The 72089-nt window shown below is 42.3% G+C and overlaps 2 protein-coding genes and 1 pseudogene across 2 annotated transcripts; 1 reads left to right on the forward strand and 2 right to left on the reverse strand.

Annotated features, from left to right (window-relative positions):
* The first annotated feature begins 23062 nt into the window (after positions 1–23062).
* LOC133907852 (transcription factor ILI3-like) lies at positions 23063–23942 on the forward strand. Its single transcript, XM_062349946.1, has 3 exons — positions 23063–23076; positions 23209–23375; positions 23522–23942. The coding sequence occupies exons 2-3, from the start codon at positions 23268–23270 to the stop codon at positions 23678–23680; spliced, it is 267 nt and encodes an 88-aa protein (XP_062205930.1). The 5' UTR covers positions 23063–23076; positions 23209–23267; the 3' UTR covers positions 23681–23942.
* Positions 23943–30488: 6546 nt separating this feature from the next.
* On the reverse strand, positions 30489–35144 carry LOC133907174 (uncharacterized oxidoreductase At4g09670-like; annotated as a pseudogene).
* Positions 35145–36261: 1117 nt separating this feature from the next.
* LOC133907719 (uncharacterized oxidoreductase At4g09670-like) lies at positions 36262–41483 on the reverse strand. Its single transcript, XM_062349794.1, has 2 exons — positions 40853–41483; positions 36262–37094 (listed from the first exon to the last, which is right to left on the reverse strand). Exons 1-2 carry the CDS (start codon positions 41342–41344, stop codon positions 36474–36476), a joined length of 1113 nt encoding a protein of 370 aa, XP_062205778.1. The 5' UTR covers positions 41345–41483; the 3' UTR covers positions 36262–36473.
* Positions 41484–72089: the final 30606 nt, after the last annotated feature.

The following is a 72089-nucleotide window of genomic DNA, read 5'->3' on the forward strand; positions in this document are numbered from 1 at the left end:
GTTAGGGAGCAAGATTGAAATATATCTTGGGGCCAACTGTTCATATATGACTGAGAGCACATTGATCAATTACACTTGCAGTTTTGTTTTTCCATGTACTATTATTTCACATATGCTCCATTGTTCCATATGTTGTTATTGACTAATGTAAGTTTCACCTTGTTGTCTCTTCCATATTCTGTTTTATTCTTGTTAATCTGTTATATTGAATCTAATTAGTGATGTATTGGAACCTAACAGTTAGGGAGCAAGATTGAAATATATATTGGGGCCAACTGCTCATATATGACTGAAAGCACATTGATCAATTACACTTGCAATTCTATTTTTTCCATATGCTATTATTTCACATATGTTCCATTGTTCCATATGTTGTTATTTTCATATGTGAGTTTCACCTTGCTGTCTTTCCATATTCTTTTTTATTCATGTTTATCTGTTGTTATATATTCTTGTTTATATGTATGTATATTGCACAACAAGTTGAAGATGGTTATTACTAATTTTGTAAGAAAATCCTAAAAGTGAACTCAGTTTGCGTAACTTATGTCTTCCGTTCGGGAGTATTTGATTATAAATATGACTTGGTCATTCATCATATTTATAAAAAGATGCTCTCGAATTGTCCATGAACTTTACACAGTTCGAGGATATGTGGTCCGAGTAGTAGATTTCTGTGATATGTGGCCCGAGTAGTAGATTTCTGTGCTCTTGTATGGTTCTTGAGAGAATTTTGGTAGCATCTCATACCTATTCTCTGGATACATACCCTCTCGACTCGTTGTTGAGACGTGTATTTGGAGAACAACTGGGAGGTACTGCCAAAATTTTCTCTAGAACTGTACAATAGCATAGAAACCTACTCGGGCCACATATGCTCAAAAGGGATTAGGACCTATCTTTGCCTATTAGAAATTATCTAGGATCCTTCACTTTAGATAAGAAATACATTATATTTTCATAAATTCATATAAAAGTAAATATAGTTACTAATACTTATACAATTGTATCTGCGTATTCATATCTATTAGATGTCTGCCAACATGTCTTCATCGGGATCCTCTGACGAAGGACAAGCTCTTAGTCAGATGTCTGCGTAACCAGGCCCAGTGGAGCAACAATACGAAGGCTAAGGGCACAAGAAAAGTGGCCGATAGACAAGATTACCATCATAGAAATCAATGATTATGGCATGTCTATGGAGAAGAAGGTCCTGGAAAGGTTGTGGAAGCTTGCATGCCTTAATGCTCGAGAGAGGGTGCCATTTACCCTTCCAAAGTTCAATGACCTCATTGTGGCTCAAAAGAATGTCTTGTTCAATGATGGTGTAATGATGGTGTCAATACATTTCTGGAGTTCTTGGAGAACATAAAGGCGAAGGGTTACAGGGCTACAATGAAAAGGATCGCCAAACTTTGGAGAAACCACAAGAGCAAGCTTGTGAAAGAGTATATGGCAAAAGGGTCGAAGCTCTTCAGAAAATACCCATATATGAAAAGGGAGGATTGTGAAGCTTTTGTGCAGTTGAAGAGCTCAGAGGCGTTCCAAATGTAGAGTTCAGCAAAGAAGCAGCTTTGGGCAAACAACAAGCAGAATCACAACCTGGGCATAACTAGGTATGTAGGGAAAAGGGATAAATGGCAGACGAAGGATGGAAATTTAGCCAACGAAGGCCGCAAGAATCCTTGGTTGCAATTCTCGGGACGATCGCGATTGTATTTGCGAGCGAAGGGGTAAGCTGTCAGATAGTGAAGAAATCACCACCAAATCCAGCGAAATCGAGACAGTCACTGAAAAGGTGAAAGAAATAGCAGCTTAATTCACCGAAGGTTCATTCACTAGGGTCAAAGAACATGATGAGCTATCCATTGCATTGGGAAACCCTAAGCACCCAGGTCGCATGCGGGGCGTGTCCAGTTTCCAGGACTGGAAATTAGGCTTCCTCGAACACGTCATGATGTATAAGAAAATGGAGAGGTTGGGTCAAATCAATGTGCAAGCATTGACCTAGTCAATCACGGAGAGCGTTTATCAAGACATCATGGAAAGGTTTGCGTCATAGGGAGTCATAATTCCTAATGCTCCAGCGGGTGATAGCCCCATTGTTGGATGTAGGAATAGTCAAGCCTCTAGGGAGGTCGAACAACCTGTCTTCTTTCTATCCATGGAGCCAGATAGGTCCACACCATGCTTGCTGGTCATAAGACCTGGTGGCTACCAAATTAAGGTTGCAAAGGGTTAGGTGCATCCAGAGGTCTAGGTGTTACATATGGTCCTGGTATGTCCTGGTTATGCCGTGGTCTTCATGGATTTTGTACATGCCAATGCCATGGACACAGGTTTTCTCATCCCCCCCCCCCATGATGAGGCTTGAAAACTGGGTGAAGTTCGTCTTCAAAAGATCCAATGAAAAAGGGGGGACTTGGTGCACACGGAACTATCTAGGGAGCGATCCTCCTAGATGTTCAAGTGCCCCGAGTTCCCTACACTAAGCTTAGTCTCAAGATGAGCTAGCTGTGTTGCCTTTGCCCACTCTGTCATCTCCAGGTATGAAACCTGAGGGCAGCCCAAAGAAGAAGAAGTCCAACCCTGGGTCCAAGCAGTAGATGTTGAAGAATTCTAACTCCTCTGGTAAGGACTCAATCATCAAGAAGCATGACATAGGGTAGCTTGGACTAAGGCTAACCCGAAATTCCAGCTTGGAATGACCTTGTTGATGGCAGTTCCACTTTGGACGGTGGGACAATCTTGTGTCGAGTTGCATAATTATTACCTGTAAGGTTGTAGAGCGAAGAAGAGTTCCGTTATCCTCTAGTACTAGAATCATCACTTTTTGAATGGGGACGACTACTTCTTTGTGGGCTTCAATGACTTATATGACCTCTTCAACCTCGATGCCCTGGATGTGGGATTATTACGATGCTTCACATTGTAAGCCATTTCAAACTAGACGTTCATTAATTATTACCACTAATTCTTCAATCTAACTAACTTCTTATCCGTAGACACTTGGTGCAAGAAACGAGGATGAATGAGCCTTTCGTATTTGTTGACCCCCAAATGATGATGGACTCGGTGATGCAACAAGATAGGGAATCCGTTGTGGGATATGTGACTAGGGCAATGAGTCACTTTTCGAGGAAGGACTACCTGATAGCCGCCTACAATACGGGTGGTTATTGGATCTTACTGGTCATTTTCCTTAGGTGGAACTTGATCTGATACCTCAATTCATCAAGACCAATAGTAGGACCTGACAACGAACGAGAAGAACGTGACTATACTTCGGTGAAAGGAATCATCGATGAGTAAGTTCTTCAGACTTAGGTTACATATTAAAATTTTCAAACTTTTTCTAAATGTTGTCTAATCGATCCCTCTTTGCATGTAGGGCTTTCGACATATGTAATCGCTATGATCCAAAGTACGATCTGAATGTGCCCCGCACACTAACACATAAGACCGCCTTCGTGGTAGATGCTAGCAAACATATTTACAAATACTCTACTACTATCAATTTTTTTTCTTTCGAACTAACTGCTTTTTTTCTTTCTAGTGCCACCAACAACCACCAAATAATGCTTGTGGCTTCTACATTGTGCGTCACATGCTGCTAATCATGGCAACAAAGGATATGAAATCCCCAGATGTAAGATAATTGCATAGTCTTTTTATAACTACTTTCATTCATTACTAATATCCAATGACAAAATGATTTTTCTCATGCTAATTGCATACTTTTTCCATTATTATTTTCATTCAGTAGGAATTTAGCTTACCGGACGGCAACATCGAGGAGTCTGCACTCTTTAACATTCGAGGATGGATTGTCTCGTTCATAATGACCGAAGTCATCTCTTCGAAAGGCGAGTTCCATTGTAGGGAGGCAGCATACTAACTTATGTAATTTTTGATTCTATTTTTGACTGATGTAGTTTGTAGTTCCATTCTCGATGTAGACTTGCGTCGTTGTATGTTTTGATTATGTATATGTGGATATCTCGTGGCTTTGGTCCCTACAATATGGATATCTTGAAATGCATGGTGATTATGGCATGAATGTTATGAGTGATCTCGATGTGGATATATGTGTGTATTACCTTGTTTGTAGCAGAAGACGGCTGCCAAATCTTGACGGTGCTTCAAGATGTAGCCAGGAAATAGGTAAAACCCTTCAGATGATAAGTACATTAGTGATGGGTGAAAACGTCACTCGTCATCGGTGACGGGTTGTAACCTCACACGTCACTGATGATTTGATCATTAGTAACGGGTGCATTTACCACCCGTCACTAATGACTGAGTCACAGTGATAGGTTCATTTACCACTCGTCACTAATAGTCGAGTCCCAGTGATGAGGTGATGTTACCACCCGTTACTAATGACCGAGTCATCAGTGACACGTGAGATTATCACCCGTAGGAGACGCATCTTAGTGATAGATCTTAACTATGACCTATCACTGTTGACCGCCATTAGTGACGGGTCGGCACCCGTTACTAATGGGTCATCATTAGTGATGGGTATGGGATCTGATGTAGTGCTGTAATCTATCTTAAGATGAATACAAGAATATGCGACGTATGGTTATTATCCTCCATGAGATCCGAACCTGTCAAAATCTCTGTTTGGCGCTTGATTCGGCACGAGGTATTGTCCCCTATCCATCACGCATTCGTAAGATCAACAGGTTCATCCATCATCGACGGTGCTCAATGGACACACTATACCAAGCAAGCAAGCGTTTGGTCCCCGTGGTAAGTTTACCTCTTTACACATTTAGTTAATTTGCAGAAGCCCCTGCCTGTATGCATTGCATATGGACATCTAGAAGGAGATATGACAAAGATTAACCGGCATGTTCGAAGAACTTGCCAAATGGACTATATAGGCATGTCTGCTTAATAAGGACCATATAATCTAGCTAGCTACACTTCATATCATGCTGCCTTGTGACGCACCTTATCAGTTTGTGTCTCTCGATCGTGTCATTGTAATCGCGATGGATGCATTCCTCCAATTAAGACTGCATATCCATGCGAGGAACTGCCAAGTAACGCATGCAAATACTCCAACAAGTTCATTTTATGCTGCACATTTGTATCATGACCGTGCAGACATGTGGGGCCGGCCATGAGAGTGATAGATCGTGCAGAGGGCCCTAGCTGTACAGCTATTAAACCACCTCCCAATTAACTTCTTGCCCTCTGGTCACCTGATGAGTCTTAGCTTGTGTCCCCAAGTTGAACGATGGACAAGGGGCAGTGTCAGTCCCTTTCCTGACAGGGTGGGGCCCACTTGTCAAGTGGATGTCTCCTTCCTAGGGCTCCCATCACTTTGGGTGACAGTTGCCGTTAATTTTGTTTGTCATATACCATATATGCGAATCGTTGATGTCTCATCAAAACTTCATCAGGTGACGTTTGAAAAAAGTTGGTTGTCTGAGTATAAGCACTATATCTCAACTGCCCCTTTCATTTGCTGTATTTGACGATGAAACAGTCTCCAATTACGTGTTTGATAGTTGAAGTTCCTCATGGACAGGGGCTCTTCTAGGTCAAAATTTCCAACATTTGGATCTAGATTCAACCCTATCTCTTCCCCGTCATAATCATTTTTTTCTTCCCAACAGACGCCTGACCCGGATGCCCAACTCCTCCCGATGCAGCCACCCTACCTAACAAGCTGCCCGGCGCTAGCGAGGCTTGCCGGCGCGCCTTCTCCCTCCCCTGGTGCACCTCCACCCTCCTCTCTTGATGGCGCCCATTCTTCTTTGACTCTGGGGAGACAGAGTTTGCCAACATCACCCCGCTCACCATGCCTCCGCACCCTTGACTGCCACTGCCGCTAACCACTACGATGTGCAACATCCCCTCCACCTTCACCGCCCCTAGCGGTCCTCCACCACTGCACTGGGCGGCACCTCCACCGCCTTGCATTCCTCCCGCCGCCTGCCACCACCCCTATAAACCTATTTGCACAGGTAAATCCCTACCCCAAACCCTAAATTCCTCACACACCTAATCTCAATATCTAGTTCAAATTGAAGTGACAGAGAGATTTACATGAGATCAAGCAAATCTGTTTTGTACATGGATGGGTTTCATAGATCCACCATCAGGCGAGCAGTCCAGCCCCCTACTTGAAATGTGGATCCTTTTCTTTTGGTATTTAAATATATCATTCAAAACATAGGCATTATTCATCAATCGGTCAACAGCCCTGCCGCAAACGCCCACCACCGCTCCCTGTCATAGTCTCACCACCTATTACTGATGCACCACTTGTCGCCATCCTATCACTCATCATCGTCTTCTCCAACATGGAAAAATATACATTAAATTGTTCTAGGAAAAAAGTTCCAGGATATACATAAATTGTTTTGACTAAAAGTAGAAAAATGTTCTACCAGATCGAGTACTAGTGGAGGGCTCGCCAGCATGTGAGGAGTGACCTCAGGGCGCTAGGCTTGTGGGGAGTGGATGAAGGAGAACATCGACAGGGTCAGGGGAGGAGCTGAGGCGGAGCCAATGAGCAGGGTGCAACCTCATGTGATGGGCAGAGGAAGGATGGAGGAGCTCAGGAATACAATCCTGGAGGAGCATATATGCTTAGTAGCTCACTACTGCAGAAAGTGATATCACTGTTGGCTCCAAAAACCCCTTTTACTGTCGATTTTAGAGCCAACAGTGGGCAACGGGCAGTGATAGTCCTCGACTATCACCGCTGGCCTGGGGAACCGACAGTGAAGGAAGTTATCACTGTCAGCTCAAGGCTTTAGTTGGCAGCGATGCCCTAGGCATCACTGCCAGCTAGTGGTTTCGGCTGGCAGTAATGCCCGTGGAATCATTGCCAGCTAAAGTCTTGAGTCAGCAGTATTTTGCCTCTCCTCTCTCTCTCCTCTCTACCCTCTCCTCACTCTCTCTCTCTCTTCTCCCTTGCTCTCTCCTTTCTTAATACATACATACAATGAGACAAATAAAGACACCTTCGACACCTTAATTAGTACATAGTAATTCATGTCCTTTATTAATACATAGTAATTTATGTCCTTCGTTAATACATAGTAATTTATGTCCTTCATTAATATATAGTAATTCATGTCCTTCATTAATATGCAAATAAAGCTATTTAATTTGGCTTAACGATTCACCCTTTATTATAATCATGGTGTACATAGGGAGGTTCATCGATGTCTTTCATGAAACCTAGGTCGATGTCCTCTCCGAAAGGAGGTAGCATGTCGAATTGACAAATATGGTATCATTTGAACATATATACGATGTCAAACCCTTTGGTAGATTTCTTTCTTATCACATACTCTCTACTAGAAGGTGTGGTGTCATATGAAGGTCTCTCACACGTCGACGGCACAATCGGTTCATGAAATTGATCATTTGGGTTGATAACATGTTTGATGAAGAACCCGTCAATATATTCTTGAATGGCATGTATTTTCTCAGGGAGTATCACACTTGTGCGTTTTTTGAAGCACTACGTTTGAAGAATCAAAAGAATTACTCCTTGAACACGTATAGAAATTGAAAAGAATGCATCGATATGTAAGTTCATACCTGAACATCATTAAACATGACAACGTCTCTGTCTCCGCTGAATGTGTGCATAAAAGTAAGAACACAGAACCCGCAGAGATTGTTGTCGGCTGGCTGCCTCATACACTTCAAGAGGAAAGGATTCGTCAGTGAATGAATTGAACCTTTTTATTTAGTAGGAAATGCAAGACAACGAATATTTCTTGCATACCAGAAAGTCAGATTTTACATCATACTGCTACATGTATGGAAAGTAGATAACAATCTTCTTGTAGTATCTTGTGTATGGCCTATACGTGAATATGAATACCAATTAAACTTAGATGCAATCGATGTGAAGATTAAATGATCGAGTTGACCTATCTATCATGTCAATGAGGTCTTTGTAAGTCTCATTATCTCTCTTTTGTGAGTCCAAGACAATAATATTTCTCAAGTCTGCATGGATGACATGGATGATCCAATAAAAATGACAAAAATATGTCACACCATAGCAAATTAGTACTAGGATCGAGTTCCCATAAAGGCATAATGCCCTAGCACACAAACACGCACTCAAAGCTGTAAGGTAAGAGTACGAAGGTCTTGTGTTGGTGGTGAAGCAGACACTTCAATAAGTAGTCATCGGTGAAGTCTAGATTCATCTTTATAAGTTCCTCGTTGACAAGCCCAAGATCGATGAATCCTACTTTATTATCTAACTCTTGTTTGTATGTGTGGATCTCCATTCTATGAAAGAGAGAAGTTAGCCATGCAATTTCAAGGTACAATATCATATAACATGAATTATATACATAAGTCACTCCTAGAATCCATGCTCTGATTATGGCCATGTCGATGGCATCTTCCTGGTACATTTTATACAAGCAATCGAATTTCACGCAGAAGGAGCCGCCCCTGTTGAGGCAATATTCATCTTTGTATCTTACAAGGATGCCTATAAACACTATCTAGACTGCTCCAAGTACCACATATGTAATCGATGCATTTGAGTTCTAAGATTATTTTCTATATTTGGTTTAACCAAAGGTTTGCCCAACTCAAATGGCCATCTAACATATAACTTTTGGATTTCCACTCCCGTAACAAGCCATGCTAGTTGCTCTGATGTAAATCTAGAAGCAACCAAGAAGCCCACAATGCTTGGAGCATTCTCAACAATTAAACCTGATTTGCTCTTGGCATACTTTTTGCTAATTCGTTCATACTCAGTTGGTGGCTTATTTGAAGCTGCCACCATCTGTTTAACTTTGGCTATATTAGAAAAAATTCATGCTATCTTCAGGCACAACAGGCATCGATGGAGGTGTTGGAGGATGGAAAAAAGCCATTAAACTAGCATCCATATTCTTTTTGGTTTCCTCAGCATTATGTGAATAGACATTTTTGGGTTTCATCAACTTCTTATATGACACCGACTTATTAGATGATGTCATCTTCTTGGATCGTGTTTTTTAAGATGATGGCTGGCTTCTTGATGGTGATGCCTTGTTAAGTAGAGGACTTCTTCATGGTAATGACGAAGGATGTGGACTTCTTCTAGGAGATGGTTGAGGAAAGGAAGATCTAAGAGGCGATGAGAGACTGAGGTGTATGGAGAGTAGAGGTTCTCGGGAGTTGTCCCAGGTGGAAACACTATATAGGTCTTCTCCCACACGATGAATATGTTCTGGTTCTCTACTGTAGTGTTTGCCCCCTCCTCTACAGGGTAGTCCACCTCAACAGATAGTAATAGTCAACTGCCTCGTCTACTTCGACCACGGTGTAGCCCTCCAGTATCGAACATCCGTGCAAAAGTTCATGGGCCCCGCAGGGATAAGCCGCGTCGAAAGCCACCTTGATGGTAATATTCTTAGCACCAATGTGTAGTTCACACGGTATCTGTTTGTGATATGGTCCATGGGATAAGCGATGAAGTCATCTCCCGGAATTCCCATGGATGCACAGCTACTCCAATGACCATCGTGGCTGGCTGTTCTTGTTCGCTCCCAATGGCGCCCCATTCACACCTAATGGCTTCATGTACTATTTGTCTTATTTTTATGTCTGTCTATTCTCTCTCATGTTGTAGTGCAAGTTCAAGCATGTTCATCATCATATCTTGTTCTGCCTCTTGTTCTGCATCTTGCTCTGCTTGGGATCTCTTTCGACTCTTGTAACTATCGACGGCGCCTAAGAATCCATAATTCCAACCCATCACACCAATGTCTCGTGTGCACCCACTGTACTCCTTGTTTCCCAGTGCTAAGGTGAGCTCGTCCCTATATCTATCTTGCTTGAAAGAGCCTTGGCAGATAGTGTGTGGGCGTCTGCAAGACTTTTTGCAAGAGTTTGCGTCACTTCTTGGTCTTTGAAGGTTGTAAAGCCTAAGCTTTCATCAGCCGAGTAAGAAGCACCCCTCCAACGAAGGAAACATGTTAATTGTTCACTCTAGTCCTTCGTCTCAAGTGTGACACCTCTCTCTGATAGTTCGTCTAGCTCTTATTTCCACTACGGTTCTTTTCTCACATACCCATGACTACCGACTTTGTAAGGGTAAAGGTTCTTTTTCGAGTTTGCTTTGTTCACCTCACTCAACTTCTGTGCTTCTTCCGATAACTTGCACTCCGCAAAGGTTTGCCAATGATCTACCAGTTGCTGCTACTTGCTAAAATTTGGCATTGTACTTTTTCACACATAGGTTATGTTCAGTGTGCCCTTCCAATTCTTAAATGAAATATCCATGATCATTAGTGTCTTACGCTTAACTACTTACATATATGTCTTTTCAGAGAACTCGAACTTCCCTAATATGATGGGCCACAATATGTCATTCTTGATTGAATCAAGAACCACGTGTGGATCACCTCGTTCACTAGTCCAGAATTTGTAGCTCATGGGCACGTGATCTTTAACAACTATCCCACAAACTAACATGTACGACCCTAAAACTTTCTCTGGTGTAGTTAGCTCCCCTGCTGGTGAGACCTCCGTAATCACAAATTATCCCATAGGCATCTTCGAGGGACCTTGGACACGATATCGCTCTTGGGATTGCTCATTGTCGTGACCCTCCGGAGTATTAGGTATCCACACATAAGCGAAAAAATTATTGAGAACCTATATGATCATATGTACAACATATGCATTCATCTACTTATAAAGTACCTCATCACCTCTATGGGCGTCTATTTTGTCTAGGTTGAGGTAGTTACTTGGGCTACCTTCTTCAATGTTTGACGGTGACACATCTCCTTTTGGCATCTGAGACGGATCGGAGGAGCCACCTTCCTGAGGGTTCTGCATACGATGGCGACAGGTGATTGGTGGCACCATCCCTTCCTAAGTATTCTGCATACGATGATGACAAGTGATTGAGTGTTCTACAGATAGAGAACTGGGGAAGGAGGGAGATAGAAAGAAAGCCGACTAGGGAAGGAGAGAGGCTGGCAAAATAATGAGATAGCTGAGAGGGAGTTGATAGAGAGAATGCATACACATACAATATTGTAAATGAGTATATTATGACCATATTTAACCAAAAAAATACAACCATTATGCCATAAAAGTCTAAAAGTACTAATTGGGCATGATTACTAACTCTTTTCTTGGTTGAACTACCTAACTAAAAAAATAACCTAAAGCATCAGCTAACCTCCTACTTTCTGTGGTGAGAATACCTCTATCATTTCTCAACTTTCCATAGTCCCAAATAAAATAAGTCACACCATCTTACATAGCAAAATAATAATGATTACAAACAGAACTAGGATTATGACATCTTCACAGGAGAAATCACACTTCTTTTCCTTATTTTCAATGTTAGCCAATTTTAGCTCAGCATGGATGACTTGACTATTTTATACCACAATAACTTCATGTTTGGACTTGTATCCTTTGTAACACACTCCATTGAATCCATTAACTTGTGTGTGGCATGCCTTCTAACTGGAGAACACTCCAGTTTGCTGACCACGATGGACAAATGTCACGTCCCAAAAATACTAATCCAGTCTTTAAGCATGCCTAAGCATCATGACGTCTTAAAATCATGTCTTAAGGATTTAAAAATGTTCCAAAAATGGTTTAGCGAAGATTAGGAAGACCAAAACTTTAGGAAGAAACTAGGAAAGACCCCTGGTGGTCCAACCATGCCACCACCGGTCTGACCGCAAGAGGCAAGCAGAGCCATTTTAGCCTCTGTCCACGGGCAGTTTGACTGCCCAGGCTCGCAGTCTGACTGCCAGTGCTTAGAACCCCCACTGAAAGCCATCGTCAAAATCTTATCCACTCAACCACCCCCATTCGTTCTTCCCCACTGAGAAAGAGTGAGATAAGAGAGAGAAAGAGAGAGAGAGAGAGAGAGAGAGAGAGAGAGAGAGAGAGAGAGAGAGAGAGAGAGGAGGATGAGGAGGAGGAGTAGAGAGGAGATCCCCCCCCCCAACTTGAGCTCACCGGAGGCCGGTGATCGAAGGAGGAGGTCATTCACGAGTTCCCTATGTTGTCCCCGAGCTCTTCCCCAAGATTCTTCGTCGTTGGAGCAAGCCCCAAGCCGAAGGAGAGAGGAGAGATCCACCTCGACCACAATGACGTTCGAAGATCGATAGAGATGACTTTCCCAAGCTTCTCAAGGACTTCCTTGAGTTCATCCCCTTCATCCTCTTTGCCGGAGAGGATTCCAAGTGTGTACATCCACCATAAGATCCAAACCACCCTGGAGCCCGATCTTCAAATCAGATCCTCCCTGGAGTGGATTGAACTCCTAATTCGATAGGTTGTAAGTTTTTCCTTTTAGTGCTAGATAGATACTATGAAGTGTTTGGACAAAGAATTACATCTACCCTATATGCAATATGTTATTATCAAAGGTATCTTTGTATTTCAATGGCATCCCATATCCCAGTAATTTTTTTACTATCAAATTTGTCTTAAAGGATCCTTCTTCTAGTCTGATTTTGCAATTTTCTATTATTGCCAAGGTAAGATATATATGCATTAGTCCCCAAGAACCAATACCTGATGTTGTTATTTTGCAGGACATCATGCAGCATAAGTTAGTATTCATCGAAACACCAGATGTTGTCGAGACAACTTTGGCTCTTGATAACTACAGAAAGGCATGCGATTGTGGAAGAGGTGCTGTTTTCTTCTCTGTTGCTAGGTTGGTCCACCTTATCTTGTGTTTTGACATATATCCAAGGTGAATTGTTGTTGTTGTTGACCAAGTATTTTTTTTGTTACAAGTATATGCGATCAAGCAAACCGTAATATCTGATTAGACATCCACCAAACTTTGTTAATATGTAAATAGATGGGACTCTTGTAGGGCTGCACTGCAAGATAGATTCTTTGAAGTGTACAATATTCATGCAAAAGAATGTTTTTCTTTATCTAGAAAGCTCAAATAGAATAAGCTGCAGTAGTATAAAATTCAATTCATAATTTGCAGTTTCATGATTAGCTCATTGTCCAGATGATCAATAATCTATAATAAGCATTGTTCGGTTGGCGCTATGAGCTACTGTATTGTGCATTGTCTTGCATATGATGAAAAATTGTATGCTCTAGAATTTTTTTTAAGAAAGCAGTAGGGTCTCAACTTGTAATAATTACATTAATTTAAATGTGGCAAATATGCTAAAGATAGACTCCAAGACTCCAAGAACAAGGTTGCCCTTTACGACAATCAACTTAAAAACAGAAGTATACAACATAGCAATAGAGCTGGGGGTGGGTGACAATGTGATGGGGCTCCGAGGAAGGCAACGTACCTCAACAGAGATGGGGGTGGGCGATGGGTTAGGGATGACGGCTTGGGGTCACCAATGAGGTTGACACCGCGGTGATGGCTTGGGGATGCGCATGGTCGTTGGGGTCACCGACGAGGATGGTGTTGCGAGATGCGCTGACGATGGCGGATCTGGAGGTGTGGGGATTTGGGGGGCGCGGGGCAATAGGACAGAGGAAGCTTGGGGTGATGAGGAGGCGTGGCACTCCGGGGAGGGGGCGTCGGGATGGGGACGACAGAGCTCTGAGGAAGGCAGCGTTTGGGGACGGGGATAGGGACGGGGTTGGGGATGGCAGGGCTCTGAGGAAGGTGGTGTTTGCGACGTCAGGGATGGGGATGATGACGTCGGGGAGATATAAATTTTTCTAAGTGTTGACTGCAATCAGTTGCATAGAGATTTTATAGGGAGTAGGCTTCTTCGCCAGCTCAATATTTACGCCGGTAATGAAAGCGTACCTTCACTGCCGGCATTGGAATTATACCGCCAGTGAAACTACCTTCACTGTCGGGCCAAATCTTGAGCCGGCAGTGAAACCCCTCACTGTCATGGCGGAGGGGGGGGGGTGGGAGAGCAAAACACTTTTGTACGCATTGTGCGCCCTCCGAGCTTCAAAACTGTGACCTCTGTCACTAGTCCGAACCAACAAACTGTTGCGTTATGCAAGTATATTTAATTGAGTTGGTATTGAATATGTTTATTAACATTCTTGCAACCTGCAATTAATCAGCAAGCCCCAATATTTTAATTTGTTTTAATTTGAAAACATATTTATTTTAATTCAACTTGCTATATACCTAAAGTTTGCTATATACCTAAGTTTCATAAAAAAAAATACATAGTAAGCCATGTCCTTCATTAATACATACTAATTCATGTCCTCCATTAATACATACTAATTCATGTCCTCCATTAATACATAATAATTCATGTCCTCCATTAATATGCAAATAAAGCTACTTAATCTGGCTTAACGATTCACCCTTCATTATGATTATGGCATATATAGGGAGGTTCGTCGGTGTCTTACATGAGACCAATGTCGATGTCCTCTCCAAAAGGAGGTAGCACATCGAATTAATTGTAGTCTTCCTCATCGATGACATTCTCCACTCTGATAATCCTTCTTTTTCCTCAAAGAATCACGTGACGCTCCTCCTTGTTAATCGGGTCCAGGTCCTTTACATTGAAGACTTGCATAATTTTTTTTATAAGTATGAATGGTTCTTCTCTGTGTCTGATGAGTTTTTGGTCCACTACAATCATCAGTACTTACCGATCTTCATGGCCCATGAGAGTCTGACCCATTGGCACCAGAAAAGAGGAACCTTCAACACTCCATAGTCGAGCTCCTAGATCTCTATGAATCCATAGTTGGTCTTCCTATTATCATTGCAATTGTAGGAATCTATACGAACACCACTATTTTGGTTAACGTTCTTATCTTGTGCTCTCGTATAAAATATAAAGTCATTTATGTCATATCCTTGAAATGTGAGGATTGTAATTGATATCCATGAGCCAACACATGCAACTGAGAACACAATCTACTTACCCATCACATGTCTACGTAACCAGCACTAAAATGATCATTGCAATCAGACTTCCCTGGGTTTTTGGGGCGTAGCATCTTCTGGTGTTCTTCGACATACGGGCCCACTATAACTGATTGTTGCAAAAGTGCGAAATGTGCATGCGTGAAATGGGATTGTTAGTGCAGAATGAGTTTGCACCTATCGTCACTTTCCCTTGTAGCCTTCCCTCATAGTGAGATACAGGCAGACAAATCGATTTGAGATTCATGTAGTTGACACATAAATCAATGACCTACTCAGTTACGTAGCCTTCAACCATGGAGCCTTCTGGTCGATTTCAGTTACGAACATATTCCTTCAGAACTCCCATGAATCTCTTGAAAGGGTACTTCTGATGTAGAAACATGGGGCTAAGAATCCGTATCTCTTTCACAATGTGAACACTAAGATACACCATGATATCAAAAAATGATGGAGGGAAACACGTCTCCTGCTAGGATAGAGTCTCAACCATGTCTTTCTGCGGCTTATCTAGCTTGGTCGGGTGGATGGTCTTCTGTGATATCGTATTGAAGAATAAATACAACTTTATGATTGAGTTTTGGACCTTCGGTGGTAGAATACCTCTACTTGCAATTTGAAGCATATGTTTCATCAACACATGACAATCATGAGACGTCATGCCAGTTAGTTTTAAATCTTTCTTGTTGAATAGTCTCTTTATATTGGTGGAGTAACTGGATGGAACTTTGATTCCATGCAAGCACTTGAACATTGTCATTTTCTCCACCTTGCTCAAACTGTAGCTGCCGAGACCAAGATATTTATCGTCTTCTTCCATATCTTCAGGATGTACATCTTGTCTAAGTTTCAAACATTTCAGATCCTTCTATACTTGGACTTTATCCTTTGTTTTGCTAGGTATGTCTAGTAATGTACCAATCAAGCTATCACATATGTTCTTCCCAATGTGCATGACATCAATTGTGCGTCGAACCACCAAATCTGACCAATAAGCTAATTCATAAAAACTATATTTCTTTTTAAAAGGAGCTCTAAGATTAGATTTTGGAACTGATGTACTTCAGTGTCCCTTTCCAAGGATAACCCTAGGTCCCTTTACCATTTCATATACATGTCTCCCAGTGCGATTCTTAGGAGGTGGTCGAGTCTCAACTTTCCTATCAAAAGCTCTCTTATTGTTGTGGTACAGGTGATCCTTGAGAAGAAACTAATGATGACCTAGGTACATGATTTTTCGGCAGTTCTTCAGCCACAAGCTCTCTGTTTCATCCAAGCAATGAACGCATGAAAGTAGCCTTTGGCAGTCTGACCTGATAGGTTAATAAGAGCTAGACAGTTCCATAGTGTTACAAGATATTCTATTAATGGTTTCAGATAGATATCGATATCGTTGTCATATTGCCTCGACCCTTGTATCAACACTAGCATCATAAGGTACTTCTGCTTCATACACAACCAAGGAGGATGCTTGTAGATACATAGAGTCACAGACCAAGTGCTATGACTACTGCTCATATTGCCGAATGGATTCATCCTACCCATACTCAACTCAAATCTTATATTCCTTACATATTCTGTAAAAGGCTTCTTGTATTTCCCATCGATATTTCTTTACTGCGTAGAATCAGTGAGGTGTCTCAGCATTCCATCATCCTTGTGCTCCTCGGTGTGCCATCATATCAGTTCGGTATGCCTTCTGTTCGCGAATAAACGCTTCAAACGAGGGACTATAGGAAAATACCACACCACCTTGATGGGATTCCTTTACTTCTTTCCTTCACCATCAATATCATCATCGTTGTGCTTATACCATGCGACACCACAGATGAGGCATGCTTTCAAGTTTGCATGCTATTTGCGATACAACATACAATCATTTCGACATACATATATTTTCTATACTTTCAACCCCAATGGGCACACAACCTATTTGGTCTAGTACGTGTTTTCTAGCAGCACATTCCCCTTTAAAAGTAATTTTTGCAAGAACAGTAACAACTCTATGAAGCTCGTATCAGACCACCCATTGTTTACCTTCAATTATAGTAGTGAAAGTATAGTATGCAACTTTGTGTGCTCCTTCTCGCAGCTTGGGAACAACGGTGTTTTACAGTCATCTACCATACGCTGAAACTTTTGAAACTTTCTTTCATTGGTGAAGTTTCCCTCCCCGTCACACAACATATACTCCAAATCATCGTCGACGGAAGCAGCCAACATCTGCTTTAGATCATCATGGACTACCGTATGTCCAACAGGCGACATATCGGTGTATTCATCAGCCGGCATATCGGTGCACAAGTCTTTGTCTTCTCTGGCAATGTATTGCCCTTCCTGCATGATCTCAGCTTCACTATGCTCGGTCTAATAGGTATAGCCAGGCATAAAGCCCTTGGGTATCAAGTGAGAATGTATCTGTTAGGTGGTGGAAAACTGATTCTTGTTCTCCCAATCGACACATGAACATCACATGTATTAAGACTATGTATTCGACTTGTGCGCCGTGACTGCTACTAGGAAATACTACATGTCGTTCTTGTACTCTGCGCTGACACGGCTCGTATCGTACATCCATCTTCTATCCATCTATAATTATATCATATTGTAAATCCATATTCATAATATCTAGAAGATTATGTAATCACCAATAAATAAATTACCTCATGATCTCCTGCCGACGATGGCCCGGGTTGAAGGAGTCGCCTTTTATATGTTTTCGCATCCTCTTCTGATGAGTGTTTGTTGGTGTCATCCCTAAAAATTTTCATTATTATTCAACCTTTATGTAGGACTAATTAAATAAAAATAGAAAATAAATACGTTCATACATAACATTTTTATATTGAAACTTGCTAATTAAATAAATATTAAAAATATAATTGGATCTGCTACGTACCTAAATATCAGGGCTGAATTTTCTAATTCATTAAAATAAAAAATAAATACGATCATAACTAAAGTTTCTATATTGGAGCATGCTATAAAAAATATTTGGAGCTTGCTATATACTTAAATATCATGGCTAATTTTTATAGTTTATTAAAAATCTAAAATAAATATGCTCATACATATAGCTATTGTAAATCAATAATAAAGACACTTTCCACCATAAACTACTAATTGAATCTTTCATATCATAAAAAAAATGAGGTATAATCTCATCTACATTGTCTTGAAACATCATGGTCATAGGCTCATCTCTGTTATTTTAAAATCTAGAGCAACTTAGCAAATAAATTCAACTACAAATGGATTGGAGATGAAGTTAAATACCTTGGAACACCTTGGGTACGATGATTCCTCAAAATTTTGAAGACCCCAAGAACTAGGTAAACAAAAATAGCCGTCATGGAGTAAGAACAGAGCTCTTCTCTGTTGTGCTCGGGTTTAGGGATGGGGAGAGCCACTGTTATATAGCTGAGACATCACTGTCGACTCATATCACTAGCTGACAATGATGTCGTGCTATCACTGTCGATCGGTGGCTTCAACCAGCAGTGATGATAGAGCTGGGCATCACTACCGGCTCAAGTCAACGGCTGAAAGTGATGCCCTTTATCAATGCCAGTTCATAAACCACGATGATTGAATCTTTCCATGCAACTTATGAACCCAGAGTAATTCTCCATCACTATCGACCTATTAGGAACCGGTAGTAATGGTGTAGCGAAAATGGTCCTATTAGGCCATGATCGTGATTTTGGTGATTAATGACACCGATAACCTTTCTCTCACAAGCAAGCAAGCTCAATGCCAACATATGAAGGCAGGGATAATGAGACAAGAGCAAGAGTCAAGCTCAAGCGAAGATGATGGTGATCAAGAAGAAGAGAGCTATGAAGAGGATGATCAAAACACATCAAGTGGTGGAGAAATTGATCCTAAGATGGCCAATCTTTTATCAAAGTTAGAGAAAAATATGAAGAGGATCAATGCTAAGGTTCATCATCCTATCTTCATTGAAGACTTGGTCAACACAATTGATCACATCAAGAAGTAGAAGAAGACCAAGATCAAGAAGAGGGAGACAAATGGGAGAGCCAAAGCACTTTCTAGCATAGAAAGATAGGTGAGTGATGATGAAGATTGTAGCTCAAGTGATGAGAGCATCACCATCCATTTCTCTAAGAAAAGCTCTTCCTCAAGGATGTCATCGCATAAGTCACCACTCAAGTATCTCATGGCCAAAGATATGGATAGCAATGTAGGTGATGATGAATCCTATGAGAATTTTTCTTCCTATGATAAACTCCTTCATTTGATCAGTGAGTAATAAATAGCCCTTAAGAAACAATCAAAAGAGCTTAAGAAATTTAATGCACTTAATGACATTCATGCTACCTTTATTTCTAATTATGAATAATTATTGTGCAAATTTAATTTGCTATACAAGGAGCATGAAGTACACTGAATCACAAACTAAGGTCCCTTTGAAGTAATCGACATCTGTACTTAATTTCAAGCCTAAGGTAGATGCTTCTACTTCTTGCAATGATTTAATTGATATATCATGCTCACCCTTTTGCAATAAGATTTGTGTTGAGAATATTATTATAGAATCATCTGACAACCTCATTGCACAAGAATGATGAGCTTAAGCAAAAAGTGGAGAAGCTCAAGAAGGACTTAGCGAGTTTAAAGGGCAAAAAACATGTTCAACCTCCTTAAAATAACCGTTCTTTCATAGTGAAGAAGCTTGTGGAGGGTCCATCGTGACATGCTTTAAATGACATCAAGAAGGCCACAAGTCCTTCCAATACAAATAAGTGAAGAAGGAGACCAAGGAGAAAAACAAGAAGATAACGAACATCTCCAACAAGACCTCCAACCTCTACACCAAGCCCAACTACAAGATCAAGACCAAGAGCAACCACTATAAGCTGGAACCAACCCATAGCTCAAAAAAAAGGACAATAGCAAGGTTGTTGCACACATGGTTGGGAGAAAGGATTGAAGGTGGAACTAACCCATTTAGGTGCCCAAAGAAGTCATCACCAACATAAATGGGTCCTAATCAGTTTGGGTTCCAAAGAAGATTTGAAGCCTGAAGTTGCTATGGGGATTTAGAGACTTGGCTCACAAGATAAAGTGAAGGTTCAAGCAAAGAAGTCAAGTATAAAAGATGGGCGCATTGATGAAGATCATGATCATCACATACCCAAATTTCCATCCAAAGGTAAAAGAGGTAAATGGTAGCTAGATTTACATTCATGTATTTTGTTGTTTGCTTCTAAATTATTTGCCTCGTCTAGGATTGCATATGCATATTTCAATTTATTGCAATGCCTAGTGTAGGTTTTCATATGGTAAGTTGCTTGTGTTTATCTCTAACCCATTAGCAACCTACATGGTTTATTAATTGTAGGTTCATTTTTTAGCATTAGTTTTTACAATTGGTATCTTTCATATGTCATGATCCAATCTATAGGATAAATCCTCATTGTTATCAATAACAATTGCATATATCTCACAAGTATTCAACACTTGTATGCATACTTTTAGGGGGAGTATATCCTATAGGTTGTGATTTTGAGACTAACATATGTTGCAAGTTGTATGTCTTGTAGTCTCATGGAGCAATGAATATATCCCCGAAGGTATGCAATGCTTAAATACTTTAATTGGTATCATTGTCAAATCTTTTATTCATTTAAGTTACCTCTATACATAATATAACTTAAACTTCCTATCTTAACATATTGTTTAGTTGTGCATATGTTTATTTCTCATTGTATGTATGCACATATATAGGGGAGTTTAGACTATATTATATGAGTTTTTATAAATTATGATCCATATGCTTTCATAGTCTACAATTTATATCATTCATTTGTAGTGATATCTATACAATTGGTATTCTTTTATTGGATCATGATTTGTGAAGCTTTCTCCCATGTGCTCTAATATTTTTCCTTGAGTTGTGTTTATAGCCCTTTTGGGGAGATTGTTGATAAAAGAGGAGAAGTTTGACGACCAAAACAAGATGAAAAAGCAAGATGAACAATGCAAGTAGATTATAGCAACAAGCAAGATATCTTGGAATTCCGAAGTTGACAAAGAGGGAGAAAAAAAGATGCTAGACGCCTAGATTGACAAAAGAGAAGCTCTTGCATAGGTCGTTCAAGGGATATAGTGGCAATGGAGAAAGGGAGAGCCATACAAAAGGGGGACTAAGTGCTAAGAACATGCATCCAAGCAATGTGGTAAGACTTTGTGCTCACTTATAATCTTTACATTTTCTATCATTTATTATTTGCTAATTGCTTTGGTTGTGTTGTCAACAATCACAAAAAAGAGAGAGATTGTAGCGAAAAAGGCCATATTAGACCATAATTATGATTTTGGTGATTAATGATAATATAGTCAATGGGACTAATATGTTTGTTAAGAATATATGTTAGTAGGTCTCATGGATGCAATACATGAAGAAGCCATCGCAGCCGGGACAAAGTTGGACTGAATTGTAGAAGTCCCGGGAAGATTTTCCTCACCGGATGGTCTGATGCTCTGGGCGTTGAACTCACTGGAGCATATTTGACAAAGGGAAGAGATGCCTGAGGACCTCATTGGAAGGTCCAGTGATCAGAGAAGATACACACCGGAGCATTTTGTCTAGAGAAGGTTGCAGCCATTGAAGTTGAAGATCAACGCACCGAATGGACCGGTGATAAATGTGTTGCACACACTGGACAATGAACGGTGCAAAGAGGCAGAATGAAGTTTAACGCATCGCATGGTCCGGTGATGAAGGCTGTGCACACCACAGCATTATTTTCAGAGAGGGTTGCATTGGCTCGATTGGCTGAAGTTAACTCACCGTATAGTCCGATGATGAAGTGATGTGCACAGGATGCTTACACCAGAGCAATTTACACAAAGAGGATGCAGTAGGCTCGAATGCTAAGTATATACTCACTGGATAGTCCAGTGATAGAGATGAAGTATATACCGGAATGTTTGGTGTTCGCAAAGGCTTGAATGAGGTTCTAACGGCTAGTTTGTGAGAGTGTACTCACTGAATGATCCGGTGTTAGTACTATTGTTCTCACCAGATCATTCGGTATTAACAACTTTTCTGAGCCATTGGATTAACGGTTAGTGTACAGGTTTGAGGCTATAAATACATGTCCACTCAGTTATTTGAAGGTGTGGCTTGCTGCTGGAGTCCAGAGAAGCTCATGTATACCTGAAAAGATATCAAAGCCACCAAAGTGCTTAATGTGATTATCCGAGATGATTAAGCACAAATTAGTGAGTGGTTGTGCTTATAGGCCTATAGAGAGTTGCTAGGTGATTGCTACCTAGAGAGTGGATTAAGGAGTGATCCAACCTTGTACCAAGTGGTACGTCGGCACCTTGGAGTCTTGGCGACTCGTAGGTAAGCTTGTTGACCCTCCGACTTAGTGTATAATGGCAGCAAAGCGATTGTGTGGGGACGTGGAGATCCTTGCCTTAGTAGCTCAAGCTCCGAAGTGATCACGGCAACAAGGAACTAGAAGAGAGGCTAGTAGTGAGACCTTACTCTGATGGCTCATTCAAGTAGAGGTATTGTCTTTATGACTTGGTGGCTCATGAGCCGTGATCGGGTGCTGACCGGGAGCATATCCTTGGTGGAGCTCTAACGTGGACTAGGGATAGCATTCATATCATCGATACCACAGGATAAAAATCTCTTGTGCCGAGTTTTCTCTCTACCTTATTTACATTTCCGCATTTACATTCTTATAATTTACCTTCTTAGATAGGTTGTAAGCGCTTTAATCGGTAGAGTAGATATACTAGCTAAACCTAGAGCGCATCTAGATAGAATTTGATATACGTTTATTTTATGTTATTTTTGAAGCCGAAATAGTTCTAAGTATCCTAATACATTCTACTCTTAGGATGTCACCGATCCCTTCAGATGAGCCGATATATAAGATCTATTTTGTAGTAGTGGCTGCAAAATAGTAGGTGCATATGCCCTTGGTTCAATCTTTTTTAGGAAAACTTATTTCATACACAATTGATTTTTAGATGCATGTCCCATTATTGACAATTCACTTGTTTAATTACTGGACAAGTATGGGCAACCTGGGCCCACGGGTAGGAGCTGGGCCGAACAGGGGGGACAAGTAGGCCCATCTCCACCTCCCTATTAATACACGTCTTCCTCAGCGCCTTCCATTCCACACCCGCCTTCAATCACTCACTCTTCGGTACGTTTCTTCTTCTCTCCTTTCTAGAGTCCCTTTCACCTTGTCCCCTCCAACCTGCTCTCATCTTGTGGAGTTTGATCTCAAGCATAACTAATTAGGATTTAAGAAGAGAGGTCCACAATTATTTTTCAGGTGTACCAGCTAGGACGTCGCCGGCCAAGGGCATCAACGACGACTGGCAAGCACCGGAGATGTCGGGGTCCCGAGCCGGCCGGATCACCGACGACGAGATCAACGAGCTCATCTCTAAGCTCCAGTCCCTCCTCCCGGAGTCATCCCGCCGCCGAGTCGCCGGTCAGGTAATGGCAGCTAGAAAGGTTTATTAAAGCAAATTACCTAGCTAGGTTGTTGATGAGAACCACAGTACAGTTACGGATCAATGACCATGCATCAAACCGTAAGTGTTTAATAATCTCTGTGAATGGCTTCTGCTGCATGCATGTAGGCATCGGCGTCGAAGCTGCTGCAGGAGATGTGCAAGCACATCAGGAGCCTGCACCGGGACGTCGACGATCTCAGCAACCGGCTGTCGGAGCTCATGGCGACCATGGACAGCAACAGCCCCCAGGCCGACATCATCCGAAGCCTCTTCCGCTCGCCCTAGCTAGAACTGGCCCTCAATCGGAAGAAATGGAGATCGAGAAGCCTCTTGCATGCATTCAGGCACAGTGTCTGAATGGAAGGCAATAATAATGTCGTCCCTTGTTGCTTTCGGGTTTTTTTTTTTTTTTTTGAAACGATTGTTGCTTTCGTTTATTACCTCTCTGATCTATTCCGTGCATGTCGTCGCTCGTACGTGTTGGTTTGTAGTTCATTAAGGTTGAAGAAGCCCCTGTGTAATATTGCTAGTCCAATAATCCGTGTTCCAGAACCTAGTCCAATAATCTGTGCAAGATACTGTGATGCAACATTATTGAGGAAATTAAGGAGTCAAGCTATGGAAGATGCAAAAAAAAAAATAACAAACTTATATATTTTAAGTTATTGGAGGCTCAAGAAGCTGATGGTTGTAAATTAACTGTTTTTCATACCACCAACAGAAAAGTGGATTTTCTTGCCGGATTATGGATTTCTTGACAGGCACGATCTAATCGTCGGCGAAAATGCAATAACAGTGGAAGGTTTCAAACCCGTCAGACATATCGCATGTCCCCTGACTTCTATCGGTTCGAGTAATAATCGTTAGCAAAAGAAGTGCTGACTGGAAACACGGACAAATCCTGACAGGTGTGAGGAAGCCGACGGATGATGTCATATATAAAAATCCCTAAGCCCAACCTTGCAAATTTCCACCAATATAACGTCATATACGAAAACAAGCCGACATCATCCTTGAGAACTTATATTTCATGTTACTGTAACAAGAATTTCAATAGGCTAAAAAGGGATCAGTACTGATCGGTATGCATATTCGATCTGTGTTCGCCGCGGCATTAGGAGAGGGAGTCTGGTGGTGCTAAGCATTTGAGTTCTCCTTTTCGGTCTGAGTAATCCTCTGTTTGTCGAAGAAGGATAAGAACTATATATATATGGATAGTTGTAAGTCATGACGAACGGCTGCATTGTCTCTAACTTACACGAAGAGCCTAGGGAGATCCAGCGTCAACTCCAGTGGCAATGTCGCTGGCATGTGACCGAGTCTGCTTGCGTTTGAGCCCCATTTAACGTAGGTGTTTATATGCTACATGAGATTTATTCTCATGTGCATTCATCTCAGGTTGTAAGTATACACGTGCATTTTTCACACATTGAGAATTTAGAGCACGTATTTCTAACATGGGTAAGAGACACGTGTGGTGTGTGTCATCGTGCATTTTTCACACACTGAGGATTTAGAGCACGTATTTCTAACATGGGTAAGAGATACGTGTGGTGTGTGTCATTGTGTACGCCATGTATGTACTTAAAAAAACTTACAGAAAGAGTATGAAACTAACGCCCCTCCATGTTTACGAAATAAAGTTTGCATTCTAGAGTATGTGCACATACTGCAATGTGGTAGCAACGATTTGAAGACCAGTACTGAACGGTAAGAGCCTGTTTGAAAAGACGGGAAGAGTTTCATACAAAATTGGTAAGAGCATGTTTGGAAAGGGCGAATTGGAATCTAAATCCTTCGAATTTATTTCATATTGAACTTCTCACAAAAAAATCGTGGGGCAGTAATAATACCCATCCTCCAAACATGCCCCGAGAGTTACGCTATTTCCTATCAAATTCTTAGGAATCTTGTATGAAATTCCAGTGCTCTAGGAGTGCCTTCGGGCCCCAAGTAAAGATGCAAGTTAACACAACGTTTGCATGGCTGGATATCTATTGCCCTGTTTGGTACCGCTAAGGTTCTTTTAGCTTTTGATTGAAAAGCTGTTTTTTAGCTTTTGATTTCTGACTTTGGATTTTTGCTATTGATTTTTATAATAAATTTTTAGCCTTTTAGCACACCAGAAAGACAGGAAATTTTTTCTCAATTTGCTTCTCAGCTTTTAATTTATTTCATTAAAAATTAGCTTTTTAGCTTTTTAAAACCAGCTTTTCAAAACTCTTTTTTTTCAGTTTTACTAAACAGAACTCTAGTCCTGTCAGATTTGGCTTCCTGGACGGGATCACGAGTGGCCCAGCGGCGACACTGCCGGCGCACGGCACGGTCCGGGAGCAAGGATGCCCGGAATCATTGCCGGATAGCAAAGGTGAGCCCACTTGTACTATTGTAGCGGTTCCCTGCATAAGCTGCATTGCGATTTAAGCAGCCAATACTTCCTATGCTGAATAGACAGGGGCAGATCGACCTGGACATGCATACCTATTTTTACAAAAATATTGAACTCAGTATATGATTTTTATATTAGACATGTACGTATGCACACGACAAATTGGGCTAAAATCACTTAACCTCTGCCGTAAACAACCTTCCGTCAGTCTATTCGCTTCTCCCCTACGCTTGGCCCATTTGCTTTTCGCTAGCAATCATGCACACGTGAGGGTTCAACTTATCGTTCGCGTCGGTTACCGAGGTCGAGCCGGTAATCAAAAATTCGTAATATCTGCTCGAAATTTAAATAAAATTTGGATAAAATTTGTTTGATAAAATTTAAAATTTGAGAAAAAATTCGTGAAATTGACCTCTTGGTAACCAGTGGACTGGTTACCGAGCGTTTTTCTCGATTTATCGATCGGTTTTCTCGAACATTTCCGTATTGTTGGTAACCGCTCGGTTTTCTCGATTTATCGAGCGGTTTTCTCGATTTTCAGTGACATTAAAAAAACCTAAAAATTATCTCAATTTTGTAAAATCAATAACTAATTCATCTGAGCTTCAAATCAAGTGAAACAAATTTTATTAGTTTACTTGTAACATGATCTACATGATAAAAGTATTTATACTCATAAAAAAGTTTGAAATTTTCTGTGAGAAAATGTATTTGTTAAACCAAGTTAAATGCATAGTTTACTCTTTGCTAATCCAAAAATCATGAAACTAATTTTGTTAGTCTTCTTACATGATCCTATGTCTTTCAAAAATACATAAACTCATGAATTAGTTATTGTAATATGCAGGATTGTTTAAATGTGTTGCGACTAGATTAGTGAAATTAGTGAAACCACTTTTATTATTTTATTTATACTATAATTTACGTAGAAAAAATAATTGTAGACATGAAAAAGTTAATTACAATGCTGTTTTTTAACATATTCACTTTATGCTTGTGAACTTTGTAAAAATCAGGAAGAAATTAATAAAACTCTAAATAAAGTGAAATCAATTTTAAAGATCCTCTTAAAATACGTTCTACGCAAGAAAAATATTTGTTTACATGTTAAGCTTTTTCTTAACATGAGTTAATAACTGAGCCGCACGCTTCAACTTTTTTTATTTTTTTCAAACTTCCTCCCTATAGAATATGATGCAAACGATATTATTTTTGATTTTTTTTTCATTTTTTTTAGGATTGTTTCTAAATTTTTTTGAATATGTTTTATTTTTTGAATTTTTTGAATTCAAATTTGATTACTATTCGGTTTCTGAAACCGAGCCGGACTGAGATGCTCGGTTATCGCGTATTTTGGTTGGTTACCGACAAATTTTTGAACCCTGCACGTGACACATATGTGAAATTAATAATATTATAATCAAAGTAAAAAAAATTACGAGATAAAAATGATTGACAAACAAAAGATCACGGATGCATATCTAAACCTTCTCGTTTTAAGATAGCAAAAATATACCCATCTTATCATACAAGGTAAAAATAAAAACAATACAAGCAAAGGCCTTTCTCGATAAACAGTCAATCCCTTAAAGCCAGTGGCGGATCCAAGATTTCATCGCTGGATGTTCACGGAGACTAAAAAATTTCGAATATAATATATAGATATTTTTTGCTAAAAGTATAATATATATATATATATTAAAATAAGTTCAAATATGAAAATATGAAATAAAATCTTACATAAATAGAAGGTAATTCTTGTTCTTGAGTTTGCACTTCAGCCGTAATCTTTTTTGTCTTTGCCTCATGTTTTCAAAAAGGCGACGCAATGTCTCCGTTCTTCTTCATGTCTTAACAATTCTACATTAATTTCACAAATTTGCAATCAACAAGTCTAAACTATATGCATTATGCAATTGTCAGAATAGAAGAAAACAAAATGTTGAAATACGAACATCTCAACTAGTTGAATCAGCTTCAATAATTGTACATTTGTTTCGGATTATGACCTTGGATGTAACATTACAATTGGAAACTAAAAAAAGACATTGGAACATAATATAACCATTGTTGACCTAAACCGAGGACAACTGCAGCAAATTCTGTACATTTCTACATTTGTTTTACACAAATTTTGCTGAAAAGAAGAGCCACAAAAACAGAGGGCAACTGCAGCATTGCAAAATTCAGAAGTGGTAACTAACAGTATTGGCCGACTCCTTTGAGCTTCTGAATAAACAAAAGGAAAAAGTAAATGCATGTGGAAACTGGATAGTGGGATTTTGAAGAGATCGAACGCCGGCTCGTGAGGTCCCGACGAACACCAGCTGCCGCCATGGCCACGCCATCATCAAGAACCATAGCTCGGAGAGATCGATCACATGATTTTTTTTTTCGATGAGGAATGGGAAAATTAAAGTAAAATTAGAGCGATGAGATGAGTTCCCTTGAGTTCACTTGGCCACGGCAGGCCCAGCCTCCGACATCCCACGCGAGCGCACGTAAGTACGGACGGCTGCAGCGGCGTTGAAACCCAGCGGCTGGAGTTAAAGAAACTATGGCGAGGAAGTCAAAGGAAGTGCACTGACATGACATCGATTGGAGGACGTGGACGCTGATGGCAGCCGGACGCGACCTCTTCACTCGGTGCCGCGGCGCGGGAGGAGCACAGCGAGCGCGGCGGAGGCGAGAGCCCACATGGAGAAGGCAGAGAACGCGACGGGGCACGACGCTTCGGTCACGGCGACGTTGACGCACGAGGCTGCCGCAAGGAGGACGAGGAGCAGCAGCCGCTGGTCCATGGGGAACAGACGTGTCTAATTGTGGCTGAAAAGAGGTGAGATTTTGAAAAGCAAATTGTGAAAGCAGTTTGTTTATTTTAGTTTAGCTTTTAAAAACTAATTTTAAAAATTCCTAACTAAAATAAAAAAGAAAAAAAGTTCTAATTGTAAAATTATATGTTCCTTTTTATATCTATAAATTTTTGTTATAGATGAAAGGCGTGCACCTCCACAGATTCATTTAATAGAGATTCATTAAATTTAGAGTTGTTCGTACTTAGGAATTCTAACTCAGTGTTGTTTTGGAGGGAATGAGATCTCCTGACTTCACATAGAGTGAAGTCAGTGACTTTAAATTGTTGTGCACCGTTGAATCGTAAAGCGACGGATAAAATCTTAATGTTACAGTACACTATAAACAGTAAAATCTGACGGAGTTACTACAGAACCATTACTACATACACATATTATGAATCTCACGTAACCATAGGAATCTCTCACGTAAAGCTATAATACTCATATGAATCTCTCTCACGTAAAATTCTTCCCCTCAGATAAGTTTTAAAGCTTCCTATCCTTCTATCTCTCGTACCCATAGGATAGTGTAGAAACGTAGTTAAGATACAGCCGTCTCATCTATGCCTACTAAACTAATGGTGGAGATATTTTCTTTTTACAATGATTAGCGTGAGATTTTCTAACCCTTGAGGTTAAATGTGAAGGCTCCTTTTTTGGCCAATTTCTAAGATAATAAACAGATTCTGATAATGATAGAGGTAGTTAATAGAGAAACATGTATCTGGATATTTTAGTGTACTTTTCGTAACAGTAGTGGTGAGTAACTTATAAGTATGGATAGGGATTTTTTTTAATAACGTGGTAATTTTTGGATGTTAAGAGCGAAGAAGATGTCTTCTTTCCTTGGCCAATTTTATTATTAAGATTATAGATAAATCAAACATTTTAGAATAATTAACCGTAATTAAACTATTTTCGTCATGATTGGCGTGGGTTGCGCAAATGAACACAATGTGGCCAATTCGTGTCCCTTGCAAATTGATTAAGCCAACTTTTCCAGGGAAAAAAACAGATCACTATAGAATCCCAAAATTTCATATGATCCTTTCATGAAACCTTGCCCGTCCTGGAACAAGCCAAATTAAAGCTGACAGAAGAACACTGCACTAATTGGTGATGCACAAGATAATTGGCCATTGTTCCCTCCTACAGTGCTGTAAGCCATCAAGCATATTCGAGAACGGATTATGACATAACTGGATAATCAGTGCTCACCCAACTTGGATTTACCTCTCCTCAGAAAGTTCTTTGGCCATCCTATCAAAGCTCAAACATTAAAACTCTGGCACGACGAAGTGGTCTTAGTTTATAACTGTTGAGCCATCACAGTCTTTGAAACAGCCATCAGCAACAAACTCTTACAAACACAACATCGGTAGTCGTCGCCACCGTTGGTGAGCCGCTTTCGTTAGAGTACTCCGTTCTGGCAGCAGTAGTTGCAGCACACCTGCCATTGTCATCCACAACATGCCAACAGCATCTTCATCACAGCTTCACACACGCCATCATCTTCATCACAACATCGTCTTCACACACGCAAGATTGTATGCTCGGTGTATTGTTGATACTTCAGATAAACAGGCCAGCAACATTGCAAGTTTGCAGCAAGGAGCTGAAACAGCTATCTGATCTCTGAATCATCTCCCCATGTATTACAACATTTATTTGTAATAACAACCGGCTTGACACATTGTAGCGTTGTCCTAAATTTGACCACATCCCTTCAAATTATTACAGGTAATTTTACTGTTTCGTGTAGGATACAGAGGTATAGTTTGAGCAAATATATCAAGTACAAGCTATGGAGTGCAAACATATCATCTAAACGAACAGTTATTTATTGCATTTAGCTGACGATGTTGACTGGCTCAGACCCCTTGTCACTAGAAGCTTTCACATCATCCAACACTACCTGTGTCTTCCGGGTGATAGCCGGCCACTTCCCCTCTGGCTTGCCGACAGCGTCCCCGATGTTCTGCACAAGCCTCGATAATTCCTGGACTGGGCTCGTTGTTAATTTCTTCTTGAGAAAACGACACCCCCCATCGCTCTCCCAAGAGGCCTCCATTGTGATTCATTCCTCCCCTTCGTGACCTCGTGTGGCCACCACCACCAATGCAGGATGGCGACGGTGGCAGTGCTGGCGCCAAGTGGTGTCCGTCGTGAGCTCCCCCTCCCCTCCCTCTCCTTCCCCTCCCTCCCTCTCCTTCCGGTGTGAATCGAGGTGTCGGCGAGCGATTCTTGGCCAGATCTACCTTTTGCTGTGTGGATCGAGGCGTCAACGGGTAGATCCGGCTGGATCTGACGGCTACCGCATGATGCCGTGATGCTTATGGCTGCAGCAATTAGCAAGTGGTCGTCCACCGTGTCGAGCTCCTGGTTGCTCCAGCGGTGGTCAACGTTCCGGTTGTGCAGCAGCGCCATGCCGAGGTCGCCCTCGCTATGCTTCTCCAGGCAAACAGGCGGAAGGCACACACCTCCACGGCGTCTTCGGTGCGCATGTCTTGCCACGTCACAAACCCCTCGTGAGGCGATATGTCCAGGTTGTGGGGTCACGTCGCAGAGGCATGTGGTACGGGCGACCAAGGCGGTCGTTCGTCGGCTCGAGTAACCTAGCATTGAATATGTTATGGTGTTGTTGTCGATGTTGGTCTGCTCATCGTTTTTGCCGATCCAGTGCACGCCGTCGTTTTGCGCTGCTGGTGCTAACCACCACCTGATGTTGAGGTGTGGTAGGATTGTTGTTGCTGAGCTATCGCTGGTGGTGCCGTTGGTCGATGATGACTTGCTGAGGCCGCCATCCATGCTCGATGGTGGTGGCCGGCTGCCACCACTTGGCACTACGTATATCGATGAAGTTGCTGGGTTTCTTCCAACCTTATGGCACTCGTACCATCGCAGCGTTCCAGTGCCATTTGGGCTCCCCCCCCCCCTTGCCAATCTGTCTTCTCCCACCAGATCAGGCTTGTGGAGAGCTCAGTGGCTGCCGGTGGTGGGCGGTGCATGCGCTAGGTGTTGGCCGCCGCTCCTTTGGTAGCATGGCCTCGGCGGTGGATTTGGTGTGTGTCATTTGCGATTCGAATGTGTGGTGGGTGCAGTGTGTGAAGGCACGGGCGAAAGCCTAGTCCGAGTTGTTGCCGGTGCTAATGACAACAGCGTCTACAGACATCGTTCTCCTCCTTGAAGGCATTATCGTGGCACCTCCCACTCTCCCACCTACGGGACTCTCTAGGTGAAAACCCAGTTCAGGCTTCCGGATAGGCGATGACGACGTTTGGATACCGCGTCCTTCTTGGAAGCGTCACCTTTGGAGGTCCACCACCACATTAAGGTGGCTGCTAGTTTAGGTGTTGCCATGGTCAGTTTAGCGATAGTTTTGACCACACCAGAAAGCTCAGAAGTGTAGTTGAGTTCCAATGTGGGAAGTCGGACTTGTTGTGCCACTAGAACAGCAAACCTAGCAACGATGACCTGTGATGGACTCTGTCTTTTTTGAGCTATGTTAAGTGATTTTTCCTCTAATTAACCGTACAATTATAAAGTTCTCGAGTCCAGTTTCCTTCTTAAACTGAATTAATTCTTTTCTTCTATGATAAAATCAACAGTGCTTGTGCCGTCTGTTTGAGGAAAAAAAAGAATTCCTGGGCCATGAGGGCCTCCTGTGGCAGGTCCGTCGTGACAACATGTTTGCTCGGCAGTGGATCCCATCCGGTGACGAATTCGTTAAAGCTTGACTTTAAGCCCACACTGAACTCCGCAGACTTCTCTTCATATGGGATGACGAAATCAGTGACATGGAGAGTGCCATTTGTGCCAACTAAGGTGATGTCCATGGTGAGATTGGTAAGGAAAGAGCAGTTGAAGGTGGCAGTTTTGCCATCTGCCCAGTACAATGTGGCACCACAGGCAAGAAGCACTCCAGCTTGGTTCATGACAGGATCACGATGTCCGATCACGGTCTTGGGCAGCTCATAGTCAACAGCCCATAAGATTGCACGGATGCAGTACCACCTAACATCGCCGAGTGCACCCAGGGCATCTAGGTCTGGCTTTACTCTGATGTCATTCTGGAGGAAATCTTCGTTGGCTCGAAAGCTGAACACACCGTTTATCTGCAGTAAAAGAAGAAATAACAATGATCTTTGTTAACCTGTAAAGTTCTGCAGAATAGTGATAGATGGAGGTAGGATGGTGACAACTTGAATAAGAATGGTGATAGATGGAGGTACCAATTGGAGAGATCGGATGTATGGTTATTGTTTTATTATTTATTTTTACTTCTGAAACAGTTTCTCCTACAGTTTACAGTGGATTATTTTGTGGAGGAGCCACTCTGTGGCTTGACTGCCTGAGCGGCCGTCACACTGATACAAATTGAAATTAAGTCCTTTCTCTTCTTCTACTAAGTTGCGACATTTGACTCGTTTCAGAAGCCAGACATATGTCAAACCAGTAAGGTTTTCAGTAGTAAGAGTGCTCGCATGGCGCTTCCCAAAGTTCATAGTGTTTTATTTTTTGACGAAGTAGCAACAAGCCCTTGCTAGATACCAGGACAAACTGCAATAAAATACTAGATACACTTCACTAGGGAATCTCTTATCATACATGACAAAATTAAGGCAACACGGCAGTTTGTTGATAAGCAAGCACTATCAGTCTAGACGGCATTGACAATAGGGAAAAAGAATCAATTTTTTTCCTTTAGAAATCCATTTCCTTGTATTTCTTACTGGTAACTGAAGTTAGGCGTTTCCAATTTCCATTGAAATCTAGCACGAAGGTTTCGAGAACTCACAAGTTTCATGTCGCCGATGGCATCCTTGTCGTCGACGAGCTCCCGTATCTTGGCGGTGCGCGGGTGGTGCATCCACACGGTGGAGTCCATGAACTGGACCCCGGCAGCGTCGCAGGCGGCAAGGATGGCGTCGAGGTCCGAGGCGCACAGCGAGGTTGGCTTCTCGCGGAGCACGTGCTTGCCCCCCCGCGGCGGCGGCGGTGGCCCAGCGCACGTGGAGGCTGGTGGGGAGCGGGAGGTAGACGGCCTCGACGCCCGTGTAGTCTAGGAACGCTTCGTAGGAGCCGTGGTGGCGGCAGGCCTTGCCCTCGGAACGGCTGCCGACGGCGGCGACGGCGGCGCCGGGCGCGAGCAGCATTGCGCGCGCGACCTTGCGCGCGATGTCAGAGCAGCCCAGGATTGCCGAACCGCACCGGGCGCGGCGGCGGCCGGCGGGTGGGCTCTCTCGGTGTGGGGTGTGTGGGGTGGTGAGGGCTTTCAGTAGTACAGCCCTCAGGTCGTGAGACGCGATTGCGCTCTACTCTACCGTTGCATTTTGTTGTGTTTGAGCCAATTAATTTTTTTTTTTTGGCCACCGCTCGGTTTCGCTTAGTTCATAATTATTGACTCAGACGATCTTATATTGATATGAATGATATTATAATCAAAGTTTTAAATTTTTTTGCAAGACGTCCGTGAGTGTGTGGTGTGCGAGTGCGTCACTTTTAAAAAATATATTTACATTATTTTTTTAAAAAAATGTATGAAAATTACTAATGAAATGTTATTTGTGGCCACTAAAGTATTTCAAGGCACATATTTGAAATTATTAGATAAAGTATTTCAAGTTGACTGAAATGAGGGCAATCTACGTGCAAATTCTATGAAGCTATTTTTCATGAAAAAGCATCATAACACTATTGAATCTAGGAAAAGTAAAGGAGAAAACCTCACTCTTGTTTTTAAGATGGTACTTAGCAATGCATTACCTTATTATGTCTCTTCCAGAGACCCTTGTGTCGTCCCTGTGGCGACTCGGGGGTGACTCTAACTTCACTGCTTAGAAGCCCCCTCTAGGTGGCCTTGTGTGGCCACCATTGACTCGAGGGGTGACTCTAACTTCACCGCCTAGAACTCTAGCTCTCTGTGCTCACCTCCTAGCCTCCTATCATCGTCTATGCTCTCTCCCTTATCGGATCTGTCTTCTCTCTCCCAAATTTGGTCCGCGAGGAGCTCGGTGACATGGTGGTGGCTCGGGTGGCACACGTGGTAGAAGAGGTGGCTGCTTTGGTTGATCTGCCGTTGGGTTTTGCCTGTGGCTGTCGATTGGGGAGCAAGGTCACATACGAAAGTCTTGCTCAGCTTCTTGTCAACACCGACAACAATAACGCTTGAGGCACCACTCCCCTTCTTGGAGGCATTGTCGTGATGCCTCTCTTCCACCTCCAGGTTGGAAACTCTTCAGGTGAAAACTGAGCTTTGGGTGTACAGACAGGCGATAGCGACGCCTGCGGATGTTGTTCCCTCCTTAGAGGCGTCACAATGGAGGTCCCTTCCTGGGTTCAATTGGTTGCAGGCTTGGGCACTGACGTGGATCTTTTGGTGATAGCTTCGACCACATTGAATCTTCAGCTCATTGGGCATTATCTTTTGTTGGGTTGTTTGCCTCATTGGTGTTGCTCTTCGCATAGGGCTAGCCTTGCAGTTGGGAAGTTGGAGCTGCTGCATTGGAGGGAGGGGGGGGGGTCGAAGCTTGGCAATGATGACACGGTGCACGACATTTCCCCGTGATAGAGTCGGTGGATTGAGGCAGTAGTTGAGGATCACTGTAGGAAGTCGGAGTTGTAGACGTACTTGGCAATGATAACCTATGGTGGTTTCTATTAATTGTAGTGTCCAAGTGGTCGTTGGTGCGTTCTGTGTTGGGTTTTTGTTCCAGTAAAGTTGTAATAGTTTTTGAGTTCGGTCTCCCTTATAAGCTGAATCAACTCTCTTCTTCAAACATAAAATCGATAGAGCATGCTGTCGTTTTGAAAAAAAAAAAAGATAGCACTTTCCTAGAACCAGACAGTGGACACTTACCAGCTGATCTCGACTTGAGGTTGTCGGAGGAACCCTACCCATCCTGGATCAAGCCAAGGCTGGCAAAAAGCCACTGTCGACACTAACCATCCCTTTTCATCCTTAGACTCTTCTTCAGAATTCAGACATCACGAATTCCCGACTGTCGCCGTTGTCGGTAAGCCACTTGGTACTTGCAATTATCATCCACAAAACCACCATCAGTGACATCTCAATGGAGCATAGTTACGTTGGTCAGCTTGCAGATGTTGCCCAACTTACCCGGAAATTTTACTTGTTCATGACCAGAACATCACATGACAGCCCTCATGCTTGTACTCTTCATTCACTGCTCGTACTTTAGCTGAATTGGGCAGCTACATTGCAAGTTTGCAAATTGCAACAGCAAGCAGGACTAATGATAGAAAAGGACCTCTAACCTAAACCTCCCTTTTCACCGATTATATTTGGCAACACAACCATCAATGGATTTGTTAGGGTAAATATCCATAGGAAAGATACAGACGACGTTGACTACTAAGGATATGGATTATACTATAGATTAAAAAGATAGAATATTTAAAAAGACTTAAAAGAAAGGGTCCGAAAACTAGATTGATTTCTCTTAATTACAATGGATGATATGCCCTTTTTTATATAGGAGTCGTTCTTAACAATCTAAATTAATAAATCTTATCTTTAAAACTAACTAATAGATTACCACGTGGGCGCTGTAATACAGTATCACGAATACTTGCGTGAACAGTAATTCCAGACCATAACAGATCACTCAAAGCTTCCATGTTCCCCGTATACTACACCATTTGTTCGTAATAACATCTTGCTTGATGCATCATAAAGTTCTCCTTAATTGGACCAGAATCCTTCAAATTATTACAAGTAGTTGTTTCGTGTAGGATACAGAAGTATGGTTTGAGCAAATATGTCAAGTATAAGCTTTGGCTTAGAAACATATCAGGCAGTTATTTGTTGCATTTAGTTGGCAACCTCAACTGGCTCAGACCCCTTGTCAATCGAAGCTTTCACTGCATCCAACACCACCTGGGTCTTCCGGGTGATAGCCGGCCACTTCCCTTCAGGTTTGCCGCCAGCGTCTCGGATGTTCTGCACAAGCCTCGAGAATTCTTGGACCATGAGGACCTCCTGTGGCAGGTCCGTCGTGACGACATGCTTGCTTGGCAGAGGATCCCATCCGATGTGGAGCTCGGCAAAGTTTGACTTTGAAGCCACACTGAACTCCGCAGACTTCTCTTCATATGGGATGGCGAAATCAGTGACATGGAGAGTGCCATTTGTGCCAACTAAGGTGATGTCCATGGTGAGATTGGCAAGGAAAGAGCAGTTGAAGGTGGCAGTCTTGCCATCTGCCCAGTACAATGTCGCACCACACGCAATAAGCACGCCAGATCGGTTCTTGACAGGATCACGCAATGAGATCACAGTTTTAGGCAGCTCATAGTCAACAGCCCACAGGATTGCACGGATGCAGTACCACCCAACATCGCCAAGTACACCCAGGGCATCAAGGTCTGGCTTTACCCTGATGTCATTCTGGAGGAAATCTTCATTTGCTCGAAAGCTGAACATGCTATTTATCTGCAGCAAAAGAACAAAATCCAATGATCTTTTTAACCTATAGAATTCTGCATAATAGTTAATAAGTGGAAGCAAACAGTTACAATATTCTACCATGAAAAACATCACTCTATAGTAGTGAATACATAAAGGCTGCGAAGCACATGTTAACCTATAACATTTCATACGTATATCTAAGTCGCTTCTAATGGTTTGAAATTTTTTCCATGAGCATAAAATAATCACATTGTCACATTGATCCAAGATGCTTTTTGGAAATATATATTACAAAACCACAGGCATTCATATTACAGTGCTTTCGAAAACCGAGCATAGCTCGGGTGGCTTGGTGGAGGGTTGCTCGCCCAGCCCGCCTAGGTTCGATCCCTGGGGTCGCAACCTAGGCGTTTCATTTCCGCGAAAGGGGTCTCCCCTTCCGTATTCCTTTCAAAAAAACTACTCATCTGCCAAACATTCAACCTCAACTCATCTTCATAGTTCCAGCTGTGTCAAATTTGTCATAGACATCTCAACTCAAAACTGCAGAATATTATCAAAACTAAACCCCCACATTGACATAAATTTATGTTTATTTATATCTATTTGTTGCTTTATCTTACAGGGGTAAACATCTGTTGGAAGGAGGTTTAACGGTCACAATTTGAATAAGAACGGCACTAGATGAAGGCAAACTAGCCCTCTCTTCCCAAGTGGCTCTTATATGTTTCACCTTTTTAATAGGAGTTGAAGAAATCCTAAAAGCACTTGAATGCACTTGTGCTTCAAAATTTGTGCACCTCTCAATGGTCAAGCATAGAAGCACCTCCCCCCTCCAAGTTCCGCCACTGTATAAAGCTCTCCAAAGGCCCTAACAATTGATAAGATCAATCTAAAGGATAACTAACCAAGTCCCCATGCAGTGCCAAGTATCTCAATTAATATTATCCAGGTTCTAAAGACAAAAAACAGATGATTTTCCCAAACATATCTAGTTTATTTGCAGTATATCTATGTCCTCAAGAAACCATACGAAATCCATCATGCAAAATATTTATATTTAAATCTGAAAATTGAAACATTTGCATCACATCAACAATCTACAGAAAATCGCACCACAAGTCACCTGCACATACATATGCATAGGGACGATGATCCCATCCTCTACATAAGATCCCAAGGTGAAACCACATCATCACCAGGACCAACTCAATATTATATACTAGTAAAGAAACGCTCAGCCAAAACATACCAAACAACCAAACAGATATAGTCCTAATAACAAAGCCTTCCTAGTCCTTGTGTGAGCCAACTGCTGCGTTGCTACTGTTGAGAAATGAGTGTCACTATGCTCAGGTACTTCTCAGTGTAAGTGAGGACCCCTAAAGGTAATGCATGTGACTATAAGAGTAGTGAAATACGCGAGTATAAACGGTTAAGCCTTCAGAATGAATGTCACTATTCTCAGGTACTTCTCAGTCGTAATAATGCCAAAGGGCAAAACCAGATTCACAATGCCACACTTGCAGCAGGTCTTATAATGTCAAATCCTGATTGTATCAATACACTCAGACTTTCAGAAAGGATTCAACCGATAACAATTTTGGACTGAGAGTAGAGGAATATAAAGGTAATAGTGGTAAAACAATATTGGCACTTCATAGTTGGGAAGATGCCCGTAATATATTATTAAACCATCCAAAGAAGCTAAGAAATTTAAACCACATTATAATTGTTTGAGTAGCAAGATTGATTTAGCACAAAGATTGGGAAAGTTACGACTCAGGTACAAAAGAGCACATGGATGGGGATCAAAACGAGTGCGGGAAAAGATATGTATATCGTGATTGATATCAAGAAAAAAAGCCACAGATTCTCCAGATGGATGTGATTGAACAAGCCAGAATTTGTTCAAGATATGCATCCTCAAGATACAGATTGGCAGACAATTTTGCCTGACTGCATTTACTTTTGAAATGATACATGACAATGATAGGGAATGGAAACAGGCAGAGAACTAGATAGAAATTTTACTGACCGCTTAACCTTCATTAAAGGTTTAGATTAGAAAAAATCAAGCTGAAATTCAGTATTTACTGCACTACTCTTCAAGTATCCAAGGAGTTTGGAGCTGCTTAAAAACTTCAGATGTGATATTTTGGTGTGACTGACAATTAGCGCCACATTACTGATTAAGAGTGTTGGTCTAGCATAACATTAAAGGGCAAAAAATATTAGCTATGTTAATGGGGGCATATGAAAATCTCCTTAGAGATACATTGGCTAGTGGGATGGTTGTCACCTAGCCAACCAAGGTTCGATTATCACCTTCTAGGGTGGGTGCCTCTCCCCCTACCCGAGTTTTTTTAATAGGGGCATATCCGGTGAAAATGGGCTAAGTGTTCAGCTATTCTCTGGCACCATATTTATATGGTTGTTCACGCAACATGCTGGCCTTCCACTAAGGCACTAACACCAATAACGAAGTCCTTCACTGTGTAGTCAAATGATTTGTTCACGTACCAATCAGAATGACTTGACCATAAGTATAGTTGAGTATTTTGGACATAGCACTCATAAGACACATTATGAGGTCAGATAACCAGAAAAGACAAAGGAAGAATGGTGAACCACAAAGCTTTAGTTGGCTATTCACATATATAAAGGTCCATTCTTGGTTAGAGCTCGACAAGGATAATGACCTTCAAGAAGTTTTGGAGGAAAGAGCAGAACAAACCAACACTACATTTCAAGCAATATGATAGTTCCATTGCCAGCCAAAAGAAAATCAATATTTTTTTTTCAGAATTTAAAGAAATACTGATATTGCTATCCGATAAGTTTGGCGAGTAAGAAATGGAAATACAGGAACCGTGACTTAGTTAATGATGATAAGTGTACAAGGGCCTTCACCCTTGAAGGTGTTTTGGAGAACAGAGCAGATAAAACAAACTCTAAATTTCAAAGGACTGAAAGGAGATAATAGTTTCAAATTGGTAGCAACAAAAGGTCACCATTCCTTCGCCGTGCCAACATGGCAAGGAGATATGGAAAGGTACCTGGTATATATTGTTTAGTAGCTCTGTCATCATTTTTATGTCCTGTCCTTGAGCACCATACCAATTAAATATGGTTTTATGGTTGGTTTCTTCAGACCCTTTTAAACATTTATCTGGTTTATGATTATTGTAGTGTTGATCATTGTACAGTTCAAACAGTTGCTCCTGCAGTGAACAGTGAATAACCATTTGATATCAGGTTGCATGGTCCATTTTTCTGTACGAACAACATTTTTCAGGGAGCGGTAATAACATTGTTTAGTAACAGAGAAAGAGGAGTATTTTCTCAATAACCTTCTGTCCACCACTCCATAGCCTGACACAAACTTGAAATTAAATTCCTTTCTCTTCTACTACTAAGTTGCACAGATGACTCGGCAGATTTAAAAGGCAAAAACACATCTCAGGCCACAAGATTGCAACCATGGCCCCGCTTCTCAAAGTTCCTAGTTTTCTATTCCAGGTAGCAACAAGCCCTCGCCAGATACGAGGACAAACTGCAATAAGATACACTTTACTAGGGAATCTTATCACACTTGACAAATTAAGGCTACAGGACTGTTGATAACAAGCATTGTCAGTCTAGATGGCATTCACAGTAGGGAACAATCAATCCCCCCCCCCTAGAAATCCATTTCTTTGTATTTCATATGGATAATTGAGGTTGGACATTTCCAATTTCCACCGGAATCTAGTAGTTGATAAAGGTTTCAAAGAACTCACCACTTTGATGTCGCCGATGGCGTCCTTGTCGTCGACGACCTCCCTCATCTTGGCGGTGCGCGGGTGGTGCATCCACATGGTGGAGTCCATGAACTGGACCCCCGCGGCGTCGCAGGCGGCGAGGATGGCGTCAAGGTCTGCGGCGCAGAGCGCGGTGGGCTTCTCGAGGAGCACGTGCTTGCCCCGCGCGGCGGCGGCGGTGGCCCAGCGCACGTGGAGGCTGGTGGGGAGCGGGACGTAGACGGCGTCGACGTCCGGGTCGTCGAGGAGCGCCTCGTAGGATCCGTGGAGGCGGAGGCCAGCGGCGGGGAGGCCGTTGTCGGCGGCGAATAGGCGGGCCTTGTCCTCGGAGCGGCTGGCGACGGCGGCGACGGCGGCGCCGGGCGCCAGCAGCATGGCGCGCGACACCTTGCGCGCGATGGTGGCGCAGCCCAGGATACCGAAGCGCACCGGGAACGGCGGCTGGTCCGGCGCGGCGGCGGAGGTCGACATGGGCGGTGGCGAGCGGGCGACGGCGTGGGCTCTCCCGGTGTGTGGTAAGGAGAGGCGACTGCGTCCTACTCTAGCGTTGGCTTTTGTTGTGTTTGGACTCGTCCGCTGTGAGCATCGCTACTCGCCAGATCCTTCTAAAAAGGGCCAAGCTTCCATTTCTCACGCTAGATCCTTCTAAAGCTCGTTCAAACCAAGGATTATCTCCGCCACAGGGCCTTTTAAATTCCCATGTAATGGCTTGTTTGGTAATTAAATTTTATTTTTTAGAAGAGTACTAACATGAGGTTAATCCTCATGGAAAGTTTACTTTGTGCAAAGTTTTCTTCAAATTCCTGTCTTTTTTCTTTTAATTTCTCTGTGTTCTGCAGTCCACTATTTTTACACTTGCATTCGTACAGAAATCGGTTCTTTCCCATATTCATGTGTTTTATCATCATTCGTACATTCTAAATAGGCCTTGAATAGTGCTACTTTCTGGATACTGCCATATGCTCTTCACTAGAGGTGGACTTGGGTCAGGCCGTGCTCGTCGTGTCGCGGGCCGCGTAGGGGCTGTGCTCGCTAGACACGATCAGTATACCATGCCCTTCGGCCTTCTTCGACAAGACCGAAGCATAGTTTTTTTAATTTTATATTTTCTAATATTAACATTTAAATAAATAGATCTCTGATAAAAAAAAATTACAATAATAGACGGCTACCGCTCTCTCATAGAGCAGTTAGATCCTTACCGGATTTTCAAAAGGCGGTAAGTAGTCTGACCCATGCAGGGCTAACAGCCCTCTAATGGGTGGTGTACACAAGGTGTGTCAACGTTATTTCGTAGAAATCACTGTTTATAATAATATTTTATTTCTCTTATCTTCTTTATACAAAACTATGGTCTTCTGTTGCTTCAAAAATTCTAAATTTTTTTTACATATTTTATAATTCATGTGCAACCCATTTTAATTAGATTCATCTAAAAATCATGTGCAGAATTTAAACTAAAATTCTCCAAAAAAGACTATTTTTATTATTTTTAACAATTTTTAGGACCTCAAATAAATTTTAAAAAATCTAGGAAAATTCAAAAATATTCATATTATGTGATGGACTCATTTCTAAAATTATTTTCAACCCTTGGATATATGGTGAAAAGTGAGTTACTTTGTAATGGTCTATTTATATCTATTTTTTATCATTTCATGTGAATAGAATTACAACGGAAATCACTTTTTCACCATATAGCCTAATGCTAGAAATAATTTTGAAAATTAATAAATCACATAAGATGAATATTAGTGAATTTTTTCAGATTTTTGAAAATTTATTTGAGGCCCTAACAATTGTTAAAAGTTATAAAAGTAGTCTTTTTTAGAGAATTTTAGTTTAAATTATACACATAATTTTTAGATGAATTCAATTAAAATGGGTTGAACATGAATTATGAAACACGTACAAAAAGTTTTAGGAATTTTGAAGCAACATAAGACCATCTTTTTGTATAAAGAAGATGTGAGGGATAAAATATTAATATGAACATTGATTTCTACAAAATACTGTTCACACACGAGGTGGAGGGCTGTACGGAGTGTCAGACTACTTACCGCTCTCTGAAAAGGCACTAAGTGCCTAACCACTCTATGAGAGGGTAGTAGACGTTTATTTCTATAATTTTTTCTATCAGAAATCTATTTATTTAAATATTAATGTTAGAAAATATATATAAAAAAAAACTCACCGAAGCATGCCATGCGGCACGCCAGGCTGTCGTCTGGCCATGTCGGTCCAGGCACAGTTAGCTGATGTCATCTTGTATCACTGTCTTTGTAAGACTCTGGTTCTTAGGAGCAAATCATATCTAGATCCTTCAATCACCTTTCCTACTAGGTTTTTCTACGAGATTTACCCCTCCAAGTATTAGTAGTCTTGTACTAAACGCCAAGTTCCCTTTTTAAGCATTTGTTGGTCTCTACACGTTCAAATAGAGGGCCACATAGTCACTTGACTGCTTGTTGATGCCCAACTCAGTCCAGTGAAGGAGAAGTCAAGTCTTGCCCATTCAGAACGCATGGTTGCATAGGGGTTGATTAAGCATAACGGCGAATTGACTCGGTCCTTAAGCGATTAGGATAGATATCTTCTGGCAATGAATACCACAGATGTAACTCAAGCCCCTACGAGCATCCTCGTCCAAAGTACTACTTTATCTGCCCCCGCCAAAACAATTTTCACCTATTTTTATACATCACCCTCCACATCCCACATGACATCAAGAATTTCACAACCATCAAGGATTCATGGTTTATGATTTATCATTGATAACAGTAAATTTTATCTCCGAAGAGAGGTGTTTTAAAAATGACGTCTCCGAAGAGATGTATTCAATCCTAAGCATGCTAGATATCAACGAGTCTTTTGCTGTTAATATAGATAACAACAGGTAATCTTAGGGTGATATGTAGTTTGGATGATAACATTTATAGTATGACAAGTATTAATAGGATTAACTACTACATACAGTTTTTAGAAAAACACGATACATAGCACATGCGATAATAAGTCAAATTTTAGTTGATCATGTAGATTATCTGAAAACATAGGTTCAATATTGTAAGACCCCAATCCCAGGATCTCCGGTGCCTCTTGTATCAGTCACTGGATTAAGTAGTTGATATACACAGTGTAACAGTTGTAGTATCACTATCAAACTTCGTACACAAGTAATATGGTTCGGAGTATAAAAGGTTACAAACCATACTGTATATTACAAACCTGGCCGAGAGGCCAACAAAACATAGTGGAAAGCAAAATCCCAGGCCACACGAAGCTTAGAGTGCGAATGCGACTTTTAAAACTACTCTTCATCCTCAGCTTCACCTTCGACGAAGTCGGCATCGACTTCCTCATCTGAATGACATCAAGAGTGAGTACGGAAAGTACCCAGCAAGCCTTATACTTCTTCAAGTGTTTGATAGATGCATAAAGGGGTTAATTGAAGGATAAGACTTTACGGTTTAGTTTTTAGCGTAAAGTAGTTTATGCAAGTATTCAATTGTATCATCTAATATTGACTTTAAAACAGTTTAAAGTGGTTCAAAACTAGGTAACAAGCTATATCTAGGGTTTTTGGTCATATGAGGGGCTACACCTCATTCTGCAGCCCCTATTATCACCTCTGGTGTACCTCTAGTACCACACAGCTTCTGACGGATCGACCTAGGAATCTCATTACACGGATATCTAGTCCACACAATCACTGATCAAAACACATGCACCCAGAGTTTAGTCAAAACGGTTACTACTGTCGCATGTCCATGACCGCAGACACGACTATTCGAATAAGTTTACATTCTACAGAGGTTGTGCACTGTACCCATACGATATGCTTAACCTCCAACCATTGCAAGTGGAATCTCGACCTCGTGATTCAAAAAGCTCGTTGAAGAGGTTTAGAAACTCCTTCATCAGATCCTCTTCGCGGTCCCATGTAGATTCTCCTTCTGTGTTATTACTCCACTGTACTTGGCAGAATCTGACTAGAGTCCTTTTGGTCTGACAGGTTGCCACATCCAAGATTCGGATGGGTCTCTCCTCATACTGAAGATCCTGTTGTAGATCCATAACTTCTAAGGGAACTTGTTCCTCTGGAACCCTCAGGCACTTCTTTAGTTGTGAAACATGGAACACATTGTGTACATCAGACATTTTTCTCGGTAGAGCTAGCTTATATGCCACTACTCCAATCCTGTTGAGTATCTTGTATGGCCCCACATACCTATGTGTCAACTTTCAATGAACCTGAAATTTTTGGGTGCCTCTTATTGGGGATACCTTGAGGTATACGTAGTTTCCAACTTTGAAGGTCAAGTCTCTCCTTCTTTTATCTGCAAAACCTTTCTGTCTACTTTGAGCTGCTCTCAGATTCTCCCTGACCTTGGCAACTTGATCTTCTATGTCTTTAATCAATGCATGCCCAAAGAGCGAATACTCTCCAACTTCTAACCATAGTAGAGGCGTTATACATTTTCTTCCATACAATGCCTCGAAGGGCGACATCTTCAGACTAGCTCAAAAATTGTTATGTAAGAGAACTCTACAAATGATAGACTTTTCTCCCAGTCTTTTTTGTAGGTTATCACACAAACTCTCAGAAGATCCTCCAGAATCTGGTTTACTCTTTCAATCTGACCATTAGCCTATGGGTGGTAAATAGAACTGAAGTCAAATCTTGTTCCCAAGGCAGTGTGCAAATTCTTTCAGAACCTTGATGTGAACTGGGGGCCTCTATCAGAGACAATCCTGCTTGGGATTCCGTGCAGTCTCAAGATATTATCAATATACAAGTTAGCCAACTTGTCTCCACTATAGGTTATCTTAACATGTATGAAGTGAGCCACTTTAGTCAGATGATCCACGATAATCCATATGGAATCGTTACTCTTCTACTTCTGAGTAATCCAACTATGAAATCCATACCAATTTCATCTCATTTCCATGTTGGGACTTGCAATGGTTGCAGCAATCCTGTTGGTCTTTGGTACTCTGCTTTAACTCTTTGACATGTGTCATACCAAGCGACAAACTCTGCTATGTGAAACTTCATTCCTGTCCACCAATACTTGATCCTTAGATCTGTGAACATCTTGGTACATCCAGAATGAATGGAATAGGAAGAGTTGTGGGCTTCCTCCTTGATTAACTCCATAAGATTTTCCCAATCCAGTATACATAACCGATCCTTGTACTATATAGTTCCTTGCTGATCTACTCTAAACCCTGGTGCTTTATCTAACCCGAGATTCTTCTTGACTTCCAGAATCTCTTCATCTTTTGATTGGGCCTCACAAATTTTAACCTCCAATGTTGGATATACCACTAGAGTGTGAACTTGTCCTCGGGTTATATGCAGGTTCAAATGTTGCATTACTGCGAGAAGTTCTGTATTTAACTCCTGAACTTGTAGGTTATGGCCCTAAGCTTTCCTGCTCAGGGCGTCAACTACAACATTAGCCTTGCCTGGGTGATATTGGATACTCAGATTGTAATCCTTTATCAACTCTAATCATCTTCGTTGTCTCATGTTCAATTCTGACTGAGTGAAAATATACTTTAGGCTCTTGTGATCCATATAGATCTCACACTTATTTCCAAGAAGATAGTGTCTCCATATCTTAAGTGCATGCACAACTACTGCTAACTCCATGTCATGGGTTGGGTAATTTTCTTTATGCGTCTTCAGTTGCCTGGATGCATAAGCTATAACCTTTCCTTCTTGCATCAATACACAACCTAAACCTTGGCATGAGGCATCACAATAGACCATGAAGTCCTTCTGGATATCAGGTAACTTTAACACCAGGGCGGTAGTCAGTCTCCTCTTGAGTTCTTGGAAACTCTTCTGACAAGCTTCATCCCATTCAAACTTGGCATCTTTTTGGAGAAGTTTGGTCATTGGATTAGCCAATTTTGAAAATCCTTCAATAAACTTACAGTAATAATCCGCTAGTCCAAGGAAGCTTATGATTCTTGTGATATTGATTGGTTGGATCCACTCAATCACTACTTCAACTTTCGAAGGGTCCACCGATACTCCTTCTGCCATGAGGATATGTCCAAGAAATGCTACTTCTTGAAGTCAAAACTCACACTTGATGAATTTGACGTAAAGCTGGTGTGCTCTTAGCCTTTCCCTAACCACCCTCAGATGTTGTTCGTGCTCTTTAGCACTCCTTGAGGAGATGAGAATATCATCAATAAGCATTATCACAAATTGGTCCAGTTCTTCCATAAGCACCTTGTTCATCAGATTCATAAAGTATGCTGGGTATTTGTCAATCCAAATGACATGACTGTAAACTCATACAATCCATACCTTGTTACAAAGGAGGTCTTTTGAATGTCACTTTTTCTGATCTTTAACTGATAGTATCCAGAGATAAAATCTATCTTAGAGAAGTACTTGACTCCTCTTAACTGATCAAACAAATCATCAATTCGAGGTAGTGAGTACTTGTTCTTGATGGTCATCTCATTCAAGGAATGGTAATCAACACATATTCTTTGGCTCCCATCTTTCTTCTCTATAAATAGAATTGGTGATCCCTAGAGAAAAGAACTAGGTCCGATGAAACCACTTGCTTGTAATTCTTTTATCTTCTCCTTCAATAACTCCAGTTCATTGATGGCCATCCTATAAGGTCTCTTGGCAATCGGGGCTATTTTGGGTAAGAGATCAATAACGAACTCTATATCACAGTCTGGTGGTATACCAAGTAATTCCTCTGAAAATACTTTAGGGTATTCACATATTACTAGCACATCCTTTATTGACTGGGCAATTAAGTTGCATACCATTGGGTGAGATTTGGGGTCCTTTAAGTTCAAACTCTACCTTGATTTCTTTATGATTGACCAGGGTAACTCTTCTACTAGCACAAGCTATATTGCCTTTGTGCTTGGTTAATCAATCCATTCTCAGTATGACATCTATTCCATTTGAGTTCAGAATAACTAGGTTTGTTAGGAACTCTACCCCACTTAAACGGAGTTTAACCCGGGGACATCCTATATGACACAAGATACTTACCGCAGGGGATTTAATCATCTTAGGATTCTTAAGAACCATAGTTGGCAACTTATGAAGTGCAGCAAACTTTGAAGAAACAAACGAATGCGAAGCTCCAGAATCAAATAAGACTGTTGCAAGGGTTGAATTGATGGAGAACTCACCGAGTATGACTTCCGATGCTTCCTGGGCCTCCTTCACGTCAATGTGGTTCATGTGGCCTCGTCCATAGTTCCGTGTTTGTCCGGCTAATTGATTCCCTCCTCGTCCTACTCCTACTGCTAGGGCTGAATGGGCTAGGGCATTGTTTCTGTTGGCATTGGGGCAATTTTCATGTAGTTGCTAGGTTGATGGTAGATCTAGCATGTTCTTTGCGTAATTGCTGGAGTCTAGGCGTTGCTCTGCTAAGACAGTCCTATGTTGGATCTGTGAGGAGTTGATGCTGCTGTTCGGGATGTGGATCCTGGAGTCTGGTATTGCATGGTTTGTTGTTGCCGATATTGGGTTCTCTATCTCTGGATGAGATTGGTCCCTTGGGACCTACTGCTTTGCTGCCTCTGATTAGAGAAGTTTCTCTTCCTTTCTACCTCTATAGGTGCACAGGCCTCTTCTAGAAGGAGGGTCCTGTTCATTATAGTGTTGAAGTCAGGGTAAATGATAGGCACAAGCTGGACATACAAGCTGTACTGTAGTCCTTTCTTGAAGTGGTCCTGCATCTTCTTATCTGTTTACACCTCTTTCGGTGCATAGCGGGAAAGATGGATGAATTTTTTGATGTAGTGGTTCACCGTCATTGATCGTTGCTTTAGGTTATGGAATTCGTTAGCCTTCACTTCCATGGTCCCTTACGGTACATGGTACTTCTGAAACTATTCACAAAATTCCTCCCAAGTGATGGCATATGCATCTACTGATGCCTCACAATGGTTCTCCCACCATTCTACTGCTGATCCGGTGAGTTGATGGGCTGCCAAATTCACCCTTTCTTAGCCCTCACAATTGATGACTTTTAGCTTTTGGATGATGGCCCTAAGCCAGTCATCAGCTTCTAAGGGGTTGTCAGTACTGTCGAAGGTTGGATGTTTGATCCTCATAAACTCTGCCATCTTGTTTTGAGGTTCATAACCTCGGTTATTGTTTCCTTCTTGAGCTATGGTCTCCAGTAGATGTGTTTGATTGGCCATCACAGCCACTAGGTCATTCTCCGGTGGTGGGGGTAGTGGCGTTTCTTGATTGTTACGGTAGCTTTGGTGGACTTCCTGGCTGGGTTGAGAGTTGGCAACCCTGCTTCAGCCTCCACTGTGGCTCATAGCGGCTCTCCCTCTAGACCTTCTTGCACTTCCAGTTTTAGATCCAGCCTCAGGGGCTACGTGGGTGAGGGCCCCCTGATGTTGTTGCCGAAGACGAGATGACTGCCTGGATGACTCCATCTATTCTCTGAGGGTAAGAGAGGAAGCAAGAGCTGAGATAAAACTACAAGATTAGGGGCAAGCAAGATAGAAGTAAGGGCAGTCCTTGCTAATCACGCAATCAAGAGCCAACAAGAATCAACACCATTCATAAGCCTAAGCAACATGTATTAAACAATCCTAGGACTATCTCCACTAGGCCACTAGTACAAAAGTTTTTGATCTAAAAATGATAAAAGCATGCTCATCGAGCATCCGATTACAAGGTTATCTACAACAAAAGCTACCAAAGGATCTACTCCTACTGCTAACTAGACGTGATGTGTTGTCCTCATGCATCATCTATGGACCTGTCAGCAACATTGCCAGCGGCTGACTCAGCAAGTGAGAGGGTCTCTGCTGGTGTCGGGGTAGAAGTGGGGTCAGAGATCCTATCAACGCCATTGTCATTGTCGTCATCACTAACGAGCTCACGCTCGCTAGGGTTCTCCTCAGAGTCGTTGGCTAACAGATCCATGTCTCAATCCTCGATCGGCTCGGCAGACACTAATCCTCCACTGGCTGCTGGAACTGGCAAGGGGCCAATCCTGCCATCTACTATAACTGTTGCTATATGTGCTGGTAGGAGAGGTACACCTGAAAGGACGATGTGCTGGGTCCAACTCGTGGGTAAACTAAAGGTGCTCTTCCTGGCATTTGTTTTGACTCCGGAGCCATTCATGGCATTTTGTCTGTTAAGATCCCTGTGATGCGCCCTTACCGCCCCTTGCCATTCTTCATGGTTCCTTATCGCGGTGTCTTCAGCAGCTGCGGGCTGGACTCTGATTTGATCCAGCATCACACAAAAAACTCTCTCTCTCTCTCTCTCTCTCTCTCTCTCTCTCTCTCGTGTCTCTGACTCCTTTGCCCTCTGGCGATTAGCTTGGAACAGTTGATAGGTCTCATTGTGCATGTGCTCCAAGGTGTGGAGGTATTATGCCGTGACAGCCATGGTGTTGTCTCCTCCTCTTCCTCCTATCCTGCATCCTCTATGGCAGTTAAGTGTGCACACCAAGCAGCTCTTTGGCCAGCGGTAGCTGGAAAGTGCATCACGAGGGTGTGTGCCACCTCTCTAACACGTCTCCCGCACAGGTGCTAAAGTGCTTCGTAGGCTACCAACTGGTATGTATCAAGGTACCGTACTCCGGTGGTGTTGGTGTGCCACAACCTCCAGCTGGGGTATCTTAGACAGTCAAAGATCTGCAGCAGAACCTGGCACTTCTGGGATGCATTCTCGTCGTATTCACGCCCGGTGTGCCCTGGGCTTCGAGTATATCCCAGACGGCAACAAGCTTCCCACATTAACTTGGGAAAGCCCTTCACTCATAGACATCGCACTGTATTCGAGTCCTCATCTTCCATTTGCCGAGGAAATAGTTTTGATAACATAGTTTTTGGAAAATAGATAGAAAACGAGCAAGTCTATCCTAAGGTCATGTCCTACAGCCAAGCATGACTCTGGTACCACTCCTGTAAGACCCTCCCAGGATCTCCTGTGCTTGTTGTATCAGTCCCTGGATTAAGTAGCTAATACGCACATTATAACTGTATCACAGTCAAACTTATACATAAGTAATATGGTTCAGAGTATAAAGGTTACAAACCATACTATATATTACAAACCTATCCGAGAGGCCAACAAAACATAATGGAAAACAAAATCCCAAGCCACAAGCAACTTAGGGTGCGAACATGACTTTTAAGACTGCTCTTCATCCTCTGCTTCACCTCCGGTGAAGTCAGCATCGACTTCCTCATCTGAATAACACCAAGAGTGAGTACGGAAGGTACTCAGCAAGCTCTATACTACTTCAAGTGTTTCATAGATGCATAAAGGGGTTAATTAAAGGATAAGACTTTACGATTTAGTTTTAAGCGTAAAGCAGTTTATGCAATTATTTAATTGTATCATCTACTATTGACTTTAAAATAGTTTAAAGTGATTCAAAACCAGGTAACAAGCTATATCTGGGGGCTTTTCGGTCCTGGGAGGGGCTACATCTCACTTCGCAGTCCCTATTATCACCTCTGGTATACCTCTAGTACCACATTGCTTCTGACAGATCAAGCCAGGAACCTCATCCCACGTACATCTAGTCCACACACTCACTCATCAAGACACACACACCTAGAATCTAGTCAAAACGGTTACTGCTATCGCATGTCCATGACCGCAGACACGGCTATTCGAATAGGTTTACACTCTTTAGATGTTGTATACTGTACCCACACGATATGCTTAGCCTCCAGCCATTGCAAGCGGAGGAGTGGATCATACCGAGACACTTTAATCACCTTTCTTGCCGGGTTTTTATATGTGATCCATCAAGTGCTCCAGGTCTATGAAGGGATGTCAGGGTTCCACGGGTCTAATTTAATAACACCCTTGTAGAGAATGGTTCAATAACACCCTTATAGGGCTATCCCGCTTGCCCTGCCAAAACAGTTTTCACTCATTTTTTTACACATCTCCCACCATATGCTACACGATATCAAGGATTTCACAACCATCACGGAATTCACAATCATCAAGGATTAATGGTATATGAGTCAATTTGATAAACCGTGAAGTAATATCTCCAAAAAGACGTATTTTTGAAAGCGACGTCTCCAGGGAGATGTATTTAATCCTAAGCATGCTAGATATCAAGGCGTCGTCCAACGTTAATATAGATAACGACAGGTAAATCCTAGCACTACTATAGAACTGCCGGCTCAAAAACCCTATTCACTACTGGTTTTGGAGCCGACAGTGGGTAGCGAGTAGTGATAGTCAGGGACTATCACTACTGGCTCCATGAACCGGTAGTGAAAGGGGTTATTACTGCCGGCTGAAAGTATTAGCCAGCAGTGTTGTGCCTCCCCCTTCTACTCTAGCCCTATCCTCCCCCTCTCTCCTTGATCTCTCTGTCTCTATCCCACTTAATACATGCATACAATGAAACATATGTAATGTAAATCAATAATAAAGGCACCTTCATTAATACATAGTAATTCATGTCATACATATATACATAATAGTTCTCACAGGTCACCTCCAAAAAGTCGGTCGAGTTGAGCCAATCCAGTATCCCTCTACCTCTCTTGTGATGAGGACCGCATCTCCGCATAAACGACTGATGGCGTTTGTACGTACGGGGACACCCGGGGGGGGGGGGGGCGGGGTGGTGTGGAGCAGAGGACCTAGCCACGCCTGATCAACCATAGTGTCATCTAAGCTCCAGGCTCACGGATGTTTCAAAAACATCAAAGTCCGACTCCTAAACGCTATTACGGTTTGAGCATTCGGCCTCCTCCGCAACGCACTGACGGCCACCCTCTCGTCCTCCTCTTGGGCACGCTTACAGGACGCTGCTTCTTGCTCCTCCGTAGCGCAGAACTGACAGGCCAGCCTCTCATTCGCCTCCTCTTGGGCATTCGCCTCCTCTTGGGCGCACTGACAGGCCACTGCTTCTTGCTCATCTTTCGCATCATCGTTAGAAGGCCATTCTATTGAAGAGTCGTCCGATGGTACCAACTTCGAAATACACGTTCATTAATACATAGTAATTAATGTCCTATATTAATACATAGTAATTAATGCCCTTCATTAAATTAGTGTCATTTGGTGATATATAAGCTGTCTAACTCTCTGGTAAACTTCTTCCTTATCGCATACTCTGTACTAGAAGGTACAGTGTAATATGAAGGTTTTTCACTGGTCGACGGCATGATCGATTCATGAAACTCGCCGTTTGGGTTGATAACATGTACAGGCTGTAACTCTTTTGTGTATAGTTTGGAGTGTTGCGCTTGAAGAATCGAAAGAACTAGTCCTTGAACATGTGTAGAAATTAAAAAGAAGGCATCGATATGTTATTTCATGCCTCAAGATCATTGAACCTCACAGCATGTCTATCCGGCTGATCCGTGCATGGAAGTTAGAACATAAAATGCGCAGAGATTCTTGCCGGGTGGCTACCTCATACACTTCAAGAGGAAATGATTCGTCAGTGGAACAAATTGAACCTTTTTATTCAAAAGGAAATGCAAGACATTAAAATTTCATGCATAACAGAAACTCGATTTTGACATTATACTCCTTCCTGAATTGAAAGTGAATAAGACTCTTTTTACGGTATCTTGTGTACGCCATGTACGTGAATATGAATACCAATTAAACTTAGATACAATCGCCGAGACGATGAAATGATCGAGTTTACCTATTTAGCATGTCGATGGGGTTTTGGTAAGTCATCTGAGCTCTCTTTTGTGAGTCCAAGATAATGATCTTGCTCAAGTCTGGGTGGATGACAAGGAGGATTCAATGAAAGTTACAGGAATACTATGTCACCATAGCAAATTAGTACTAGAATCGAGTTGCCCACAAAAGCAAAACGCCCTAGCGCGCAAGCACGTACTCATAGCTGTAGGGTAAGAGTATGAATTTCTTATTTTGGTGGTGAAGCAGACACTTCAATATGTAGTTCTTGGTGAAGTTTGGACTCTCCCTTACAAGCGTCTGGTTCATAAGCCCAGGATCGATGAATCCTACTTTACGATCAAATTGTTGTCTGCATGCGCGGCTCTCCATTTTACAAAATAGAGAAGTTAGCCATGCACTTTAAGATACAAGACCATATAACGTGATTTATATGCATAAGTCACTTACAGAGTCCACGCTCTAACTATAGCCACATCGAGGGAATCTTCCTTGTACAGTTCATACAAGTCCTTGAAATACACCTAGAAGGAGCCGTCCCTGTTGAGGAAATATTCATTTGTGTATCTTATGGGAACGCCTGCAAACCCTGCCTGGATTGCTCCAAGTACCACTGATGTAATCGGTGTATTTGAGTTGTAAGGTTTCTTTCTATATCTGGTTTGACCAAAGGTTTGGTCAACTCAAATGGCCATGTAACATCCAACTTTGTGATATGTATACTGGATGATGACATTTATAGCATGACAAGTGTTTGATAGGATTAACTACTGCAAGTAGTTTGTAAAAGCGTAATACATAGCACATGCAATAATAAGTCAAGTTTTAGTTGATCATGTAGATTATCCGAAAATATGGGTTCAATATGATCAAGGAAATAGGATTTGCCTTCTCCGGAGTTTTCTTCAAAGCCTTGGTTGTAGTCAGGATCTTCCTCGCTCTTGATGCTTCCTGCGCAGCCATCGCAGAATTCAAGTGATTCTGTAATTGCGACTATGATCAATAACGACTTACACTCAACAAGAACCAAATTAATACCAAATGGAAAGCCAAATGAGCTCTAATGGATAGCACACTATGATAGATGGGTAGATCAGATGAATTTTGGTGAAAGAATCACCGAAATCAGATCCAGAATGGAAAATTTATAACTCCTAGAAGATTTAATCTAAAATTAAATCAGGAAATTACATAATTGCACTACTCATAGCCCTTCTCTAATAACTCTTGTATTTGCTTCCTTAGTTCGGCTAGATCATTAGCGGGCATCCTATAGGGTCTCTTAGCTATAGGCGCATTTCTGGGCACAAGATCAATTACAAACTTAATGTTTCAACCTGGTGCCATACCTGACAATTCATCTGAGAACACGTCTGGAAACTCACAGACTATTCGTATCTGGTCCACTATCGATCCTTCAAGATGGTTCAACTTGTATTGCTCTCCTGACGGTGTGTCTGCCACGAACTCTACCTTAAAGCCTTCTCTATTTTCCATGGTGACCGCCCTTCTTGCACACTCTATCACTCCTTTGAACTTTTCTAACCAATCCATTCCAAGAATCACATCGATCCCCTCTGATTCTAGGATGATGTGGTTGGCTGGGAACTCTACCCCTATGTAATTTGAGGTTTAACTTAGGGTAGAGGAGAATAGATCTCATTTCTCCACCAGGTGAACTAATTAGCATATTATGTTTCAAGGTTGTTACTGGCAAACTATGCTTGACCACATATGTAGATGTAATGAACGAGTGCAAGGCTCCAGAATCAAACAAAACAGATGCAGGGGCTGAGTTGACGAAGAACATACCAAGTACGATGTCCGGTGCATCCTGAGCTTCTTCTGCGGAGACATGGTTCACATGTCCCTCCACATGGTTCTGCTAAGCTCTGTTGGGCAGTGTAGGTGTCTGATATTGATTGCGGTTCTGAGTTGGAGCAGGTGTCTTTATTGGTGTGTTCAAGTTGAATGGAACCGGGGTCTGGTTTTGCCTTCTCTTAGGACACTGATTAGCATAGTGTCCAATCTCATGACAGTTGAAACATGCACGTCCAGTTGGAGCCTGTGGATTAGGGTTCTTGGTCGAGTCTGGTGTGTTGTAGCTGGTGTTGGAGTGAGGCTGCTGGTTCACAGAACGAGGTGCTGCTGCTTGAGGTCTAAACTGAGTGGATGACTGTAGCTGTCCCTGGGGCAGTATGGTGCATAGGTGAGGGTTACTGTCTGAGTGTTGTCCTTTTGAGGCCATCCTTCTCTTGCAATCTTCGCCGAGCATACGACATTTATCTTCCAATACCAGTGCCTTGTTTACCAAATACTAAAAATATCGGTAGTCATAGGTGCTTAACTGAGCTTCGATCCCATAAACCAATCCGTCCAAGAAATGCTCTTGTTTCTTCTCGTTAGAGTCGACATCCCTTGGTGCATACCTTGAGAGTTGAGTAAACCTGTTGACTGACTCATTCACTGACATTGACCCTTGCTTTAGGTTGCGGAACTCCTTCTTCATCATAGCGATAGTGCCTGCCGGCACTTGATAGGGATGAAAATCTTCCTTGAACTTTGTCCAAGTGACTGACTCAAAATCCTCATGGGTGTTGCAAAAAGCATCCCACGAGTCAGTGGTAGGACCGATGATCTGACTTGCAGCATACAAAACCTTCTCACGATCGTTGCATTGGGCGATCAACAATTTCTTCTCAATTGTCTTAATCGAGTGGCTCAGTGGTGTGAGAGAACGTAGGTGTCTTAGTCCTCATGAATTGCCCCAACTTGGACAGGTTGTGGTAGTGGGGCTGTGGTGACGACTGATTCTGTGTAGTCTACTGCATGTTGGTTATTGCTTGGGCCATCCCTAGCAGAATCTGGGTTTGCATAACCATAAGCTGCTCCATAGTCATTAGAGGCGGTGGTGGAGGCAGGGTTTCTGTATGGTTGCCACTGCTTCCGAGGTTGCCCCTGGTGTTGACCATCTAGCAGAGTAGGGCATAGATAAGAGAAAAGCACAAGATTCTAGGAAGAAGTCTATGTTGTAGAGGCTAATTTTACTTAAAGAAAACTCTTATTATATTTATTACTATTATCAAACCTTGCTTCTAAGATGTGGATGCAGACAGGGTGCCTAAGGGCGATCCTGCAACTCACATCTGACACTCGCAAGCACAAAGATCTATAAGAACCAAAACTCCAAAATGACCTAAACAACACTACTAATCGATCTCTATTATTCAAGAGAGGAGACTCCCTATCTGGTAGACATGGTGGGGTTGCAGGTTCTCAATCCGAGTTACTGTTTGGGTACTTTGATCCTAGGCTAGAGAGAGGTTTCGGGCGAGCTCTCTTGCTTGGGGATGATACTAGTGTAGGAGTGAATTCACGCAAGCGGTGTCAAAGTATCATGTTGTCCTCTTCAGCTTTTTACAAACGATGGCGAACCTCCTTCAGTTCTTGTATGGTGCTCTCATAAAGTCGACCTAGGGGGCGACGGTGAGTTGAACTTGAATTTGGAGTGTGATATTCTCTTCATCGTAGTAGCATCAGACTCTAGTATCCAGGCTTGAGTCATCACGAACAAGGACGTAGTGGTACAGCGAAGCCTTAGTTGTTGCTCCATAGTCCAGGCACACACAGTAGATGGCTTGACAGGCGGTGTCTCGTATGCCTTCTTCGAAGCTAGATCTCTTTGTTTCTATGGTGTAGGCGCATGCAACTCTAAACTCTCCCTTGTGTGCACGACGTCCATAGACGAAGATGGTGACGAACCATTCCATGTAGTTGGCTTGCCTTGTTCCTTCGTACATCGGTTTCTTTTGGTGTCCCATGTCGATAAGTAAGGACCATAGCATCCTTGGTAAAATCTCTTGGCACAATCCGTTAGAATGATGAACTTCGTTGAGATCTGACTCCATCTGTAGGTTTGAGCACGATAGGTGGGTAAGTAAACGTTACTAGAAGGAGGAAGGTAAGGGGTTTTTAAGCATAGCTTTTATTCTTTCCAAAGTTTTCTCTTTTTACGGTTGACCAGCTATCTAAGGTTTCATTCTATGTCGATATGACTCTGATACCACCTCTGTCGAGACTGGTTCAAGAAATAAACAAATCTCAACTATGTGTTGAGTCCAGAAATCAATCTCAACACATAGTTACTTCATTAATGATGGTCATTACAATATCTATACTTAATTGAGTTAACCGTCTTACAAAAGTGACCTGCAAGGGTCGAAGAACTAAATATACTACATCAGAACTAAATGAACTATGAAGAATCTAATACTTTACGATTCTTTCACATGCATCATCGACGTAGAAAGCATCTTCGAACTATCCACCTTCATCGTACTCCTCGATACCTTCTCCAACTGAGTATTTGGTGATAGCAAGAGTGAGCACTTATCATACTCAGTAAGTTGTGGAGAAAATAGTATGCATAAGAAGGCTTGACAAGAATAAGGCTAATATGGCTCTCTTGCATAAATCAGTATTTAAGTAAAAACATATGAAAAACAATAATAATTAAGTGAATAACAAATCACCTCAAGATTCCATCCATCTTGACTTAACCAACTAACCAACACCTCTACCCAAAGTTCCATCCACTAAGGTTGAACCTTCAATCATAGTTCCCACCACTATGGTTGACCATCCTCAACTATGATTCCCTTCGTCACAGTTGATCTGGCTATCCAAAACATCAAGTTATAATCAAGGTGGGTTTCCAGTATCGCTCATAACCGTGAGACGGTTGAGTATTCAATTTTAACTCTGCAGAGGTTGTACTTTACCCACAAGCTATTTCATCCTGGTTTGCTGAGCATCCGTTTGCTGATGGAGAACTCTTACACACTACCGAGGTGTGTGCTAGGAATCCACTACAAAGCCTTTACAATGCCCCTCTTAGCACATGTGTACCTGTTAAGGTTTCACTACCATGTGATTCTACCTCAACAACGGAAGCCCCTTCTTGCGTCTTTCAGATCCCAAGACATTATCCATTCACCGCTCTTCTGCCTGGTCTATACTATGCTGAGAGTAAGCAAATTACTTAGCTAGGTCCGTCCCATACCAGGCTAGTGGTTGTATTGTAAACACAGAAAGGTCACCCCACGAACCGGTCCTTAGATTTGAGGAAGACTACCACTTTCCCAACCATACATCTCATCATACCACCTGCTCAAATCCCTATACCATATTGATACAAATTATTCTATCATATTTTATTATTATTGTATAGGACCATTATCAAGTTCGTGGAACAATTATCATGATTACCATTCCAAAGCAAGGCTAAGCATCATCTACCCATCCATAACCCAAAACCATACTGTGGCGACAATGATGATAAGGGAAAAACTAGGATAAAGCATAACTCTTGGGATTCCTAATAATTTATTAGTATGCATGTTTATAAAATAAAACATTTGTAAAACTGGGATAAAAATGATAAAGAACATAACTTTCCTTCACTGAACTCAGTTGAGTCTTCAAAATCCTGATCCTGCAGACCTTATAGCTTCTCCTAAACGTTAGCGTCTATTCGCAACATACGCGGAAAGACAACAACACATAAACACCAAGATCCAAAAAGAACTAAATATCACATAACAAATATCATCACATACAAGATCACACTATTCCGGATAATCTGGCGAAAGAACGGGTTAGAACAGAAATACGATTAACAAGTTATTATTTTTTAAAGATTAAAACAGGACTAAAAAGATTATCTACAAATGAAATTATATTGCTAGGAATTTTCTAGGATTTTTTCAAAGTCATCTATGATTTTTTGGGGATTTTTCTAGAACTTTCTAGCATTTGTTTGAATTATAAAGCTATTTAAAACTATTAAATAGAATTAAATAAAACTATAAAAAATTATTAGAAATTAATTTCCTAATTATTATTATTAGAATTATTTTTATAGTGAAAACTATTTATTGCGCAACATATACTATTTATGATGTCAGCAAAAAAATTAAAACACTAAAAAAGAAAAGAAAAAGCTAACTGGACGGTTTGGCTGAGGTAGCTTGACACATCAACGGATTTGCTGGCGTGGCAGGATGATGTGGCTTGCTGACTTGACTGAGGGCGCTGGCGAATTCTGATTGGTTGACGAAAGGGTATGGGTTAGATCTAATCGTGGTCGTTGAACTCGGATCGAATGGTTGTGAATGGTCAGATGGTCGGAGCGAGAGTAACCGGCAGCGTAAGGGAGCTCAGGCACGACGGTGATCTCCTCGGAGCTTCGCCAGAACAACGCTCCATGGAATATGGTCGACGGTGAGCGGCACAAAAGCATCAGGACATGATGAGCATCTCACCTTAGACAACTGTGCGGTCGGGAAAGTGGCGAGGCGGCCTACGGCGTACCGCAGCGGCGACCTTTGGGTCTTGTTGGCGATGGTGCTCCGGTAGCCGGGAAGCAAGGGCGAGCGTAGAAAAAGTTGTCCGGGGTCTTGGCGGCGCTCTAGGATGCTTCGGTGATGGCAAAGCGGCATGGAGGCGGCGAGCTTGGTGAGATTGACCGATGAGCATCAATGGCGGCTCGTCGGTGAAGCTAGGGTGTTACAGAGCCACCCATGTGTCGGCGAGTTAGGGAAAATGTTTGGGATGATCCATGGATGGCGTAGGGACTGCTATATATAGGCGGGAAGGGCTAGAGAGGCCGGGGCAATCTCGGTTATAGTTTAGGGCGGCGATGGCCAAATTCGAGTTGATCTCCTCATTTAAACCCGTTTTGTTGTAGATAAAGCCGGCAATAGGTCACGGGGCTCTCATGGACTCGATTTGAGGAGCTTCTAGATGGTCTATTGTCCGGGCGAGGCACGGATTAGCGTGGCCGACTCCGTCTCGTCAAGCAATTACATATATACATTTATATATCTATAAATATTCTGTTATAGGAAAAAGCCCTCATTGCCTATATGTATTTATACATATAAGAAACATACTCACATATATGTATATATGTATAAAGCATACACACACACTTAGGGATTTATTTAATTTTGCAAAGCTCTTTTTAATTTCTTTTGAAAAAGTTTTTATTTTCTTGGTTTTAGGAATTTGGGTTGTTACAGTTAATCATGTAGATTGTTCGAAAACATGATAATTTCAGTTTATAGTCGTTATTACGCGAGTACATGGTACTGAAATAAGATGTAAATTGCACATACCGCTAATGCAGCGTCCTTGTCCTAATGGCCCGGGTAGGCCTCCGTAGTCAACGCGACGTGGGGCCGAACATCCTCTGGGGTGAAGGTGACCCGTGTACGTGTATGTGGCACGTACTACCGCAGGTACTCCTCGAAGCTCCGCTCATCAAATGGACGCGCCTCCTCCACGACATCCTGAAGGGCTTAGGCCCATACTGAGACGTACGGCGCCAAGCGATCTGCCCAGAGGTTTCCACCTGGCTATCCCTTTCGTGTATACCTGCAAGTGAACCACGTTAAATAGACTGACAATGAGACGAATGTTATGAATTATTTACTTGATTATAGTTACATGTGGATGTGGCTTGGAACCGTGCGAATGTTCATGAGGGGGAAAGCCTGGTAGCGCCCAAACTACTGCATTACACGGTGGGGTGAGTACTCCTCGACGAAGATGTCAAAGACGAGTGGTGTCTTCGTAAGCCAGTACTCCTCGTCGCGGGTACACAACGGAGACAGGCCCAAAGCCGCACGACCTTGGATGGACAAGTAGTTGTACGGGGTCCATACCACGTCGTCTAGATGTAGCCGATCGAATTGCGACCGAAAAAGCTCATACGTGCTATGGGCCTACTCATGCGCCCAGTGTGGCTGTGTGAGAAACATAATCAGAATCCAGAACAAAAACATGTGAGAAACATAGTCAGAATCCATAATAAAAACATGTGAGAATTAAAGCATTCAAAAATTAAGTACGTACCCGGTGTCGACACTATAGCGAGGCCATGGTGGGCTCGTCCTCCTCGGGCTCGCCATACCATTCCTCAGGGTACAGGGAGCGGTCCACAACTGGCCGGCCTATCGTGAACCACTTGTAAGACCACAACTGCAGTAGTAGTGGGCACCCAGTAAAAGTGTTTAGTGGCTCCTTCTTCGTGCATGCGTCGCACAATGCTCGATATGTCGCAGCAAGGATAGCAGATGCCCAACTCAACTGTGGTACCTCATCGCCCTCTGCATCCACTATCAACCTCACGTACGGAACAAGAGTCCTTGACACCAGGTGGCCCTGACCTCTGGTGAACATAACCCAGCCAAACAACCAAAGCAGGTAGGCCTCCAAATGCCTTGACACCGAGTACACATCGGCCTCCGGGTGCATGTACGCAGGCTACAAGTATTGCAAGTGATAATAAGAAAAATATCTGGAAACTAGAAAATTAAATGAAAAGTTCAATTGGAAGGTACCTGGAACTGTAGGATCCACTTCTTCGTGGGCCCTCGTAGATTGGACAAGAACTCAAGCACATAGGGGGGGTGCATCGTTTGTCCGCTGAACTGGACCGAAGCGCTGATGCATGACGTTCATCCAGTCAGCATCCATGTCGATGAATCCAATGACAGCTCTCGTGCAAGGTAAGCCTAACAGGTAGACTACGTCCTGTAATGTCAGAGTCATCTCGCCACATGACATATTCCTCTTCTTCTCATCTAGCTGACGGCGCTTGTGTTCAACCACTAAAGCTTTGTTCACCATAGCTTGGAAATTAGCAAACTCCTGAAGAAAGTAGGGCATACTCAATGGCATCATTCAGACCTTCTAGAAAACGTTCCTACTTCTTCTCATCTGTATCCATTTCATTTGGAGCATATCTAGACAACTGAGTAAACTTGGTCACATACTCTCTTACAGTCATTGATCCTTGCTTCAAACTCATAAACTCCTTCTTTTTTAGACGAACATCTCCGATGACAGGTGATGAGTGCGGAAACTGGATTTAAACTCCATCCAGGTGATAGATTCTGGATTTTCATGTGCAGCGCAGTATGCTTCCCACCAGTCCAAGGCTTGACCGGCGAGTTGGTGCGAAGCATAGAGAACCATCTCTCTGTCAGAGCATTGTGCAACTTGTAGCTTCCTTTCTATATTCTTCAGCCAATCATCTGCATCCATAGGCTTCACTGCATAATTGAAGATTGGGGGCTGAGTTCTCTTGAATTCTCCAAGTCTTGATGGTTGGTGTGATTGAGAAACATGAGTTGATTGTTGCTGCTGCATCTGCTCCATGGTTTGAACTAAGGTTTGCAAGATTTGAGTTCGCATAGCCATCCGTTGTTCCAAGATCATGGGAGGTGGTGGGGGTGGATTCTGGTTGTTGTTGTTGTTGTCCTCATAGCTGTTACTGATGTTCCTTCTTGTGTTAACCATCTGATCGGAGTTGGAAAGAGATAAGAATAGGTAAGGGAGTCTGGAAAGGATTCTAGCTAAGGGAAACCCAACTATATTATATTATATAGATATTAAAATACGGCTGTGGCTAAGGTACCAAAGCATTCCACAACACACATCAACACTCAAACAAAAGATCCAAATCACACAATTAGCACCATAACAATTCTCACACTATCATTATTATCCTTAACGATTGAATCAAACGTTCTACTCTAGCGTTTCTGGAGAAAAAGGGAAAATCCTCCTATAACTTGAAAAACTAAAACTAACACAAGCGCGGGGAGGAAAAAGATCTTCAAGTCTTCAGTGTTGTGGTAGACGATTCTTCCTTGTAGCAAAGAGTCTTCAACTTCATACGAGGTAGAAGCTTCTAGTGAGATCTTTAAGTGCATCCTTCTTGATCGGAGGAACCGGGAGAGAGAAACTGAGAGGTCAGAAAAGCATGGGATGGTAACTATGACCTTATGGCACGACCATTCTATCTAGGCTTGCGGTCCTACAGTCAGTATGGCTCTGATACCACCTCTGTCACACTCGGTTTTAATGATCAAAACCAAGTGCGGCTTATGTGTGCCCAGGAAGTTTAACACACATAAAGACGTCATAGGTGAAGTAACAAAAGCAATACTTTTACTTATAATCGTCAAACTCTTACACAAAGTCTTCACCTAAACACTCAACTAACCAATCTATAACTGTTGAACGACGGCAGCGGAACGAAAGCATCGGCGACCAAGCACTCCACAGGCACCGGCTGGAAGACACGCTCCTAGAACACCAGGTCGTCATCTTGAAAGTCTTGGAAGTCTTCCACTGAGCAGCATATGTATTGTGGGAGATAGCAAGGGTGAGCACATAGAGTACTCAGCAAGTGTGGGAAAATAATTATATGCAGGCTTATATCAAGGATAGGCTGACACACGGTATTATTTGCGTAAATGCGGGTAATGAAAACACATTTGAAATCAAAAGCATTAGACAAGTATTAAATGAATGTAACCCAACAATCCATCATCTAGCATACAAGGTTCCCCACCCTGCATACCACAACCGTCTAGTACTCCTTGTACTAAGACCAAGACCCCACCATCTAGTACTCCCTGTACCAGAACCAAAACCAAACCACCATCTAATCATGTGAGGATCCAAGTCTCTCATATCCATGAGCACGGCTGTTATAACAGTTTTACACTCTGCAGAGGTTGTACAACTTTCCCACGAGTCGGGATTTCATCACCTGCGAGCAGATGACTAAAGTCTCCATGTTACAATGCCGACCAAGCACTATACACACGCCACTATACACACGCCAGTGGTGTGTTGCCAGGAGATCACTACGAAGCCTTTACAAAGAATCCTCCCAGTATGTGTCACCAACACTCCAGATTTCACCGCTAGGTGCTACCACCTAGAAGCCCCATCTTGTGCCATGTGGTTTTTGAGAATTACCTTCTCATCCACACCTCCCCTCTGGCCCACACAACACTGGAAGAACCCTAATTAATCGGCTAAGCCTTCCCATATCAGTCTCGTGTTTGTACGGAGCTTCTCGGGTTGTCGCTCCACGAACCGGTCCTTACTTAGGTTACTTGAGCAAATACTAAACCAACGTCATAACCATGACAACCATCAGAACTACCTTGCTCAAGGCCTAAGGTTCCATGTTGCTAGACCATTAACCAGTTAACCACTATTGTTGCATATGTTCATTAGTCAAGTATATGACACTTCCCAATATCCCAAAAGCATGGCTAAGCAATCTACCCATAAAAGACTCCTAACCAAAAACCATCTAGGTTCCAAGGGATGATAAGGGAAAATCTAGAAAAAACCCTAACATAGGTGACTACCCATCATATTGACAGACATTGCATATAGTTTTTTAAAACAAAACATTTAAAAACATAGGTTCAATATGATCAAGGACACTTGCCTTCTCCTTGCTGCTGCTCAGTGTATTCTTGCTCCTGGTCTTGATATTCTTCAAACTGATCCGAGGCGTTGACGTCTAATCGCACAATAACCGGCAAAGAACACAAAAAAACATACTAAGAACAGAGTACAAATAAGAAAAACAACAAGACAAAACCTATCTAGAAAGATAGAGTTCGGAGAAACGAATCTATCGACGCAAGAATCGCTTAAATCGGAGTTACAACGGAAAAGATATGCTAAAAACAAGATTAGGGTTTATTTTAATTAAGAAAAGGACTTAATTGTAATTATGGAAAAGTATAGGGACCTTTTTGTAAAAATAGAGGGACCTATTTGTAATTATGAAAAGTTCAGGGACTAAACTGTAAAAAGACAGTGGCTTTTAGGTAATTATAGAAAAATCTAGGGGTCTTTCTGCAAAATTACTGACTGGGTAGATGACTGGGCATAATGGCTGATGTGGTGTACATGTGGCACTGATGTGGCAGGGTGACGTGGCTAAGGTGCTGACTGTGTTTAAAGAGACGACACGTGGCAATTCGCTACTGGCTACTGAAGAGGTATAGGTGCGATCTAATCTCGGCCGTTCGGACTAGATCGGACGGCTCAGGATGGATCGGGTGGCTGAGAGGATGAACATGGCTGAGCCGAGGGGATCACGGCGGCGATCTCGCTGGAAATCGGCGCAGACCTCGTCGCCGGCGTCGGTCCTTGACGGCGAGCGGCGGCAGAGAGAGAAGGGAGCACGGGGATTCCGTTTTAGTCATGTACCGACTACGGCGCGGCTCGGGTGGTGTGTGGTGGCGGGGTAGACGTCGGCGACGCTTGGCTCTTCGTCGGGGACGGGGCTCCGGCGGCGGAAAGGCGACGATGAGCAGCGGGGGAGACTCTACGAAAGCACGCGGTCACAACGGTGCTGTGAGAAGCGGCGGAGAGGCGGCGGCAACGGCGGACGGCAAGCTCGGCCGAGAGCAATGGCGGGCGGTGGCGCAGCTCGGCGATTCGGCGAAAAAGGGCACGAGAGGCAACGGCTTTTGGCGAGATGGGACGGAGGGGCATCGGGCGCTATTTATAGGCAGAGATCCAAGGAGTCCAGGGCGCGAACGACAAGGAGGAAGGCGGCGGCGCTGCGGTCTCGTGCTCGGTTGGGACTCCGTCCGGAGGTAAGAGATGGTCCTGACCCGCGGGACCCACATGGCAGTTACTCGGGCGAAGGCGGCACGGCAGAAGGCATGTTCGCGGGCGAGCGCGGGCGCGTGCGGCTGGCTGGGCCGGCTCGGGCATGGCCCAGGCGGGAAGGGAAAGAGGGAAGCGGGCCGGCGCGAGAAAATGGGCCAGAGAGAGAGAAGGGAGAGGGGATTGGGCCGGGGAAAGCGGGCTAAGGCAGGCTGGTTGGACTGGGCCGAAGGGGTGAGAGGGAAAGAAGGGAGGCCTGGTAGACTTAGGTTTTTCTCTTTTTTTTCTCTTTTTATTTCTTTCCCTTTTTTCAAAACTATTTTCTATTATATCTAAACTTTGCTAAGTCTATTCTCAAGCAAACAATTCAAATAATTCAAACAAAAACCTAAATGCCTAACTCCAGCATGAATGCATTCAAACAAATAATACTCCTAATTCAAATTTGAATTTGAATTTAGAAATTAGGTTTTACCCTATGCTATTTGTTTAAACTCAAATTAAATCTAGGAAAATTTTAGAGAATTGCAAGATTTGAAAATCAGGGCGTGACAACGGCGGACAAGAAGCTACGGTGTCTCTTGTCCACTGCAGGGTCAAGAAGCTCAGGGGTCGGAGAGTGCATCATATTTGCATTAGAACCACATGTACATTAATATATTGCAACATGTAGACAAGAAGAATATATATTGAATCAAAATTTACATTGCAACTACATATACATGAATAATATGTGCAGTCTGTTACATGAAAATATGTACATAGTTACGTGAACATAACAGCATATTACATACACGTACGAAAAGTTACATGAATACATTGCGACATGTAGGCACAAATGAAAGGTCCAAATGCAACAGTGAGAACTAAGGCTATTACCATACAAATATAACAACAAGGTACACTAAATACATTCATACTAAACCACGGTCATGTACTCACCTACACAACAGGTGCATTTTTTAACAATACTTGTACGTGTGACCTGTGTCATTGCACTGGCTGCATCGCTTCACCCTTGGACCTGCCTCAGATTCATCCATATCGTTGCAAATCCGGCGAGTTTGTCAACGTCCCGGTGCATTCTTCATCCTTTCCAAATCAGGCACATAGATTCGTGAAGGGCGTGGATTACATGTAAATGTATCAACAATACCGTAGCCATACATCTCATGATTCCAGGTGTTCAGTATCTGATCCTTCATGAAGTACTTTGAAACATATTGCCTAGGAAGCATATTGTGCTCCGCACACGCAGCTATGACATGTGTACAAGGCTTGTGAAGCAATTGTGGCTTCTGGCACGTACAAATGCATGATTCACTCCTAAGCACGCACTCTTGCACATGCCACTCACATCTTCCACCCCTATGACCCTTATCCCGGCACAAGACACTGAATCTGTGCTCCGCAGTCCCCTCTTGATTAGCGTGGTGCATGTGTGCCTTATTTGTGGTTTTCTCCATGTACTCACATAGCATCCATCCATAAAGCATACGGTTATCTTTCATTACCTTCGAAGCAGTTGCGTATCGATCAATGAAATATCTGCAAGTCCCATGCATAATACCTTCTACTATTCCAACGAGTGGGAGGGACCTCATACCCTGCATGACCCAGTTATAGACCTCAGCAAGATTTATTGTTACTATCCCATACCTTGCCCCACCACTGTCGTACAACAAAACCCATTTTTCATTTGGCTCATTACATATCCACTGCAAAAAGTTCCTAATAGTTGACCCTGACCTCCTTACTATCTGAGGAGTATCTGTTGGGAGAGGTCCAAGAGCTATCAGTTCATCACTTGTGGCTGCTACCTTAGCTGTCTGTTTCATAGTTAGTTCGTCCAGTCTTGCCCATAGGGTATTGAACTTTCTTTGCTGGTTTTGACTGCACAATTTTTAAAAAGCTTCATCAAATCTTTGTTTTGAATTGTCTGTAAAAGTTTGCACCCTTATGGCGCATGCACCACCTACTCTTCAAGTCGGGCCACTTTGCTATAACACACCATTAAACACTCCCATATTGCATATCCAACAAAGCCTGCAACAACCCTGCATGTCTATCATGAATCAAACAAACATCTGGCTGATCCAGAATGATAACATGCTTCACCCGCTCAAGGAACCAATACCAGCTATCCCCGTTCTCACTCTCCACGAAGGCAAATCCTAGTGGCAGGACTTGGTTGTTCCCGTCGATTCTAATTGCAGACAATATCTGTCCTTTGTACTTCCCAGTGAGGAACATCCCGTCTAGGCAAATGATGGGTCGACAGTGCCGGAATGCTTTGATGGTTGCCGTGAATGCAAAGAAAGCACGCTGTAATACTCATTTCCCACTGTACTCCACATCAGTCGAGGGGTAATACTTGATGTTATAGTAACTTCTAGGATTTCTTCCACATATTGTGGCTAATTGACGAGGTAGATTGTGATATGAATCTTCATATGTCTCGAACCTCATCTCAAAAGTCTTCTGTTTCGCCCTCTATGCATTCGCGTAGTTTATTGTATACTGGAACCTTTGCTCAATAGCATGGATTATTGATCGTGGCTCATACTTCAGGTTGTCCACAATCTCCCCATACATAACATTGGCAATAAAAGCAGATGACAGGTTCCGGTGGGTGAACTCTATTTCCTCAATGTGACAATTATGCTCCCTGACTATTTAACACTGCCAGTAGTCTACCTATTTCCCCCTGAATGCATGCACCCGCCAAGGATATTGAGCACCAAACACTTCACATCATACTTCCTTTTACTCAACTGAACAACCTTGAACTGCCTCTGAAGAGATAGCGATCAGAATTTAACTGCATCAATTACAGACTCCTTTGTAGGGTACATAGCACCCTGAGACACCTCATTCTCATGATACTCCCATGGTATCCGATCAGCCTCACTAACCACCATCTTTGAAAATTTCGGATTCCTCCACTCTGCAGGAACAGGAACATTTCCCTCCTCATCGGATGAATCCTCATCGGCAACAACTTCGTCCAGCTCTTGATCCTCCAACTCCATCTCTTCAATTATGCTAGGGATGTTCTCCCCTCATCGGCTACACCCATTGGTTGCATCTCAGGCATATCCCTAACATCTTGCCTGGCCCCGACATTTACCAGGTCTGATTCATCTACCACTGTCTAACTTGTTCTCGCTACTGCTTCCGCAGAGTTTATCTCTGTTGGATCCTTCTGGTACACCTCAGCTAACAAAACCATAGGGAGCCCACGGTCACATGATATATCTATATACTGCCTCCAAGTAGATGTCGCATCGATCGGGATGAGCTCGCCAAAGTAGCCCTGATTAGCACGGCTTAGGACAGCTGTCAGCTTAAGATCATGTTGCTGCAGATCCAGTTGAAAATGCCGCATCAGCCACTTGTACACACCCACAATGGTCCTCTCATTGGCTTTACTAAGGCTCTTGATGACACGACGAAACCCATAGAGATCTACACCGTTAGGACCATAACTAACTTGACCTTCACCATAATATATCTGAAAATATAATTTATCTACCATCCCTGGAAACATTCACAAATATATCCAATGTTAAGACCAGCAGACTATAAATCTGATTATCGAAACTAAAAAAATTACCGACACCGATTATTACCTAACAATAGGTTCTTCAATAATACCCCTAAGCAAACTAACCTATAATTATTACTAACATCATTATTCTATATAATCTAGATATTCGAAACTACCATACTAAAAATATTACTGTATATTTAATGGCTATCCTACCATATCGTAATTAATATTGATAATATACTACAAAATACAGTATTTTCTAAACCCTAAACCCTGGGTCATACCGCTAAACCCTAGATCTAGTGGTACTTTACTTACTAAAAAAATATGAGTATAAAAGAACTTACTCGAAAATACTCTTCAAATCCACCGATCAAAAACAGTAGGGCTTCGCCGCGCTGTCTCTCTCTCTCTCCTCTCATCTCCTCTTTTTTTTCTTTTTTCGGAATAAAATGAGGATTTTTCCTCAACTTAACGGCTTATATAGAGGAGAGAGGAGGGGAGGGGGGCGCGGGGCTGGCCTCCTAACCGCCTCCTGAGAGGGCGGCAAGGGGTCTAACCACCCTGCCCTCTCAGAGGGCAGTAAGGGTGGCGGGCGCAAATAATCTCTCTACCCACCCTCTAAGAAGACGGTTAGGCCTCATACTGCTCTCTTAGGAGACGGTTAGCCCACCCGCTCTTTCAAAGGGCGGTAAGGTCTCCTTACCGCTCTCTCAGAGGGTTATAGTCATTTCAAAAAGCAGCATACGTCTATTTTTACAAATATTACCTAAAAAATCTATTTATTTAAATTTTTAATCGAAATCCTCTTCTAAGGGGCAGGAGTAACTGTCTAATTAGTTATTGGTGTTAGATAGTTGGTTCGTAAAATTGTAACATGTGCTTCTGGGCCCAAGGAATCCTGACTATACTGTTGCTACACTAGGCGTGATGCAAGCTGAGTCAGCCCAACTGTGAATACAGACAGCACATATGTGGTGATTAAAGCCCAATAAGAGTTCGTTAGCTTAGCTTCAAATTGAGTCCAACTGTGGATTTCATCCCATTCTGAAGGTGCACTACTGAACGTGCATGTAGGCCTGGGCTGCTGTGTCTCTCCATTTCGCATGTTGGCCCAGTACAAATAGGCCCATTGCATCTTTTCCTCTTTCCCCTTTTGAATATAGAAATGAAATAGACCGTCGACAAGTTTGAACCACCAATCGCATACTGGCATAGAAACTTAGCTTCTAATAATAAACATTACAGCCATAGCCATATATACATATAGTGAATATACGCGCATTTTAATCCTAGCTACGCAATATATGCACGAGTTTTTTTTAAGATAAGAAGGTTTCCACCTCAGCTCCGTTAAAATGAAAGTAATCTGTTACAGTTTAAGCTCCTTACAATTGAGCCCCGCGAAACCTTCCAAGCACACGGCATCACCGCACCTTGACACCATCAGAACATTAAGAAAAGCAAAAACACTCAAACTGATCACTAGACCAAAAGACTTTTCCTATAATTGCACAAGTTACTGGTTAAATCCAAGAATTATAAAGCTAAAAAAAATCCAAGAATTCTTCCACGGTTTTTTTTTTGGTGGAAAACCAGAGTGGTGCAGCCACGCGTCTTGGCTTAGAGAAAAAAATTCTATGTAATGATGCGGCAGATGTTTCCTTTTGCAACATTGTTTGGATAGGTACCACTTGTCATTAACATAGGATCTCGTATAAATAAAAAATTATTTTTTATATTCATTACTTGACATATATGATTAGCGTTAAGTGAATTTCGTCCGCTACTTTTAAGATTCACGTTGAGAACAAGTGGTGGCAATATAGACGGTGTTGCAGACATCTCCTCCTACAACACCGGTACATATAATCTTTTTCCCATAGTTTATATAAGCGGGGTTCGCCAATATATATACCTACCTACCTATGTATCTATCTATCTTGATCTAACATTCATTATGGACTTGTTAGTGCAGTACCACTACTACCTTAGTACAACAGTACTGTGAGATATCTATCTTGATCTAACATTCATTATGGACTTGTTAGTGCAGTACCACTACTACCTTAGTACAACAGTACTGCGATTAGCTAGTATTACTATCTCGTAATGCGTAAGCCTGTCGGTACAGAATGCAGAAAGGGATCGAAAATGACATCGCGCGGGTCCTCCAATCCTTGACCACCGCACAGCGTGATGGAGGGCGACCTCGCCGTGTTTCACTTTCCCGGACACCAGTGGCCATTGGTCAGCTAGCCGATACAGATTTCAGCAAAGATTTTCCTTTTTTTTTATGGCATCCAGCAAAGATTTTCGGGGCAGTGCAAACATGCAAATCTTCTGCCGGACAACGACTCCAAACCAAATCACTTGATAGTTTAGTAGTACCACTACTGGACTTATACTAGAATTAGCTGCCTTCGTGGCAACAGCAACACTTGGTCACCCAACTTATTTAATGTGGACTCTTTATATAGGAGTATCTTAAT

Source organism: Phragmites australis, chromosome 24, assembly GCF_958298935.1.
Source record: "Phragmites australis chromosome 24, lpPhrAust1.1, whole genome shotgun sequence".
NCBI lineage: Eukaryota > Viridiplantae > Streptophyta > Magnoliopsida > Poales > Poaceae > Phragmites > Phragmites australis.

Excerpts from the sequence above, each read along its gene's own strand:
- LOC133907852 (XM_062349946.1), top strand. The coding sequence starts at position 23,268 with ATGTCGGGGTCCCGAGCCGGCCGGATCACCGACGACGAGATCAACGAG. Across the intron at positions 23,376-23,521 it reads GCCGCCGAGTCGCCGGTCAG|GCATCGGCGTCGAAGCTGCT; the intron begins GTAATGGCAGCT and ends GCATGCATGTAG.
- LOC133907719 (XM_062349794.1), bottom strand. The coding sequence starts at position 41,344 with ATGTCGACCTCCGCCGCCGCGCCGGACCAGCCGCCGTTCCCGGTGCGC. Across the intron at positions 37,095-40,852 it reads CCATCGGCGACATCAAAGTG|ATAAATAGCATGTTCAGCTT; the intron begins GTGAGTTCTTTG and ends CTTTTGCTGCAG.